This window comes from Ictidomys tridecemlineatus, chromosome 14 (assembly GCF_052094955.1).
Source record: "Ictidomys tridecemlineatus isolate mIctTri1 chromosome 14, mIctTri1.hap1, whole genome shotgun sequence".
NCBI classification, from domain to species: domain Eukaryota; kingdom Metazoa; phylum Chordata; class Mammalia; order Rodentia; family Sciuridae; genus Ictidomys; species Ictidomys tridecemlineatus.
In genome coordinates, this window is record NC_135490.1 from 62,126,479 (window position 1) to 62,198,567 (window position 72,089).

Below are 72,089 nucleotides of genomic sequence, written 5' to 3' on the forward strand. Positions count from 1 at the left end.
CACCCAGGGGGAGCTTCCCAGGGCTCCTGCCTAGTAGCATCCAGAAAAGCCAGGTCAGTCGGGTGAAGGATTTCAGCGGGGTTTAATGGGACATTTATGAACAAACCGTACTTATTAGTAAACAATAATTATAGGAGAGCAAGTGCCCCAGGGGGAGCAGGTAACATGAGGCCCCTTTTTCCTAATGCCCTCCATGTGCAAACCCCATTTGGAATTAAAACATCCCTGCTGTCAACAGGAGTGTTTAAAGAGACCTGGATTTCTGTAATATAAGCAGTAATTCTGATGTCTACTGTTAATTGAAGGCTTCATCATTTACAGGGTGCTTTCACATACACTAAGGCATTTAATCCTCACAACGAGCCTGTGAGGCAAGTATTTTTATTCATCTCATTTTTAGATGAGGAAGCTGAAGCTCTGGGGATATGAGGTGGCAAGCCCAAGGTCACGCAGCTTGTGACTGAGTCACGGAGATGGAATTTGAATTCAGGCCTTCCAGGCTGATGCCATTCGTGCTGGGGTACAGCGGACTCTCAGACCACTGTATGTAGCATCAAAACCCCAATCCCACCAGAAATCTTGCCTTTCACTTCTGGAATTTTCTTTGCTACTAGTCATTGGAACCTGCATCCCTAACAATCTCCATCCTGTGTCCTGGCTGAATTCTTGGGAGACATTCTTATTGTTTCCATGTATGTACCTTTTCTAAGATCTAAGGTGGTTATGAATAGCTCTTTGGCAGCCTGAAAGGAAAACAGCCGAGTTTAGGCAAAACTTGAAGTTTACCCCTAAGCACACACCAAGACAGACAGACAGACATACACACACACCTACACACACAGAGTTTCAATTGCATACTGTGTTTCAATACCCTGTTTCAGGGTAATGATTTAAGTTGCCCCTAGATTTAGTGGAGGGGAGGGATGGGGGGAGAGCCATTAAAGCAAAAGTTATCGTGAACACTTCAAAAATGGCTACAAAGTCACCCACGTCATCACCACCTTGCAGAAGATTAAGGAATCTGGGAACAAATTAGCCTGGTGTAGACAGTGACTTAAGGAGACGTCTCAGGGAGGAGTCAGAGAAGCCAGCAACTTTAAATCCTGTAAAGTTTTTTTTAATCAAGTTACACTATTATTTGAAATTGGCAGGACACCAATGGATTTAGTCCAAAGGCATAATTTATGACTTTTTTTTTTTTTCGGTTTTCTTTTTTAAGGGCATTAGGGTTTTAGTTCCTTTTTTCCTTCTTCTTGAAAGTTTTTTTTTTTTTTTTTTTTGGCAATATGTCGCTTTCTTTTCTCAAATCTGTTTCCATCCAACAAGTATAAAATGGAGCCAGTTTGAAGGGGCCCTGCACCTCCCTCTCCTCACACCCCCAGAAAGAGCTTGCTCCTGCATTAAACTAGCCAGCCCTCTAGCCACCAGCCACTTTGCACAAACTGGTGCAGTAGTTTTCTTCTCCAACAGATCCTCCTTAAAAGTTCAGTTATTCCCTCCTGCGGAGGGTGGGGGCTGTTCCTCATCACTGAATCACCCCAAGATTATGGGTGAACTTTCCCCCACAAATGGCCTCCCTCCTTTCCCCAGCAAGCCTCTCCCTCAGGGCCTTTGTTCCCGCAGGCCTCACATCTCCGGGAGCCCCATGCCCTTTGTAGTTCCCCCTGCCCTTCCCTGCTTCCCCCACGCCCCACCCTGGCCCTCCCAGCCCCGCTGAGGGCCGCTCTCCCTGGCCTCCCTGCTTCCTTCTCAGGAGCAGGCCTGGGTGCCCTGGGAGTACACACATTCATGCAACTCCCCTCCCACAGGCCCTGAGAAATCCTGGAGATCAAAGAGCTCGGCAGCGGGGCCAGGTGTCCCTCCTCTGCCACAGGCCACGATTAATCAAACCGCCCAGCTCACAGGGAGATCAAACCCGGCACCCCGCCAGCTGTTGGTTAAAGCTGGCCTTCAAGTTGCCCTCATTAAATTGCCTTCCCCTCTGTCTTGCTGACTCCTGTCCCGTGACCATCTATCTCTTGGATCTTTCTCTGGGAGCTTTCTTTCCCTCTCTTTCTACCAGTCCCTCTGTTTCTGTTTTTCTCTCATTCTTTTCTTCTTCCTGTCTTTCTCCCCACCGCCAGACACTTCTTCCTCTATCTACCATCTCTCCCTCCTTGTTCCTCCCATTGACTCTCTTCCACTCATTCCAACTGCCATGGCCCTCAGACTCTTGCCTGGAGACGCCCTCCTGGACCCTCCTGCTCAGCCTCTGAACTTCCAGGAAAGAAGGGGTCTGGGGCTGCTGTGTGCCAGCTGCAGGGTGCCAGGCCCCGGGGGCTGCTGGGGAGTGGATTTCTCCAGTCCTCCAGGTCAGGGGAGTTCACAGGGGCTGACCTGAATTCTCAGATGGCCCTCTGCAGCAGGCACAGGCTTCTCCCATGCACGCCAGCACACGCACACAGGCACACCGTGTCTGGGCTACTGTTCGCTTCCTGTTTTCCAAAGGCTTCTAAGCCCACAGAGAGAGCTGCTCAATGCAGCATCCACTGTGGGACCAGCTGCCCCGCCTCACCTTGGTACAGATTATCAGCCCCGACATGGGAGAATCAGTTTCACCTAGAACAGGAAACAGGGAGTAATCTAGGTATGGAAAAAGGTCCTTCCTTTTTTTTTTAAGTTGCTGATGGACATTTGTTTTATTTGTTTATATGTGGTGCTGAGAATCAGACCCAGTGCCTCACACATGCCAGGCAAGCGCTCTCTCACTGAGCCCCAACCTAGCGCCTGAAAGGTCCTTTCTTTCCCTATCATTCTCTACCCAGGAGGAGGAAGGATGGAAACGTTGGATCCTGACTTCTTGCTCAGCTGATGTGTTGAGAATATTTACTCCAGTTGTCAAAGAATTGTTTTTACACACTTTTTCTTACAACAAACACTGGCAAACGAAAAAGAAAAAAAAATAAAGAAATAAAGAAGGAAAAGAAAAGAAAACACAGGCTTCAGAGTACTGTCCTCTTTCTCAGTCTCGCTCTATATACATCGATGTATTTTTTTTTAACTTGTTTTTCATTTTAGTGGTTCTAAGGCGCACAGGCGTGAGAAAACACAGATGGAGAGGAGCAGACAACGTTGTCGCTGTGGCAGAAGACATCGCACCATGTTATAGATTCTCAGAAGTCTTGGAAGACCTCAGGATGCAGAATGGGTTTTTTTTTTTTTTTTTGGTTTCAGTTGGGTTTTTTTTTTAACCCCCCTTTTCTCCTTTACAGAGTTGGAAGTATCTCCTCCTCCTTTCCTTTCCTCTCTCGGTTCTATTTCTATGCCTCTGGCATCACCTGCTGCTGCTGGGAACACAGAGTCCCTTGGCCCCGGTGGCTGGGTCACTGGGCTGCCCCGGGTTTGACCCCACCTCTACCTGCGCGTGTTTCCCCAGCTGTGGAGAGGCGAGCCGGTGGGAGGAGAAGCCATCCATCAACTCCAGCGGCAGAGGCCTGAATGAGGGCGGGAAGGGTCAGGCCTGGTGCACACTTGAGCATGGTGCAGGGGGCGAGGGGGGGCTACAAATTGTGGAGATTTCAGTGCTGGGCTTGATGGATGGTACAGAATGAGGGGCAAGATGCCGTCCCCCCAGCCTGCTCTGGCACCAGGACACAGCCTGAACTCCTGGTCTCCACTGACTTCCTCCCAGTCCACCCCCACCCACCCCCTTCTCCCCGGCTTTCTTTTTTGCTGCCTGCTCACAGCCCATCCGTCAAACTATGCCCCGAAGCTGACCTTTTGCAGAGAACAGCCAGCCTGAGAGAACCATTTCTTGCTGAAACACCTCACCAAGGAGTTTTATGAATGCTGGCAGGCCCAGCAGTAAATGGTGTGGCACAGCTACCTCACCGTCTCCTCTGCCTGCCCCCTCGCCCGCGAGTTTTTTCCAGCCTTCAGCAAGAAGGAAGAGCGTGGGGCCAGATTGCTCTAGCAGAGTTCCTGGTTTTCTTGCTCAGCGCCAAACCCACTTCTGCCCCAGGTAGGCCCTGCAGGGTCTCGCAGTCACCTGTAAGAGTTGTGGGTGCTTGCCTCTCTGAGATTCATGGGTCTATAAAGGTTCCCTCCTCGCCTCTTAAAAAGTAATGACAGAGTTTCAGGAGATGCTCTGTGGCCTCCTGCTGAGAAAAGCTAAAACTTGACTGAGAAGTCCAGAAATCTTTGCTGGCAGCATGAGCTGCAGTAGGGAGGACAAGTGCTCAGGGACTCGGCAGGGGAGGGACACGCAGTTGGGCAGTTTCGAGCTGGCCCGGGGACCTGTCCATCTCATTGGGGTTTCTTTTTCAGAGACCACACAGGTTGCCAGTCGCGCCATTGCAGCAGCACAATGGAGCAGAGAGTAGGGACGGACGTGTTGAGGCGAACAGGGATGGGAGATGTTTAATAGAATTACTCTTAGGCTTCGAGTTAATGAATCACAACTGCAAGAAATCATGATAATCCAGTAGGCATTAGTGACAGATTAGCTTCAAAGCTGCCATAAAAGTGCCATAATGCTTACCTAACGGCATGATTAATTCTCCCAGTACATAATGGCTTTATGGAGGAACCAGGCACCAACAGAGGCTTGATGGAAAGCCACACAGAGATCCCAGGGCGCCAAGGGCACCCCCACCCTGCCCAGCCTGTGTGGCTTCCGCTCCGCCTGGAGGCGACTCCCCAGATTGTGTCAGACAAAGCAGCAACTGGGCTGGACCCAGAGCTGGCTCCCAGGGCTGTGTCCCTCACTGAGTGGCAGCTATCCCAGCGGACTAGGAAGTGGCACCACCCCAACCCCCAAGACAGGCACTTCCTATGACTAACGCTCGTGCCTGAAGAGCCCCATCCCATTCCCTTCCTCAAAACATCAGTGTGGAGAGATCTGGAAAGAAGGCTGGACCAGGACACTCATCCTGACTCCACGCCTCACTTAGCTGTGTGACCTAGCAAGTTCCATAACCTTCCTGGATTCAGACAGCCCAGCTCTGCCCCTACACCCTTCACCACCAGAATGCCTCCCTTTAATGGCATCTAATATTTAGCAATCACTAAACTGTGCTCCAAGCATAATACAGATCCTTTTATGTGTATTATTTCATTTACTGCCCCCTAGAATCTTCTGAGATAGTTATGGCCACTATCTTCACTTTACAGATAGGGAGAGTGAGGCTTGGACAAGGAAGTAACTAGCCCACAGTCAACCTAGGATTGACAGGCAGGATTCTCTAGCTCCTTGCTCCACTACCAGCCCTCCAAGACCACCAGTCCAGCCTCAGGGTAAATCCCCCTGTGAGTACTGAGCACCCCCTTCTAGAAGAAGCTGTGAGGAAGACATCCTCAGCGATTCTTCATTCCCTGCCCCATCCACCAGGCAGTGGGAAAACCAGGGAGGCAGGAGATCTGGACTCCATCTTCACCTGACACTGTGGGTCCTGTTCTGATCGCAGTAACTGGGCACTTCTGCAGGTCTATGTGTCAACTTCTCTTCTGGACAAAGGAAATAATAATGATACCACCTTGTCACCACAGGGAGCTGAGCGTCCTGACCCCTGGAGGCTCGGCTCCTCTTTTCACAACCCCCTCTAGAGTCCAGTCCTCTCGTGACGCAGACGCACATGCTGCTCCCGAGGCTCTCACTGTGGCCTGCCCGTCTTCCCGTAAATATGGAGGCAATTAGCACGAAGCCCAGGTCCAAAGGGAATTCTCAGAGCCATGTTCATCTTCATAATGTTGAAGAAAACCCCTCAGGAGGCCTGAGTCACTGCTGAGGCGGGCGGGCTGTTTCTGGTCTGATTAACTAGGGCTCCCTGAGAGGCACGAAGCACTCCCTCCACAGCCCTCCCGCCAGCCCACACCACTCCCAGGGTTCCCGCCATGTGAGGCCTCCCATCAGGCCTCCACTGAGAAGCAGCAAAAAAGGAGGTTTGGTTGCCTCCTGCCAAAGCATCAGCATGCTTCAAACTTTCCCAAGAATCAAATGGCAGACCATCACTCAATCAGCAAATGTTTACTTCTCCAGGCCAATATGAGGGAAAGGCCAAAGAGATTCACTTCATCGCTTTGCACCCCTGAATCCCAAAATGGATCCAAGGCTCACACCACTGGTGGCAACCATGTTGAGGCTCTGGGTAGTTTTTCCTGAAGGTGACTACCTTGGCCATGACCCATGCATCTCTCAAAGCCCATTCGCTTGTCTGAGCTAACTGCCTGACGTGTGTCAAAGTGGACCCTGTCACTGAAGTTACAAAGTCATCAAATTTCAGTTTTGGAAGAGACATCCAAGAGATTTCTTCAGCCCCTTCTGCTACCCCCCCATCCGCTATCAACTCCTCTTCAGTCAAATACATAGTTCTTATTTCAACATGCTATGCCCAGTGAAAGCTCAATAAATATTTATTGATGGTGGTACCCATGATGAATTAACAGCCAAATCTATAAAATGCAAGTTTCATCCAAGGAGAGATCCTGGTGGGAAAGAAACTGCTACATAAAGTTTAAAATTTTTCAAAACGACAAGTGCTCACACACAGGCACACACACACACACACACACACACACACACACACACACACAGGCACACTATGTTCTCTGCCCCACCAGAGAATCATATTGGCCAACAAGAAATGGCCTCCGGATGGAACACTCATGCCTTCAAGTTGAACGTGAAGGGCATGCTCAGATTCTCTGAGGTCAAGCAGCCCAGCCTGTAAGAAAGAGCCTGACCCTAGATCCAGAGTCCCCTTCTGTCTCCTTCTAGCATCAAGAGCCAGTGAAATTCCTGTTCTAATGAAACAAAATAGCATTGCTGAGTGCTTCCTCAGGTCTCACAAGTGAGCTAAAGTGAATGCAGTCACATATACAAGTTTGCAGATACTAAAACTTAGAAGGACGGGTAGCTTATACTAGAGTTTTCAAAATGATAGTTGCTTTGGTTTGAATCCGAAATGTTCCCCCAAAAGCCTATGGGTTAAAGCCTTAGTCCCCAGATTAGCACTATTGGGAGGTGGTGGGAATTTTAAATATAGGGCCCAGTGGGAGGTCTTCTGGTCAAAGGGGACAGAGATTTTGGACCTCAGTCTCTTCTTCTTTTTCTCTGTTGCTTCCTGGCCAAGAGGTGAATGGATTGCTCTACAAGGTATTGCCATGATGTTATTATGATTTGGATCTTTAATGTGTTAGGCAATGCCAGAATGTTCAGAGGTGAAACAATTAGCTTATGAGAGCTGTAACCTCATCAGTGGTTTGTTGTTTGCTCAGATGATGTCTGAGCCTGATCCATATCCACAGATTCTGTCTTACTGGAGGAAGCTGATTTGAGCCTAGTTTTGCATTAGCCTACATTGTCCCAATGCAGTATGTGTCAGGGCTAGGGAGGGAGGGTGGGGACAGAGCAGAAGTAAAAAGGAAAAAAAGCCATGAAAACCAGAGACAGACTCTCAAGAGGACACTCCCATCCTACCTTTTCCCCCACTGCAGTCCTTTGGGCAATATAGCAAAAGATTCCCCCCAAGAAAGCTTAGGAAGGGAGCAGATGGGGAGCTGCAGATTGGGTGTCCTGGGGCTGCTTGCCTCTCCCAGTTCTCTCCTGAACTCCAAATTGTCCTGCCTGTTCAGCTCTTGTTCCTTGCTCAGTCCTCAGGAATTCTTCTATGCTAGTGGTTGATGAGCAACCTGAAATAAGAAGACAGAAAAGGTAGGGGTGGGGGTGGGGATCTACTGACAACAAACACTTAGTAACCTGGCCCAGTGCTAGGTGCCCTGCTAGGTAGAGTTTGTCCCTTGGGAAGGTCACAATATGTCCATGCATAGAAAAAGAACACCCACAGTCCTCTTGGCAATGCTCACTGGCCTCTTCCCAGCCCAGGCCTGTCCTTCCTGGCTCCTGAAGGCGGCTCATGATTCTGCTCTCATTTCTGGTGTGTGTCCCTGCCCAGAAGGGTGACTGATCTTGTCATGGCCAGTGTTTTCTGCATAAGGGGACCTGGTACACTTTTATAGGAACCCAGTGGTTCCCTGGGGCCAGACTGTAATGCTGTCCAGATGCAGAAAAACAGAAGGGCCATTCAAAAACAACTGAAATATCAACACACTTTGAAAGCGGTCTGTTAGCACTTGTCATAAGCACAATAAACAAAACAATGAAACCATCAGAAAGTACCGTGAGACAGTCAGGCCTTAGGAACTTGGCTTTGATGACTTAGAAAAGCAAAGCGAGGGGGCAGAACCAGTTCCCACTTGGGCTGAGGCTTGTTTGTTCTGCTTATCTGAAGTCAGAGCTAACAATCCTCATCAGGATGAAAGAACCTAGAAGTTTCTCCTCTGCAACTGGCCCCTGTGCAGAAGCAGCAGAGTCTTGGGTAACTGGTCAGTTTCTGCATGTGGCCCATAAAACACTCATTTTACAATGCCACACTCATCTGCTGAAAGGCCCTGGCTTCTCTTGTGTTCCCCCAACAAATGAGGGAACCAACTGATGAGCTCATTTGCTGGAATGCTTACCTGGCTGGCCTGGGGAAAATGTGACCTGAACTGGTAGGAGGGGATACTGGGGCACAGTTTCAGTCACTCCTTCCTCAACAGTTAGATGCCCTATCCCCAGGTATCAGAGGAGAAGCTGAGGGTCTGCTGGTTCTTCCTGAGGCCCCGCTGCTGACACATTTGTCCTGCCTTTGGAGGAAGAGGCTGGGAGAGAAATGTCACCCATCCACCTGGCAGACACTGCATGCAGGCTTCCAATTTGAGTTGTAGAGCTGGGGCAGGTGCTGTCCCCCGGGTGAAATGAGGCCGCCTGCTTACCACAGTCACTCAAGGTTATTTCCCACTGTCTCCACAACTCAGGCTTTGCTTAATTCCTACAGTGGGTGCTGGCCAAGCCATCTATCAAATTACCTGCCAGTGATTAAAGCAAGCTTAGTCCGTTTGGGTGCAGTCCTCCTGCATTTTGATTCTAAGTCAAGCAAAATAGGGGATGAGCCAAAGTGGGAGGGGGAACCTGACATGGCTGTCTGCTGTGGGAGATGGGGGGCCATGGAAGCTGACGTGACCAGCTGGTGACAGTGGGGACATGGAGGCCTGAGACACGAGTTCCAGTGCTCTGCTTGGCTGGGAACTCTGGGTGGGTCTCTCATATTCCCTCCACTCATAGATCCAGCCAGCTAGTCTACAAGGCTCTATGGGTAGATCAATCAGAAGATTCTGTTCTCCTTTCCTAATTGAGAAAGAGGAGGAGGAGGGGGAGGAGGAGGAGGAGGAGGGGGAGGAGGAGGAGGGAGGAGGAGGAGGGGAGGAGGAGGAGGAGGGGAGGAGGAGGAGGGAGGAGGAGGAGGGGGAGGAGGAGGAGGGAGGAGGAGGAGGAGGAGGGAGAAGGAGGAGGAAGAGGAGGAGGAGCAGGAGGAGGAGGGAGGAGGAAAAACAGATGTTTGAACAAAGGAACTAATATACACAAGAGAACCCTTGCATATCTGCTCCAGACCAGAAAACTAAAGGCTAATGTGCCATAAACCTCCTCCTTCATTGGAAAACATGTGCAATATTTGCCAGTTATGTCTGAATCCATCAACTTCCCTGGAACAAATCAGTAGCAATTCAGCAACAATTGATAAAAATCCATTAAACACCTGTAATGGGCCAAATTGCTGCCCTTTACTTCAAACATCTGGATAGGGGGAATGAGCTTGGAACCAAAAGACTCAACTTCCCAGATGCCTTTTAATCTATTGCAGAGGTAGCCTCACAATGGAAGGTCCACCCCCTCTCCACTTCTCCTAGCCAGGTGGGGACTGGAACAGCAAGAGCTCAGGAGGCTTTGGCTCCAACACTTTCCAGAGTGGCCACCTTGCCATCCATCAGCAGCCTCCTGTGGTGTAGAAAGGACATGGATTTTTGGAGTCAGAGAAACCTGTGATGAAATCCCATCTTTTGCAAGGACTAGCTGCCAGCCCAGAGAAAGCTAGTTCGTTATGACTACCCCGAGGACTAAAAGAGATGGTGGTTAGCAAGGACCAGTGCACAACCTGGCACAGAGTATATGCAATAGATACTAGCTGCCTCCTCCTCATCTCCACCCACATACAGCTGTCAATCAATCAATAGGCAAGTGTTTGTTGGATGCAAATTGAGTGCTCAACACAATGGGAGTTCAAGAGACACAGATAAATAAGCCAAATTACTGCCTGGGGAGAACTCCTAGGATAATGAGGAAGATGAGAAGATCATCTAAATAGGAAATGAAAATGCTTCAACATAGAAACAGTAATAGTATTACAGGGAGGCAATCTAGGCCTTCCCAGGCTTGCAGTTATCTACTTGGTACTGCTCTTACTGGCTAGATGACCTTGACCAATACTTAGCCCCTTCAGTCTTGGTTCCTCATCTGTAAAATGAGGAAAATGGCATCAATCTCATAATCCTGTGGTAAGGATTAAATTAAATTAAATTAAATATGACCCTTATCGTGTGTGTAACTTCATTTATCGAAATGTGGAAAATAAATTGACCTACCTTATAGGGAAGTTCTAAAGATTAAATTTGTTAATGCATATAAAGCTTTTCAAAAAGGATTATGTAAATGTTAGTTATCATTACCTTCTAGAACATAAATTCCTCGAGGGAAGGATTTTGATCTGCTGTATGCCCTGATAACTTTTCCAATAGAACCGGGCCTGCCACACTGTTCATAAGTGTTAGTTGAGTGCATGAGCTGTTGACTGTTGCAGGAGAGGGGCAGGTGCCATTCCAAGAAGGCTTCCTGGAAGAGGTGATGTAGAAAGGTGAACAGGAGTTTTTAATGTTAAGGAGGTGAAAAGGACAAGCCCGCAGAGTAAACAGCTCAGGAAGGACGCCAGGCAGGAAAGAGCATGATGTGACAGGAGACCGCGGACAACCTAATATGGGTAGACAAAAAGCTTCAAGTCAGGCAGAGTCAGGAGATGGAAGCTCTCCCAGATGGTCCACTGATTGATTTTCATGGGACCAAATACAACCTGGAAAACACACCCAAGCAACGTGTGAGCAGTTGACAAAAACAACTTCCATCAGCCCCTCCTACAGCCTCCAGGACACTGGGCCTGATCCCAAAAGAGCAACAGAAATAGCATTTCCCCTGAGCCCTTTGCCTCCAGGGAATGTGCCATCACGGGGACCCTTCCCCATCTGTCTGAAAGATCTCCAGCCCACGTGGAGAACCAGGCAACCCTGCCTGTGAACTCTGACCCCATCAGGCCCAGCAGGGGCTGGGGAAGCATTTACATCTTCAAAGGTCCTGGTAAACGTTAGCCAACAGCCTCCTCCCCATCCCCATCCCTCTCCTCCTCCCCCTCGGGGCCACCAGGGGTCAGGGACTAGGGTCACACCTGGCCAGGCCCAGCCCAGACACAGCTTCTCCCCTCCATGTCATTCAGTCATCCCACTCTGGATCCCACTCGCTCCCTCTTGGACTTCTTCCCCTCCACACAACCCTGGGCCCAGGGCCGGGGGGGGGGGGGGGGGGGGGGGGGGGGACGTTGGGCCCAACAGAGAAGGGTCCCTGTAAGAAAGGCCCAGGACACCTTCTCAGGTGCCTTTAGAGAAATGGGGACTCAGGTCAGCTGCCTTGGAAGGTGCTCTGGGTTCTGGATTCAGGTAGAGAGCAGGATTCTAAATCAGGGTCAGCTCAGGACTGCCTGGTCAGGCAGGTCGGTCTCCGTGACCTCTTCCTGACCCCAGGAAGCTCCAGTGGTCTTTCTGATCTCCTGGAGGCAGGGAGGCCTGTTAACTTTTACCAGCCTCCTTTGACATGGAGTGCAAATAGGAACCTGGGAGGGAGGTTCATTCCAGTGTCAGGGCTCAGGCAATACTTCCAGCCTCACCCCCTGCACCCAGCCCTGGAGCCCCAGGCCAGCACACCCTGCTCCTTCACTCCAGGCCACAGGAGGTGTGAGGAGCAGGGCTCTGGGCCCAGAAAAACAAAAGAGGAGCCCAGGTCCTGGGGATCTGCCACCACACTGGCCATGGGCCTCAGTCCTACCTCAGACTTCAATTTCCCCTGCAGATGGCTCCCAGGACATTATAGCCTCAGCTCACAGCCATGAGCAGGGACAGGCCTGCCATTTTACAGATGAGCATAGCAGCATATTCCTACAGAGTCAGGCCTCACCAGGGCAGAGCTAGGACTGGAACCCACGGATTGGTGGTTCTGAGATGCCAATGCCTAGCCATGCTCCTCTGGAGACCGTTACCCGGCCAATGCCGGCAAAATGCAGTAAGAATGAATATACGGGGAGCACTGTCCTGTGAGCCTCCCAGCCTGACTGCTTTCAGCCTACTCTTGAGCAAAGTTCTTTCAACGGCTCCTACCTGCAGGGGAGCAGGCCCTGGGGCCTGAGCCTGGATTAAGGCCTCAGCTCTCCCAATAATAAGCTGCGTGGCTTGGAGAGATCATTTGCCCTTTCTGGGCCTCAGTTTCCCCACTTACAAAACAGAGTAGGGAGAAGGTATCTAAGATCGCCTTCATTCTGATTCCAAGGTTTCCTTATCTTTAGTTTCTTCCACCCCCAACCTCTTTTCAACTCCCTGCCTGATTCTCCTCTTCGGCCCTTACCACAGAACTCTATAGGCAGGGGACAGCATCCAGCCTAACTCCTTTATTTAAAAAAAAAAAAAAAGATAGCTGGAGTCCAGAGACATGAATTAGCTGAGTGACCTTGAGAGAGGCCTCAAGGCAGAGCCAGGCCTGGCAGCTCGTCTCCTGGTGATTTATGCTGTGCCAGCTATGGCTCAGAATGCCCGGAGAACCCTACCCCCACCCCCCAGGGTACAAACTAAATCTTCCCCTGGCTTTCAGGACCTGCCTGCCCACAGGCCTGTGTCCTTACTGCCCACTGAAGACCACCTCACTCTCGTCAGATTCACTCTCTCTCTCTCCAAAAGGTCCCAGGATCGATCCCACCCTCAGCCCGGCCTCAAGACGGTCCCTGTACAACTCCCCTCAAGTCCTCCACTCTCTCCAAAGCCTCCTCTCCAGAGGCCTCCTGTCCTTATGCCCAGCTCCCTGACCACTGTCTGAGTCCGGCCTGCTCACTTCAGCTTCTCCCTCCTCTTGAACACATCCCACTCCACCGCTGCCTTCTCTACAATCCTGACCCTACCACTCACTGGTCATAGAGCCTCGGACAAATGACTTAACCCACTCTGTATTTTGGTTCATTCTTGTGAAAAGGAGGGATAACAGGAGTTCCTACCTCAGCCATTGTCAGCATCGCCATGATGAAGACGTACAACTATTTGAAACAGTGCCTGGCAGGTGCCTATGTTATTCTCCATGTCCATATCCTCCCTTATTGGACTATAGGTTTCTCAGAGTGCAAATAAAATAACATATTTATTATTATATTATATGGGGGAAAAGAATTTGAAATTTGTAAGTGTTTACCAGATTTTAAAAACTTGTTATAAAATTTTTTGATACATTTCTTGGTTCCTTCTAGAACAGTGGCTGGTGTGGTCCAATGAGGCATTCAGAATGGATGGATAAGTCTATAAGAACCCCAGGGCCAGGAGCAACTCCGCATTGGGATGGACCGGCTTGTGATGGGAATGCTGTACAGGATCTCGGAACGGCACATTTTCTCCCACCAGGGCATTCCCCAAGCCATGAAGATTCCCCTTAAACTTCTAAAATACTCCTTCCCATCTCCTACCAGCAGAATTCCTTAAATTCTATTGGTCCACCTGCTTGGCTTTGGTGCCCCGGCCAGTTCCCTCTCCCTCCCCGCTGCAGACAAAAGGCTTTGGGGTGATTGATGATGACAGTGACCTGCCACTGACCCTCCCAACCTGGGTCCTGCTGCTGCCCAGGAGCCCCCCAGCACAGCAGCCTTCACTGCTGTTTGAAATGCCGACTCTCCGCCCCATGGGGCTGCTGGTTTTCCTCCACTGTGAAGTGGAATCTTTGATGTGTATCCTCCTGGGTTGTCTCCAAATATCTGAGTCCTGGAATCACTGCCTACAAAAACTCACCAGACTCTCTGTGTGGGTCAGGGCAAGAGGCTGGACAGATCTAGGTTCAAATCCTGACTCCTCCATTTATAAGCTCTTCTCCTCTCCAAATTCCAGATTCTTTACGATGAAGAAGGGACCTAAGGCATCCCACAGAGAACCACTGAAAGGGTTACATAATACAGACAGCTTCTGGCACATTCTAGCACCCTGTAATTTCTCAAAAAAAAAATAATGATAGGTATGAGAAGGATTCTAATGATGTGAAGGTAGAGGGTGATACATGAGGACCAACTTGGACTCCCCTCCTCCTCCTCCTCCTCCTCCTCCTCCTCCTCTTCTCCTTCTCCTTCTGAATCTTTGATCTTCCTTCCCCTAGAATGGATATCCAAAGCATATCTCCCCTCCCCGCCCCCTCATACACACACACACACACACACACACACACACACCAACCTACCCACAGCTTTTTTCCTTTGACTTCCTCCCTTCCCAGAATTCCTCTAGCTGCTCTTTGGGACAATCTAGCCTGTGGAGCTATCTCCTCTTCACTTCTCAGCATCATTGGTCACTCAGAGTATTTGCTGATTGGGCTCATGTCCCTACAGCTGAGCTGCCAGAGACTTGCTCTCCTTACAGAAGAATCTGTTTCCACTCAACCGCTGAGCATTTCCCATGTCATAATTTTAAAGCCACTTATTTACTCATTTTCTTCCGTTTATTTGCCTAGTCCTCAAAAAAAAAAAAACTATTTGGTTGAAGTGACTTCCTGCAACCAAATGTTGGTGCCCAGCTGAAAGGTATCAAGCCCTCTCTGTACTTGGAGATTGAGCTGCGGCTCAGGCCGACCACCATTCTGAAACAAACAGCAGACCAAAAGAATGCTCACTAGGTCCTACTCCTGCAATTTTAACTAGACTTTAGTGAAATGTGACCCTATATCAATAGCAGTTATCTGGGGAGGTGATTGCATAGAGGCCTGAAGCCAATGAAACCCATAGTTTCAATGAAGCCACCATATACCCATTAGGGCAGGACAAGAAAGAGGAGATTCACACCAGCAACCTCATTCCCCTGGTGCTGCTAATGCTGGTCAAAACTTGACTCAAGAAGAAAGCATGGAGAGGCCTGGCGCAGTGGCACAAGCCTGTAATGCCATCGGCCCCAAGGCTGAGGCAGGAGGATCGCAAGTTCAAAGCCAGCCTCAGCAACAGTGAGGTGCTAAGCAACTCAGTGAGACCCTGTCTCTAAATAAACTACAAAATAGGGCTGGGGATGTGGCTCAGTGGTCAAGTGCCCCAAGTTCAATCCCGGGTAACCACCCCCCAACCCACCAAAAACAGAAGGTGGCAGCATAGGTGGCTGGGAAATCGGAAGAGTAGAATAGGGTTTGCATTTGACAAAAAAGGAGGTCTGGCTACCTCAGAGTTCCAGCTCTACCTCATAGTCCACATGTTCCCCTCCAATCTCTCTCTCTCTCTCTCTCTCTCTCTCTCTCTCTCTCTCTCTCTCTCTCTCTCTCTCTCTCTCTCCTCTCTCTCTCTCTCTGTCCCCCCCACCCCATTCACCCTTTTCTGTCTTCTCCCTGTCACTCCATCTCAGAAGCCTCATTTATGGGGACTTTAAAGACAGCAGAAACCAGACTTCCTATACTCTTCATCCCAAGGGAATAATGTACGGTCAATGTGACCCAAGAAAAAAGAAAACTGTAAGGTGGGGAAAAGATCACTGTTTTTCAAATGTCAGTACACACCTCTGCAAGACAGCCCAACCCGCAAAGGCGATCGGCGGAGGTGGAGATTTTTCCAGGTCTTGCTTTCAGGAAGCTCATGGGACAAAGCAAATTTTTCTGAAAGAGCCACATGGGTGGGAGTGGATCTCTGCTCTCTGTTCCCACATCCTGGGATGCTCAGAGCCACGGATGACGGGGACACGACAGGGAGAGGGCTGGGGAGGGGGCAGATTTAAGAACTGAAGTGCAGAGGACCTTCAGAAGGACTCCTCTCTCCTCCCTGGAGCAGAATGAACTCAGGGAGAAGGAGACAAGGGGGTGGGGAGAGCGTTCCCAGGCGAAGGAGTCGCTGAGTTAAATTACAGGGGCCTGGGAGGGATGATTAACAACCCTCATGGTTTTCTGCTTCACAGCCATTACTCACTCCAAACCTGGGGCTTCTCGGTTACATAGCCCAGCGCAGGCCGACCATTTTTTCCATTGACTGAAAACACATTCTGACTGAAAACAAACTTTGGATCCCCGAGGCTTGGCAGGCCCTGGGTCCTTCTCCATATTTAATCAACGGGAAGCTAAACACTTTCAATCTGTGATGGCTCATTTGGACGGGGTCTCAGGGCTTTTGCTTGGTGCCAGATATAATAACTCTCCTCTCTCTTTTCTAAGGCCTATTTTATAATTTTGCTGTTTTTCAATGTCAAGCCCATCTTTTGAAGAATTTTTATTGGATTTCCTGCTAGACTTCAACGAGGATTTTTCTTGCTTTGGCAGAAATATCAAGCAGAACAGGGGAAAAACTCAATCATCGTCTTGGAAAGTCGGGATGGTGTGTGCATGGAGAGGGGGGGAGCCCTTTGTCTGTTTGCACACAAACAGGTTTCTAGAAGGCTGGAGCCCCGGTTGCCAGCTTCCAGGGGCCCTCCAACTTCTGATTCATGGGGTGAAAATTGACAGGGCAAGGCGGATGGATGTGGGAAGAGAGGGAAGTTGGAACAGGATGAAGAGAAGAGAGGTGTGAGTGTGTAAGAAAGGCCAAGGGTGGGTAGGGCTCTAGGCAGGTCCAGGTTGCGGCCATGACACGGCCACCTGGGGTCCAGGCCTGGACCATGGCACTGCCAGGCACGCCTATTCAGGCATACTTCGGGGACTATGGGGGACAGGAAGACGCTGCCCCCTTGGAGGACAGAAGGCGAACTCTGCCCCCTTTCTCAACCCCTCAGAGCTCGTAAAACCCCAAGACTGGGAGGGAAGGCCACGCCCCAGAGGTTCCCAAGTTACCAGCCACAGCCAGGGTCTGCACGCCTGCTCAAGGCTACGTTCATATCTTTAATTTTTCTACACAGAGATTATTCCTCAGGGGAAGCAGCTTGCCAGTGAGTGACAGCTTTTGTTTGCTCATGTTTTCCTCTCCTCCCAGAGTCAACTTTCAGAATATACCAGTATGTTCCTTCTCGCTTGACTTTCTTTTCTGTCTTTTTTTTTATTCCCTCCCTGCGGGTGAGGGGGGGAGCATTTCTACAGAATATTATCCAGAGAAGTGGTGCTTTGTCCAACAGTGAGAGAGGGAGGGAGAGCCCTTCCATGTCCTCTTCTTCTGTTGTCTTGGCTTTTATTTGTTAGTGTTAAGAGGTCAGGTGCCGGCTTCATACCTCTTCGGCCACTTCACACCTGCTACGATTAGCTTCACACGATTCACAGAACGTTCTCCCAAGTCATCTCACCTTTTTATTCCCACAACAGTCCTTGGAGATCAAACAGGCAGGTATTGGAGCCATTGTTCTAGAGATGAACGTGTAAGATTCGCAGGCCAAGTGACTTGCCTGAGTCTTGGGAGCAGGAAGTGGTCAAACCCAGGTCTGAATCAAGTTGGGAACTTTTTTCTATTGTGCTATAAAATGTATTTTCTGCAAAGGAGCTCCCTGGCCCCTTTAGTAAGAGCTTTCCCTATGCTAGAGAGCACTCCCCCAAGTAAATTCCCCAAAACAGAATATACTGGGAGTGAAGAAATCAGGGCAATTCTTTACTATATTCACAATTGCTTTCTTTGGGCTCAACTATAGGAGAAGGCTCCCAAGGCACCTAAGCGACTCCTATTCTTTCCACTGCCAGTAGGAAAAAAGACACATGCAGAAGGAGCAAACTAAAGTACTTGTGGAATACCCTCTCAGAGCCCAGTCCTGGACTAGAATATTGTAAGGTTTCATATGAGAAAAAGACACAGGAGGTGGGTGAGACATAGGCTCTAAGGACATTATAGCTGCAAAGGACCTTAGAGATCATCCCTCACAGCCCTTCACTTACCAGTGAGGAGGTGAGACAGAGAGGGAAATAAGAACTCAACAGGGGCAATAAGAGACCATATTCACCTTCATGCTAAAGAGTGTGGTAGAGGCCATCAGTTCATCAGTTGGTCACAAAGAACAAAGTGATCAGGGACATGTTCTAGGAAAAAAATAAAACTTGGTCTCAAACTTGAAGTGTGGGTAAAACTAGGAAGGATGGACAAGAAGAGAAGGACCATCAAAGCAGAAGGAAGAAGGTAGACTTCAGAGTCCAGAGTGTTCGTGGGACTATAAGGAAAGGGGAGGCTGAAAACTTGGTTGAAGCCAGATCATGGAGGACCCTAAGGAAACAGGAAAAGCCATGCAGAGCCAGTGAGAGGTCACTGGAAGGTCAGCATTTTGGCACACGTGGTCACCATGAAGCCCTGCTCCTATAATTTCCCAAACCCCAGAACATTTCCTCCACGCCCACACCTCCCACATCTAAATTCACCCCACGGAAGCCTGTGGGCAGACAGAGGTCTTCACTCGCACTCTGTTTGGAGTCTGGATTGAGCAGCGACCACTGCAGAGTTCACCTGGCCCAGCACTTTCTGGTCATCCTGTCTCCCCCCTGACCCTCCTCTCATTCCCGCAGCTACCACCCCAGTGGTCCCTACGAGTTTCCCCGAATCCAAGGCCCTTGTCCGTGGCCATCCAGGGAGGTGCCAGGCAAGGACTGGTTTGACTAGGCTGAAAAGAGTGAAGAAGCAGAGAAGGGTTGGTAGGACTCACGTGGGAGAACAAGGAAATCAGAGCAGAAAGTCCTCTCCCCAGGACTTCAAAGAAGCTCCAAGACAACGGAAATAAAGAGCAGGAAGCTCTTCAGCCCTCATCTGCAGGACACCAAAGCTGGAGAGGTGAGCACACCTGTGTCCCTGGCCCCCTGCAGCACCCCTGTGGCTTAAGGAGATCCCTCAGCTTTTGCTCCTGCTTACCTTGTGCCTCACTTTACCCATGTGGACCTAAAAACAAAAATTCCTGTCCTCTTCTTGGCGAAGAATCACCAAGACTAGGACAAAGACAAATCAGAACCTCCAGACCCACAATTTCAGAAAAGGGGCATGGTGGTTCTGCACTCAGGCTCATAATGACCACAATAATGTCACTGTGGCTCTGCTTCCAAAAACAAAGCCTGTCCACCCTCGTGAACAGCCCTTTGTTCTCCCAGCAGCTCCAACCTGAAGGAGCAGCACACCTCCCCAGGGTTACCTCAGAAGCCTCCCATCTTCCTCTGCTAAGCAAGCATTCCTGCTCCCCTAACCTGCCAGGCCACTGATCCCACAAGCCCCCCCAACATTACCCTCACTCATTTCCCTCAAAGAAGAAAGACCCACCCCACCCACCTTCAATTCTAGTTCAAGGTCACCAAGAACGAAAGCTTGCCTGCCCAGACAGGCAGCCTCCACCTACCCCTGTCTCGGGCAGTCCCTCTCTCCATCCATCCCTCTCTCCAATTGTCGGCTCTACCCTGCTCCTCCATTGACCTCCAGGTTTTCACAGCCTCCTAGAGCTGCTCTCTTCCCTCTTTTTATTTTATTATCTGTCTTTGTTCCTGCCCCATCCCCCCCCCTTTTTTTTTACCTCCCTCCTTTGCTGTTTGAGGTTAAAAAGCACGCTCTGGTATGCCATAAATTACTTGGCAAGAGTGGATGACAAAAACAAAATGTAATTCAGATTAAAGTCACCCTCCAGCTGAAATGATAGTTTATTAAATAGATGGCCAGGCTGCCGATCAACCTTGCTGGCAACTGGTCCTCCTATATTAATCTTTCTTGGGGTGATTTAGGATCCACCTGGGTCCTCTGAGAAGATTCTCCCATCATTCCCTTCCCATCTCTCTGGATCAGGCTGCTGGGCTTGGCGCAGTTGACAAATTCCCCAAGTAATCCCTCAAAAGATTGGAGAAATGCTCCGAACGCTCCATTAAATTTATTTTCCATGCTTTAAGAGACCCAAAACTATGTCCAATAAATAAGTGTTCCCTGTGATTTACTGAAATGCTCCTCTGATTTAAAGTTATAGGAGGAAAAATATGGAGCCCCTGGGAGCCCAGGACCAGCCTTGCAAGTGAGACCAGATGTGAGATTTCTGGCCGGGGAGAGGAGAAGAAGGGAAAAAAAAAAAAAAAAAAAACAGCCCAACTGGTGGAGGTTTGAAAGTGACAACGTCTGAACCCCGGTTCTCGGCTTTAACATAAAAGGTCCCCAGTTGAGCATTCTTTCTCACAAAATTTATTGTGGTTGTAGTTAGAGGGGGAACCATCAAAAGAGTAATTCTGGCCCTTGTTTTGCAGAGCTCTTTTGATAAATATGATACTTAGAAATATACCTCCCCCTAGACAGAAAAGCCATATAGTTAAAATGAAGTAATCTGTCAGTAAACTCACTAGAATCAAAGCCAAAATGAAACCTGTAAAAGGAGAAGAGAAAAAAAAAAAAAAAAACCTCCACTTAGAAACGCTTGAGTCAAGCAGGGGAGAAGGTGGAGATTAAGAATTGTCCTTTATTCAGATATTTTTATCTACAGAGTTAAAAGCGGAGATTTATTTTTAAAGGGGGCTATTTATGTTCCAATCTTCAACAGATGGGTCTGTGTTCCTGCCTCTCTCCTGCAGCCCAGGCTCAGCAAAAACAGCTTCTCTCTGGAGCTGAAACTTATCCAAAAGGAGGAGGAATTAAAAACTTTGGAAGCAAATGTAACCTTTGGAGCTGCTTGGTAAATATTGGATCTGTTTACTACAGAGGCCCAGATGTGCCAAAACCAAAAAAACAAACAGGAAGGGGGGGAAAGAGCAGATGTGAAGACTAAACTATATATGTGTATATGTTATGTATATATGTTGTGTGTGTGTGTGTGTGTGTGTGTGTGTGTGTACGCACACTGATTCCCAAAGGGCTGGAGAGTTTAGGCTAAGAAAGCTCCCAGTGAGGAGGTGACATCTTCAATGGATTGTCCAAATAGTCCCATCTTTGGAATACCCTTTCTAAGAGGCCCCCTCGACCTGATAAGTCACCTGTTCATAAAATGCCTTGCTCATGCTTAGTAACAATATCTTTAGAGTAGACCCCCTCCTGAAGAAATGACCCCTCGAAGTGTCTTGGTCTTCTCTACTCTTGTATCGACACCAAAAGAAACTAAGCTCCATGGCTCCAGCACTATTGGGCAAGCTACTTTGGCAACACAGGGTTCCAAGCTTCAAGAGCGGTGCGGCCATCCCAGGACAAAGCTCTCCTACTCACCAGCCAGAAGGCGCTGGTCTGGGCTGCTTCCCCAAAGCCTCATCCCAGAAGAGCCTCCTTTGGGACTTCCCCATCTCTGTCCCCAGAACAATGGCTTGGAGAATGGGGAGTCCCCATCTCTGCCATCCCTGATTGAGGGGCAAGAAGAGCTACTTGTTCTTTATCCTGAATTCACATTTCCCCCAGTGCTGAGACAAAAAGCAAGCATAAGACCCATAGTTCGTGTGCGTGTGTGTGTGTGTGTGTGTGTGTAAGAGAATCATAATATCAAACTCAGCTGGGCACAGTGGCCCATACCTATAATCCCAGTGGTTCAGGAGGCTGAGGCAGAAGGATCTCAGGTTCAAGGCCAGGCTCAGCAACTTAGCAAAGCCCTAAGCAATTCAGACAGATCCTGTGTCTAAATAAAATATAAAAAAGAGCTGGGGATGTGGCTCAGTGGTAAAGCGCCCCTGGGTTCAATCCCTGGTACTAAATAAATAAATAAGAGCCTAAAATGACACTGGAAAGGGAGAAGATAAAGCATAAAGGAAAGGTGTCTTGCAAAGGGTTTCCAACATCAGATGACCCCAGATCTGACTCTAGCTCTGTCATTGGACTGCGGTGTGACCTTTCAGCCTTCTGAGACCTGTGGCTTCACCAGCCAGAGACTTAGTTTCTTCATCTCTATGGCCAAGGGCTGAACCGAAGGGCCTCCTGATCCTCTGACTGCCAGCAGCACTCCCTCCCGCAGGCCCGGGCACCTCCCGGCCCTCCCCGGCACCAGTGCTGGTCTGGACAGAGCTGAAGGGTGTGGAGTTTGAGCGGCACCTGTGTTTACACTGTACAATCTGCAGTTTACTGTAATAAAATCATTTAATACAGTCATAATTTTTTTGGCAAGAGGTTGTGTTTATGGTGAGCAAGACGGAGAGGGAATGATTGACTATGACTGATTAAAACGATAAATCAAAACCAAAGGAGGGAGGGACATGAAGAGCACAAAGCCACAGGCAAATCCAATTTAAGTCTCAAGTTTTGCGCCTTTATGGGAACAACTTGGTCTGATGGTGTGCCAGCTCTGGAGGTGAGGGCCTGGGGCCCAAGTGGGAGAGATGGAGGCACAGGATCCGACACCTCGTCTCAGTGGGGCTGATCCTCCTAGGGTAGGGAAATATGGAAACAGCTTGACAAGAACTGGTTTTTCTTGGGCCTCCATATTCACAAAGAATTTAGAAGGATGTTTCAGAATCACTCTGTGTGTGTGTGTGTGTGTGTGTGTGTGTGTGTGTGTGTGCATGTAGGTATGATCATTTGAACATGACCTAGAGGGACTGTTCAGAATCAAAGCTATCCCTCTAATGCAGTACCTGAAATTCCACATAACAAGGATTACCTAAGGTGGCAAACTTCCCTCCTTGAAAACATGGTCCTTCAACAACTAGGCACAGGCTACAAGCTGGACAGGACTAAAGGTAATAAACAATTGTTCACCCGACAAATGATGACCAAATGCTTACGCTGCACTCAGCACCCTCTTAGGCTCCAGCAAGAGAAGAATGAAACAAGAATCCCTGGCCCCCATGGAATCTATATTCTTATGGCATTTACATCCTTATGAATTAAGGGCCACATTCACCTCCAGAAAGAAGCCCCCATGTCAACCGTTCTTTATATTAGAGTGTGCTAAATGCTGTGAGTTCTGAAGGAGGCATCGGAAGGTAGATCATATCAGAACTACAGACCACCAGTTATGTTTTTGAGGTTCATTTACTTGCTATAAAGCACCTCATCCTGGAATAGCTCCTCCTGGTTCTGACTGGCCTCCTTTCTGAGAGAGACTCCACCCCTACTGCTCTGGGCTAGGAGCTGCCCAGTCTAGATTCCTTCACCCTCCATTACCACTTTTACTGGCACAGGTGGCTTACTTGGTGAGCTGGTCCAGATCCTCATCCTTCATCAGGTCACCAAGCCTCCCCAGAATATAGCTGTTGTACTTGTCCACTGGCCATCAAAACCGGACATAAGGGCATGGTGGTGCATGCTGGTAATCCCAGCAACTTGGGAGGCTGAGGCAGAAGGATCTCAGGTTCCAGGCTAGCCTCAGCAACTTAGTAAGGCCCTAAGCAACTTAGTGAGACCTTGTCTCAAAATAGAAAATAAGGGGGGGGGGGCCTAGGGATGTGGCTCAGTGCTTGAGCATCACTGAATTCAATTCCTAAAAAAAAAAAAAAAAAAAATCACAATTTAATATTGGATGTGGGAATTTCAAAAGATACCTCAGTGACAATCACATTCTTCCTCGCTGTTGAGAGCCACAGCCAAAGGGGCCCCAGCAAATTTCCAGCTGCCAGCAAACTTCCAGCTGCCGGCTGATGATTGGCTCACAGCAGCCCCAGCAACATCTAGCTGATTGGCTCCTCTGCGGTGATGCTCATTGGGCTGTTTCCCTGCCCTTTCAGACCACGGAGCTACTCATTGGGGGACTTCTTTGGCTCTGCCCACATGACTCAGCCAATCGGCCTCAAGAGCAGGAGGATTGTGGGAGGTGGAGAGAGGCTTGTGTTGGGGTGAGAGGCTTGTGGGAAGCCGGTGATGGCAGTTGGGCTCTGAGGGTTTTTCCTGAGGAGCTGTTTTGTTTGGCGTGTGTGGTTCTAAAAATAAAGTTAGTTTCTTTTGACAAGTGGCTCCTGAATTGTGCCCAGCCAGACTGCGGCATCTCGCCTCTTACTGCATGTCAGCAGCCTTACCTCTCCCAATGAATGAGATCAATGACACCTAACAACTGGTGACTTCTGTCCTGGCTTTCTCTCCTCTCGGCAAGGTCAAGGAGTCTGAGCTACCTGTCAATCTAAGGTGACCAACCAGTCGTCATGGCAAGAGCTAGAGGGAATTCTTGCTTTGTTTTCAGTTAGAAGCATTCCCCTCTAAGAAGCAAACTTTGGTCTCACATAAGCTTTAGGAAGAAGCATTTTCCCCAACTGGATCACAGCTGGTGAGAGTAATCAGGACGGCTTCTCCTGGTCCAGCACATTGTACCTGTTGGAGACAAACCACATAAGTCACCAACTGAGGGTCTGTGATGCATCCTGGAGGATGTACCTTATCTTCAAAGAGCATCCTCTCCACTGGCACCTGAGCTCTGCCTGTCAAGAAGGTAGTCCCATCTGTTTATCCAGCCAACGTCTTCTGGGTGATGTGATATGTGACCAGTTGACATCACGGTCACATATCCACTGCAACTGTCCTTCACTATAAAGCGGGTCCCTCGGCCCAAGCAGTGTTACACAGAATACCACACTGGGGAATCACCCTCTGCTACCTTCGGATTGTCCTTTCTCATAGAAGACGTTGCTCAACGTCTTGCAAGTGGGTGCTCCCTCCCAAGAATAAACTGATAGTATTAGGGTGGAGGCAGGGTCACCTGTGCGACAACAGCAGAGGACACAGGAGTCTGAGCTACCTGTCCAAACAGCTTACTTGTGTCTTCTGGCACTAGTGCCCGCACACAGGTATCCCACTTCCCTCTTACTTGGGATTGCTCTTGGACCTTGGTGTGTCTGAGAGAAGAGAACTCAGCTCCTGATGGCCAGGTTCTGCCTCTACATGGACCTGGTACCATACCAAGAGCTCTTTTAAGAGGTGAAGACAGCATGGTTTTCTCCAGATCCCTAGGGATCTCTATTGTGTCTGTCCTATTAGGAGAATGGTAACTTTTCACTCCTTAAGTTCCTCTAATGTCATGAAGTCCATCCGTCAGGTCTATAACCCAGGAAGCTGGGATTCTTTTACCTTGAACTTTATGTAGAACCACTTTCTGCCCTGGGTTCCCCTCCAAACTGAAAATCATCCACATCAGTAGGTCAATGGATCAGAGCTGTGATCCCGAATGTGAGGCATCCTGTCTCAAGAGACCTACGAGGTGTTGTGCTTATGTCTTGGTGGTAGAGAATGGAGAGACAATAATCTGTCTTTTAGTTTGAAGGGGATGTCCCAGCATGATCCAGACCACAGGATCCCTTAAAACTTCATTAATATAATGAGCACTGGGATATTTGTTGAGTGTATCTCCCATGGTCTATTGTTGTCTGCATCTTATCAATTCTTCCTGAATACTTGCCATTTCCTATAAGCCCCACTATGCTTATCAAAGTGGCATCATTTCAGTAACCAAGGCAGGCATGGTGGGATGGACTTGTAATCCCAGTGCCTAAGGAGGCTGAGGCAGGAGGATTGTGAGTTTAAGGCTAGCCTCAGCAATTTAGTGAGGCCCTAAGCAATCTAGTAAGACCCTATCTCAAAATTAAAAAGGGCTGTGGATATAGCTCAGTAGTTAAGCACCCCTGGGTTCAATCCCTAGTACAAAAGAAAAAAAAAACAGTGACCAATATGACATTCTATGAAATGTCTAGATGGCCCCAATCCCCTCAGCCATTATTATAACAGAGAGTAAAAGAGCTCATAGAGCCCTAGGCCAGGTCATAAATGTATTCTGTTGCTCACCTCATGTAATGTGTGAACTGCTTTGAGCCCCCTTCTTGTTAGGTAAGGGGGGAAAATGCATTCACCAGATCAATGGCCACATACCCTGTGCCTAAGGCCATGCTAATCTGTCAAGCAATGATACTGCATCTAGAGAAGCAATTGCAAATGGGGTCCCACTTGGTTGAGTGGCAGTTCACAGTCATCCTCCAGGACTCATCTGGGTTTTGTAGGGGCCAGACTGGTGAGCTAAAGGAAGATATGATAAAAACAATAACCCCTGCATCTTTCAGGTCTTTAAAAATAGCACTCGTTTCTGCCATTTCCCTCCCCTTAGGATGCAATATTGGGGGGGAAAGATTCTGAGGCCACTTGTCAATTCCCATTCCAACATGCTAAAGGGAACAAAGTTATGATCCTGCCAAATAGCAAGTCAATTCCAGTTACCCATTCAGGGAACAGGGAAACAATCACTGGATGGGGTAGTGGAGCACTTGGAGGACCCAGTGGATCCATTAGAAACCAAACTTAGTGAGACTGTACTCATCCTTTAATTTCCTGGGTGTCAAGGTCAACTCAAACCCTGTGTCCAAAAGTCATTAGGTATTCTGTTCTCTCCAAATTATGGAGACCCAAGTAGATGGTCATATACCCCCATGAGGAAGAATTGAAGAAATTACGCTATTGTATGTTTGCTCTGGTTTCGCAAGGTCTTTTCCTCTGGAGACCTGGCCTGTCTTTCTGTTGATGGGTCCCAGGTCTAATTACTGGCTCAAGTCTAGGAACCAGGCAAGGAATGATAACTTTCATTACGGTGACTTGTCCCAGTCTCCTGAGTATTCATCCTGAACTTCTTTGGGATATAGAGATTCTGCAGTACCCAAATTACCTTCCCAGCTACATGCCCCCCCCCGCCCCCCCCCCCCCCCGGTACCTTTCTGTATTATGTTCACAGCTCTCTGCAAGTCAGGGCCCCCTCTGAGTTTTGACCCTGCTCCTCATGATGACTGCGCCTACTCTGTTTCTGGCTATTAAGTGACATCACCTGGCCCCTCTTATTCGTGGATTCTACCATCCCTACTGCTATAAGAGAGTAAAATTCTATAACAGAATATCCTATATTGTTAGTCCTAGCCTACAGAGGACAGTCACCACTGAGCTTCTTCATGACACTGGTGTCAAAAATATGGTTCTTATCTCTTTGGTAAGTGTGGGGGGACTCCAGGGTCTCTCTTAGGAGGTAGGCAATCGCGGGATTCAGGCTTGCATGGTAGATCAATATAGCGTACCCGCCTCTGTAAGCCTTTTGAACTCTTCTCACACTGACTGCCATGGGTTTCTAGAACTTCCACTTCACATAGTATTTACACCTTCATTTCTCTAAGCTTTCAAGATTCACTCTGGCAGCAAGCTAGCTCAGTACCAGGGTAGTCTACCTTGTCAAATGGGTAAATCCTAAATAAGAATGCTCCCACATCCTAATTAGAGTAAGTTACACTCCAGGTATACATAAAACACACTCTAATGACATGTATATCTAAAAAGAATTTTAAAAGGTAAAAAATAACGCTCCCATAGCAAAGCAAAATTGAAAAACAAAATTCTCATTCCGTTTATTTTTACAACCTTTGATCTAGCACCCTCAGAATGCAGCCCCACACATATCTCCCAGCTCTGGAGATGCATATGGTCTTGCAAATCACTTGAAATAGTGTCCCTTACCTCCTTGGCAGGCCCAGTGCGGCTATGACCAGTTGTGACTTGTCCCTAGTTACTAGGCTGGTGTCCAGGAAGGAAAAGGACAGTTAAATCCTGAGGGGTATACACTTTCTCTGGCAAGACACAGGCACCTGCACCATCTTCCAGCAAGGGAGGAATGTCAGTCTTTAAGAGGGAAAAGGTTGTCTCTGCAGGTCCAGATGGTTCTGAGAAACCTCAGATTCAGTTTTTAGTGTATCAGCCCAAATGTCCCCATTCCCAATCTCAGGGCCCATTCATTTCCAATTAGCCTGCTTAGTCCTGATTTTAGCATGACTTAGTGGGATTGAGAACTCAGCTTCTCTGTAACTCTGCTATCCTGACATTAAGGTCACAGGCCTAACCCTTACCTCTTTCTGCCCTCCAACTTTAGGCAATAAAATTCTTTTTTTATACTTCCAAGGAGGCCCTTGGTGGTAAGTTGGTGACTAATTACCTTTAGTCTTTTATTTCCTTCTTTAAGACATCAACAGTTATGGTTCCTTAGTCCTTATAATTACTACCCCCCCCCAAAACTCCTCGATTACCTGAGATATTATACCTGCCAGAATATTTCCATCAGTAGCTCACCCTGCCCCACCACCAGGGACAGTTTAAACAAATGGAACCAGGTTCTGTTAGGGCTTCACCTACCACCAGAGTCAGGATCCTCGCTGCACGTTGGCTGGTAGATGATCCGGCTCCCAGATCCCATTTTAATATCTATTTCCTGGCCCCTTTCCCATATCCAATATTATAGGTCCATTTGCCTCCGAAGCAGACTTTGGAATGGAGGTTTGCTTACAGGTGACTTATTGGGAAGTGATTTTGAGAGTAAAGGAATCAGGGTTGGCCTGAAGTTGATCTACAGCCATGTGGCTGCAACAGGAGCCTTAGCCAATTCCACAGAGAGTGCCAGAGCTAGACTGATGTTCGGAGAGGTCCCACATGAACACAGGGGACCAGATCCTTCTAGAGCACATTGAGCAGGCATTGGATAATCAGCTGCCTCTGAGAAGGAGCCAAACCTTGGATGAGACAGAGCCCTTCCATTACAGGCAATGTCTGGGGAGGGTCTAAGTCATGTCTCATCAGTAGCAACACTTCCAGGAGCAAGGAGAACAAGTGTCTTTGTCCCCAGGGGGATCTGGGTCATTCACAATAACATTTCACTACAACCCCCAAAACTGGCCCAATTGTGAAGGTTAAGAAATTTTTGGCCAGTGCCACCCCCACCCCCTGCAACAGCATGCAACAGACTTGTCAAAGAGAACTCTGCTCACAGAACTGACTCATGTGGGCCACGGCTTCATGATACACTGGTCAAGGAAAAGGGGTAGGGAAACAAGGGGTATGCCTCACTTTACTTCTTCTAGGCCACCACAAAACATATTTGCCCACCATCAAATTCATATCTTAAAACCTGATCCTCAAATATGATAGTATTTGGAAAAGGGCCCTCTGGGAGGTGAACAGACTGAGGTGGAGCCATTGTGAATGGGATTAGTGCCCTTATAAAAAGAGACCCAAGAAAGCCTCACACTTTCTGTCATATGAGGACTCAGCAAAAGGATGACCAGAGGACTAGGGTTATAGCTCAGTTGGCAGAGTGCTTGTTTCACATACACAAAGCCCTGGGTTCAATCCCCAGCACCACAAAAAAAAAAAAAAGACCAGGGAGTAGACCCTCATCCAATGGCAATTCTATAGACACCCTGACCTTGGATGCCCCAGCCCCCAGAATTGCTGATGTTTGTTTATGCCACCTGGTCTTTGGTATTTTTATTATAGCATCCTGAATGGACAAGGATGTGTGCAAAGCACGTTTGTCCATAGAAACAATGCTCCATCACTGGTGCTCAGCCTCAAACCGTCACCTAAAATACAGTAGCCAAATATTTACCTGGAATTTGCAAAGCATCCTTAGACTAGGTTCTTCTGCCCAATCGCCCATCAACAAGGAGCAGTCCAGGGAATGAGGAGTGTTGCTGGAGAAAAGAATTGTTGAATGACAGAGATACATACACACACACATACACATACACACACACACACACACACACACACACACATCTATATTCAACAACAGAAGTGGGAGAAGGGTGTGTCCAGGAAATAGGAAAAGAGGATTATATTTGGAGACACTTTATGCAACAATCACTGAACAGACTAGTTCAGTCAAACCCCACAACCCTATTTGGAAAGCATTACTTCTTTGAGAGAGAGAAAAACCAAGACTCAGAGTGGTTAAAGTCTTAGCCAAGGGCACACAGTTACTAAGTAGAAGAGCCTGTATTTCAAGGCAGATCTAACTTCATGCAAAATTCTCTCAAACATGCACACAGATGACTACTGCCTCATCTTCTCCCCCTACCTGGGCTCCAACAGGACTACCCTGAGCCACCTTGGATACACAGCTGTCCATAACTGCCACTTTCAGTATTTTCTCTGCTTTTAAAGGAAGGATGTGTCACTTGTTACCCAATTATATTTGTCATAAGAAAAGTCTGAGAGCTCCACAAAAGCCCAAACGAGCCTTTAATAACTAAAACAACACAGCCAGAACTTCTAATATTATAGACCAGAGCAGTGGGTACTGGGAACTTGAAGAGCCATTGCTTCACGATCTAAAATGGTTTTCCAGATAACAAAAGAGTTTATTTCTTTAAGAAACATAACTTTGTATTAAGCTTCCTACAATTTCCATCCAGACTTTCCTATATCCTTAAATAGGGGTGATAAATTAGAGAGCACTAACTAATGTTTACTTTACAATAATGACTCCCAGGATCACTGAGCTGGACCGTCCCAGGCTGCTGTGCTGTTGAAGTTCCTGTGCTAGCCCTTCAGAGTGTTTCTGCCTCCTCCCCGATGCGGGTCACCTCTCCCTGCTGTCAGTGTGATCTGTCTACCTCAGCCTTTAATGTGTTTTTTCTAAATACAAGAGGCCTGCAAACAAAACAAACAGACCTGCTAGAACTACATGCTACATAATTGTGACTACATTCTAAGCCAGAGGGTCCCTTCCTTGACAAAGCCTGCAGAGGTTCACACTTTGGTCCACGTAAGAACTATTTATCAAGCACCTACTATGTGCCACTATGTGCTGGGGATACAGCAGGAAACAAAAACCAAAAAAAGAAGGCCCCTTCCTTTGTGAAGTTTATGCTGTATTGAGATCAAGAAAAATTGGAGATACCTCTTCTCCGTATGCAAAGGCCACTTTTGCTCACTTTCCAGTTCCTGTGTTTCCCAAGGGTAGGGCGGACAGGACGTTGAATTCCCCGCAGGTGAGGTTACCATCTTGTCAGTACTAAAGACACCCATTGTGCAGTCCTGTTAGTAAAGCAAAGCTGATAGAGAACCATTAGTTCCATAATTCCAGTACACTGTGGATTAAATGGGCCTTGGTAGGCTGGTCTGGGAAGCTAGCCACCATCTGCACCTCTGTTTCTATAAGAAAATATTTTCCAAGTTCTAGACAACTGACTTTGAAATGCACTTTTGGAACAGAACTGATTTGTAAATTTAGAACCTCCTCTACTTCACTATAAAGGCACCCAATAACTAGGACATATTTGACCCAAGGGTTAGAAATGAAAATATCTGGGTACTAGCCAGCACCCCAATTGCTAGAGTGGGTGCTGTAGACCAGTCACTGAAACTCTATGAACATCAGTTCCAACACATATCTGTTGGGTTTCACTAAGACCTATTACATACACAGGAGCTCTGCTGTTTGAAGTGCAACATTTAAAAACAAATACGAAATGTCTTCTTTGATATAATGAGAGCAACTATGAACAGAGCAGGGAGGAAGAGCAGGAAGAAAAGATTAACTTTAAACAGAGACATGAGATGGGAGGGAAAGGGAGAGAAAAGGGAAATTGCATGGAAATGAAGGGAGACCCTCATTGCTATACAAAATTACATATAAGAGGTTGTGAGGGGAATGGGAAAATAAACAAGGAGAGAAATGAATTACAGTAGATGGGGTAGAGAGAGAAGATGTGAGGGAAGGGGAGGGGGATAGTAGGGGATAGGAAAGGTAGCAGAATACAACAGTTACTAATAGGGCATTATGTAAAATCGTGGATGTGTAACCGACGTGATTCTGCAATCTGCATTTGGGGTAAAATTGGGAGTTCATAACCCACTTCAATCTAATGTATGAAATATGATATGTCAAGAGCTTTGTAATGTTGTGAACAACCAATAAAAAATAAAATAAAATAAATTATCAAAAAAAAAGAAAAGAAATAAAAGAATCAATAAAGCCAGACACTGTAGCTCATGCCTCTGATCCCAGTTACTTGGGCGGCTGAGGCAGGAAGATTGCAAGTTCAAAGCCAACCAGGGCAACTTAATGAGACCTGACTCAAAAATTAAAAAGGGTTGGAGATGTAGTTCCGTGATAAAGCACTGGGTTCAGTCCCCAGTACAATAATAATAATTTCTCAAATGAATGAATAGCTCAATGAATGCCATAAGTGAATGAGGAAACTTTGTTTCCATTCTGAATTGAAGAACATTTCCTAGAGGCTTGTTTCTTTTTCCCTGAGGCTTGTGACCCAAAGTCTAAACATTTGGGAAGGAAATAGAATCCTTGTCCCATTCCTGGGGATCCCAACTGAGAACCTGAGCTTCGGAGAGAATCCCAAAGAAAGAGTCGTTTGCACCAGCTCACCGGATAGATTACGAGGGCTGGGAATGGATGCAAATGGCTAAGCAGCGTGGACTTATTTGGTAAAAGGAAGAGAAGGTGGCACTTGAGAGAAAAAAAAAAATCAAACCGAAAAATGAGCTTCACACATCATCACTCCCTTCCTCCCCGGGACCAGGGCCAGCTTCATTCTAGACCTATAAAGGAGACAGCCTTTCCTGCCTTCCCCAGAGGCATGGGGCAGCCCTGTCGGGAGGAGCGTAGCTACTCTGTAATTCTACTGTGCAAGCCTGGATCTCAAGGTCATGTGCTGACCCCAGATGATCTTTCTCCCACCTCCTCCTTCTTCAGGCACCCCACTCCTTGCCCCTGCCCACCCTCATCCCAAGAAGGATGGCTTCAGGGAAAGGCAGGCACACCAAGGTCTTTCTCTGCAAGGACGACATGAATGGGAAACTCAGAGAAGAAAGTCCAGGAGACCTGGGGAGCTGTCGCCATGAGCCCTGGGAAGGAAGATTTATGTCAAGGACCAGGATGTGAACATTCCCATGAATTATCCCTTTGTGCCAAGGTAAATTGGATGGGGAAGAAACGCATGTGAAGGAGGCAAAGCCTGTGCTTGGCTGCGATCCTCACTGCACCTGGGCAAGGAGGCCCTCCCTTAAATTCTCGTAACTTACACAACTACCCGGAGCCGATGACTCTTCCAGGCTTTCCCACATAAGAATAACTAACATGGGTTGAGTACTTCGTAGGCCTGGCGTCTTAACTGTGTTGACTCATTTTACCTTATGAAACCCTGTGAGGTCAGTGCTATAACTCTCTCCCACTTCAGAGATGAATAAATCAAGGCAGGAAGAGGTTGAGTAGCATGTCCATGGTCACACACAGCTCAGAGTGGCACTCTTGCCCACCGTGCCATCCCTGTACTGGACTCACGGAAAGGATAAGGAAACCATGAAATGAGTCAGAATAACTGTGTTCGTCAGCTTTCCATCCCTGTAACAAATACCTGAGACAGTCAACTTATAAACAACAAAAAAAAAAGTTTATTTTGGCTCATCATTTTGTAGATGCCAAACCAGGACTGGTTGGCCCCCAGGAGGGTGAGACCTGTGGTGAGACACCATGCCAGGGTACAAGCTGGTTGCAGACAAAAGCCACTCCCCTCATGGCCAGGAAACAAAAGAAAACAAAAAGGAGGAAGGGGTTGGGTTAGTCTGTTCCCCTTCAAGAACATGCCCCCTGATAACCCAAAAGCCTCCCACTATGTCCTTCAGCTTAAGATTCCACCACCTCCCACAGCACCACCCTGGAGACCAAACCTTGAACACATGGGCTTTGGGGGACATTAAAGATCTAAACTAGAGCAATGACACATCCCCTTTCTCCTTAGAGAAGGACATTTCCAAGCTCCCCAAGTGACATTTGCCCCCACTCAAGAATCAGACGACAGGGATTTTACAAACTAGAAAATGCCCTTCTTGGTCACATAGAGAGACACAATGCCCGCTATAGGTTCTCCATGGCCTCAAGAGAACCAGGAATAAGGGGACCCGAGAGTTCTGACTGATGTTTGTTTCAAACATTCCAGGGGTAACCCCAATACACACTGTGGTATACTTTCTTCCATATTTTTCTATGCATCTATAAATATCCCCATAGATTCATAGACATATATTCTGACATTCTTCCTTATTCGCCTCACATTACCTCAGGACGATTTCCCATCTTTCTGGAAGGCAATGGAGTGTAGTGGTGAAGACCACCACTTGCACTATCAGAAAGCTCGGGTTCAGATCTTGGCTCTAGCACTCTGTGATCTATCAATTCCTTCGTCTTTAGCTCTTTCTTCATTATCAATTTTTTTTTTTAGCTTAACTGAGGTATGATGGACAGATTTCATTGGTTAAAAAAAAATTTCCAAAAATTGATAAATAAGGGGACGGATTGTGAGAGGGAAGACCAGTGTGGGAACCAAGCCATGGGGTTAACTTCTGTGTCCCCAAGGGGGCCCTCCAGCCCCAGTGCCTGGACAAACCTCCATCCTCCAGGTCAAAGGTCAGGCAGGCACTGGGGAGGCTAGTCTGGGAGGCCACAGGCTTGGATCCACACCAAGAGGAGTCTGAATGCCTCCCATTCCCACCGGGGACCCCAGCAACTTTCAAGGCACCCGGGCTTTGGTGTCTCCACTTGCTGTGTCCATCTGAGGACATTGCCACCTTTCAACAGGGTCATTTCTCCCTCAAAGCTGGCCTACTTTTATAAGCATGAGTCTTGTTCCACTGGATGGGGACTGTGTTCCTTTACATGACAGAGAGAATAAACTCTTGGGCCCCCAAGCAGCCGGGGGCTCCCAGGAGCAGAACCAACATTTCCTGAGCCCGGGCTGCGCCTTGGCCACAATGGGATGTGTGTCTGTGCATTTTCATGATCATTTGGCCTAAGAAGCATGGGTACCGCGGAGCTTTCCTAGACCCGCCCTGCACCCCATGTGCAACCTCACAAGGTGGAAAGTGCAGGCCGAGCCAGGGCAGGCTGCACACCTAGCACCCTCGCCAGTGGTGTGGCCTGTCCCGTCCTCTCGCCAGCAGAGAACATCAGCATCTGCCGCCGGCAAAGGAAATTAGGAGGTCTCAAGGTCGGGAGGGGACGGCAGAGTTGTCCAAAGCCATCTGAAAGGAACTGGGGAGCTGGGAGGGGGAGGGCAGAAGAGAGGTGCCCAGGGCACTGAGCACGGTGTGTCTGTGACCCTCGGCAGAGGCTGGCTCCACGTTGATTTCCTCCCAGCAGCGCAGACGTCTACGTGCTACGCATCAAAGTTCTCAATAACATGTACTTCCTGCCAGAGCCCAGAGCCGCCTTCTTTGCCAGCATGAGGGCTCTGGGAGCCCAAGGGTGCCAGGAAGGAAAGAGGCAGAGGGTGGGTGAAGCTGGTAAAGCTTCCCTGAGGGCCACCCAGCCTCCCTGTGACAGGCTCCAGCCCTGCCACCCCTCCTGCCTCCCCAGCCTGCCCCCTCTCCTCTCCCAAGTTGCAGAGGGTGCCCTGGCCACATGCTGGTGGGACTGGTTTTACGGGAATCTGTGAAACTTAGTCCCTATAAGGTGGGATTCCTCCCCCTCTTTATTTTTTCCTTTTCCCACGCTCCCCCCCACCCCACCCCACCCCTTTTTTTTTTCCAGAAACAGGGCCTGTGGCTCCACACCTCTGTTACACATATTGGTTCTGACAGCTCAAATTAATATGTCAGATGCTGCGATCCTCGCTGGCGACAGGCCTTTTGACCCTATCAGCGCAATCTGCTTCCCTGATTGAAAATCTCTGTGCCTCAAATTGATTCAGAGTTTTATAAACATCCTGCAGCCACAATCCAAGAAAGCCACCGAGGAAAAGCCTGGGAGAGCTGCCCTCGCTGGGCTCTGCCCCCACCCCCCACCCCCCGATCAGTGGGGCAGCAGGGCAGGACACACAAAGGGGTTAAAGAAAGGTCCAGCCTGAGCCAAGAGCCCCAGAGACCCCTAGATCATCCGTGCCCCAGGCCTGGAGGGGACAGACCCACACCCACCCTGTCTGTATCTGAAAACACGATTGGAATGATCCAGTGAGAAGGCACCTGATGAGGCAGTGAAAGGTCTGGGTTGTTGAGCTCTGCCATCCACTTCCTGTGTGACCTTGGAAAAGTTCCTTGATCTCTCTGAAATTTAAGGTTTCTCTTAATAAAACGAGGATGATCATAACCATTCACAGTAGCTCAACAGGATTCCTGTCAGGAGGGAAGGCGACGAGGCAGTCTGAGAGCACTGGTTGTCATAGTGCACTGAGGCAACGGATAAAACGAAATTGGTGAAATGTTGATGATCATAGATGCTGGGAGATGGATACACAGGAATCCACTAGGCTCTGTGCTCTCCCCTCTAATTTTGTGTTTTTGAAATTTTCCAAAATACATTTTTTAAATAATAGACATCAACTCATAAAGTGCTTAAGTCTTACTAGTATGTGTGTGTGCCTGTGGGTGTGTTGGTGGGGGTGTGTGTGGACATACCCACAAACAATCAGAGAGTGAGGAACAAGCAGAGCTCTTTGTGTGGGGACGGGTCTGAGAGGTTTCTGCCATGCAGGGCCCGGGCAGGTCCTCCCAAGTTCCTCCACCAGCCCCCCACCACCCTTCCTGAGTCTGGAGCCCGGCCCTTGGCGACAGGAAGGTGACTTCTCCATTGACCGGCTGTCTCCTGAGTAGCACCGTGAGCCCTTGGGGTGCAGGGATGGGAATGCATAGCAGTGACCTCAGTCCCTGGCGCCCAGCAGGGCACACACCGTGGTTAAACAGCTAATCCACTCCTAGAACACACACCCACTCCACTGGCTTTGCAATGCTAGGGCCTCCCTCCAGTCAGTCAACCAGGATGCTTCCAGCACCTTCCACTCTGCTGCCTCCCCTGTAGTGCAGCCTCTTGGGTACGTGACCCCCAGTCAGCCTGAGGACGTGGACGGAGGAGACCACCATCTTCACTAGGACTCCCCAGAAGGAAGGGGAGGCTGTCAGGACTCCATTTTGCTGTGCCTACCAGGAAATTCTCATGGGCTTACACACTTGGAACCTCTGCCTGACCCCAACATCACGCATCTGCTGGCCAGCCCCTCCAGAGCAGATTCCCATGGAGGCAAGAAGCGCAGGCTCTAGGATGCTGGCAATTCTATTCTCCCCACCCTGACAGTGCAACAGAAGGAACACAGAATTCCTTCCCAGTTAGCCAGGTACAGTGGTACCTGCCTGTAATGCCAGCTCCTCTGGACTGAGGCAGGAGGATCACAAGTTCAAAGCCAGCCTGGGCAACTTAGTACGTCCCTGTCCGAAAAGAAAACAAACTTCTCTGAGACCCAAGGGTAACCACCATCCCTCTTGCTATAGTTTCCACCTGGAATGTTTCCAAAGGCCCAAGTGTTAAAGACTTGGTCCCGACTTGTTGCTATTGGGAGGTGGAAGAATCCTTTAAGACGTGAGACCCACTGGATGGTCTTTAAGTGATTGGGAGATGGCCCTCAAAGGGGACTGTGGGAGCCTGGTCTCTTTCCCTCTCTCTTCCACTTCCCAGTCATCAGGTGAGAGGTTTTGCTCCACCCCACACTCCAACCACACCACCAGGACGTACTGCGCCATCACAGGCCCCAAAGCAAGGAATCATCCAATTACAGACCGAAAATTCCAAAACTGAGACAAAACAACCATTTTTTCTTCATAAAGAGATTATCTCAGGTGTTTGCTAGAGTGATGGAAAGCTGACTATGCTTTCAAGAAAGTACCCTGTCACTTGGTACCATCCAGAAAGTTCCAGCTTGGTGGTACATGCCTGTAAACCCAGCTACTGGGGATGCTGAGGCAGGAAAATCACAAGTTCAAGACCAGTCTGGGTCTTTGAGACCCTATCTCAAATAAAAATAAAAGGGGCTGGGGTTGTATGTCAGTGGTAGAGCACTTGGTTAGTATGTGTGAGGCCTTGGGTTCATGCCCAGTACCAAAAAGAAAAAAAAAAAAAAGTATCATTTGATTCATTCCACCCTCCCCTTCTCTCACTGCTCCTATCAGGCTGTGTCTGGTGGGAAACAGGGTGGAGAGGAGAAAGGAAGGAGAACTCAAGTCACACCCATAGTAGGGCCTCATTTGGCCCTGTGACCCATCTGAACCCAGGGGGGAAACTTAGCAATCTCGGCTCTTCAGGCAAGGCCAATGGTCATCATGATGTGGGTCAGCTCCCTCCCACTGACCAGCTCCCTGAGCCTCTGGAGAAATAACAGCCTGAACACAGTCACCTCCCCGCTTTCTTCCCTCCCCTTCCGCTCCCCCACCCCCAGTTGTCACCAATCAAAATGCTTTCCGGCCAGCCTCCTCAAGCATAAGACAAAATACTCACTCCCTGCAAGTTGCCTCTAAACAGACAACGACAAACGGATATGACGTTTGTGTCTTTGAATTCCATCTGTCTAGGGAGCTCTTGGTCTCTCCAGCGCTACCGAACTGGTCCCAGGCATGTTCCGTCCAGGGTAACACAAGGCCTTGGACTCAGATCCTGGCTCCTCCACTCACTAGCATGTGACCTGGGGCAAGTGCCTTAACCATTCTGTGCTTCAGTGTCTGCATCTACAAAGTGGGAATCCTCCGTGGGCCTGTTGCAGGAATGGCTGAGCTGGTATCTCTGAAGCACGAGGAATAGTGGGCAACACCTCATAAATTAGCGTTCTTAGGCCTGGGGCTGGGGCTCAGCGGTGGCACACTTGTCTGGCATGTGTGAGGCACTGGGTTCGATTCTCAGCACCACATATAAATAAATAAAATAAAGGTCTATCAACAACTAACAAATACTTTAAAATTTAGCCTTCTGGCACATTAGCTGCCACCTTCATCGTCTCTGTTCACTAGGAAGCCTTGTCTCTGACTCACTAAAAGCTGATCTTTTTCTTCTCTTCATCCACAAGCAGCTTACTCACCACTTCATTCACCAAGCAGTCTGTTCTCAAAGTCCAAACTGTGTCTCAAAACTAAAATAGGCTGTTTCTTTCCCAAACTCCCTTCTTCAGGCCAGATTCTGGCTCATTCATGGCACCTCGTGACCCCTCAAAACGTTGGATTTTTCCCCTGCACAACCAACAAGATCTCCTTTGTTCATCCATGGGCTCGTATGAATAATGGCCGCCAGTCTGCAAAGCTCTTTTACTGACAATAAACTATTAATCCTTCATGGAGGCTGGGAAATCTAAGGGGTTGGCTTGCGGCCTTTCCTTTCCCACTAGCAGTTGGTAAATGGCAGAGCCAAAGTCGGGCTCCTGGCCTGTCTGCTCCCAGGTCCTCTCTGAACATCACCTGCTCCCAGGAGATGCAGGAGATTATACACCTGAGAAAGAACTAAGGGGAAATGGGTGCTGGAGAAGCTGCCCTCTCCAGTTCCCCAAGGACGGGCATAAAATTGGGAGACTGGCCCCATGGCCTCTGTGTGGAAACTGTGTGTGCACACTGACATTCTGCTGTTGGTGGAAGCAAAGGAGGATTATTATACAATAATTTCTTTCTTAGTAAGGAAAAAAATTAGAATCCTCTGGGACTTTGGGCAAGTCACTTTCTTTTTCGGTCCTAATCAGTTATACATGACAGCAGAATGCATTTTGACACATTGTATACAAATGGAGCACAACTTCTCATTCCTTTGGCTGTACACCTTACAGAGTCACACTGGTGTGCAATCATACATGCACATTGGGTAATAATGTCCGTCTCATTCCACCATCGTTCTCTCCTCCACACACCCTCCCCTCTATCCTCACTTCTCTCTGCATAATCCAAGTTCCTCCATTCTTCCCCATCCCCCACCCCCATTATGGATCAGTATCTGCTTATCAGAAAAAACATTCAGCATTTAGTTCTTTGGGATTGGCTTGTTTCACTTAGCATGATATTCTCTAGCTCCACCCATTTATTTTTTATTTATTTATTTATTTTTTCATTACAATTCTTTTTTTTAATTTTTAATTTTTTATTGTTTAGTTCTCGGCAGACACAACATCTTTGTTGGTATGTGGTGCTGAGGATCGAACCCGGGCCGCACGCATATCAGGCGAGCGCGCTACCGCTTGAGCCACATCCCCAGCCCTACAATTCTTAATACATCTTTATACCACAATTTATCATATCTCTGATAGTATATGAGGTATGTTGACACCAAATTCACATCTTAATACGTGTGCTTTGTTTAATGATGAGGGTTTCCTTTCACCATCCATGCTTTCCCCTTCTCTCTCTCTTTCCCTCCCACCCCTTTTCCCTATCTAGAGGTAATCTTCCTCCCTTGCTCTCCCTCTAGCTCCATCCATTTACCTGCAAATGCCATAATTTCATTCTTCTTTAAGGCTGAGTAATATTCCATTGTATATATGTACCACATTTTCTTTATCCGTTCATCTGTTGAAAGGCACCTAGGTTGGGCCACAGTTTAGCTATTGTGAATTGACCTGCTATAAATACTGATGGGGCTGCATCACTGTAATATGCTGATTTTAAATCTTTGGGGGATAAACTGAGGAATGGGATAGCTGGGTCAAATTGTGTTTCCATTCCAAGTTTTCTGCAGAATCTCCATACTGCTTTCCATAGTGGTTGCACCAATTGCAGTCCCACCAGCACATATGAGTGTGCCTTTTTTCCCATATCCTCGCCAACAATAACTGTTGTTTATATTCTTGATAATGGGCAAGTCACTTTCTTATAAGTAAAAGGTTAGATCAGATGAGTATTAACATCCCTTCCTGCTCTCAAGTTTTTAGATTCTAAGACAATGACTCTCCTATCCACTAGAACTGATAAGAAATTCTAGAACTAGCACATAGTAGGTGCTCAAACAAATGCAGCTTCCTTCCTCTGTTTGGTCCTTTCCAAAAGAGAAAAGTAGGCCAGCACACTGGTGTGGCCAAGATGCCCATCAGGCTCTTCTGAAGGCAGCAGGTGGCCACAATTGTCATGTTAGGAAGAACTGTGCTGTCACCCCACCCCCCCAGCATTCTGCATAAGTTTCCCTTTACTCCACCGGCCTCCAGGAGCAAAGATGCTGGCCTCTACTATCAGACAGAGGCTCCTTCACTCAGTTCACATGGGCTGGGCACAGCAAAAGTGCCAGGCTGAGTCATCAGGCCCAAAAGGGTTTACAGCAGCTTGGGATTTAGTTCTTCTGATCTACTATTCTCATCTAAAAAAAAAAAAATGGAAACAGCAATACCTCCCTCACCCTGCTACACTGTAGAGGAAGTGGAGTAAAATATGGATGTATCTTTGGGCAATCCATAAATGCCAGATACTAAACCTATATTCTTTCCCATCCCTCACAGTCCTCTTCCTTTATGGGGATCCCCCAAATGACCACAGATAATTTTTCCCCTATTACTATTTTTGCTTAGGGTTTATTTTTTCTCATGTGTTAGGGTTGCAATGATGTAAATAAATGTTTAAATTAAAAAAAAAAAACATGGAGCAAAAATCTTAGAATTACATGTTATATGTTCTAAGAAATTATAACATTAGCCAAATCATAGTGTTATATCGTGTGCATGTACAAATATATAACAACGAATCCCACTGTTATGTACAACTATTCTATATCGATAAAAATATGGAAAACGAAAATCAAGAAGTTATGACAGATAAAGGCACTGACCTTCGAAGTCATTGTTATGAGGATTCGATGAATTGATATGTGAAGTACTTAAAACAGTGCTGGTCTCGTGTCAAGTCTAAGTGATTGGCTATTTCTATCATCATCACCATATCCTGGTACATGCCTAGATCCCACCCCAGAAAGAACACCTTGGAAACCAATGACAAGTGGCTGCTTCCGAGAAGGGGGAATGTGACAGGGGACAGGTGTGGAAGCAATTTTTCTCCTTCCTTTTCCATAAAAAAGAAGAATATCCCTTTTTGCCTTTTTACCTTTAAATCACTTGGATATAGTACCTACCAATATTAAAATTTACAAAATTGAAAAAGAATGATAAGCCAGCATACACACAGCCCTGATTCTGTGACAGCCGCATGGCTCTTGGTCCTCTCCAGCCCGGCCCTGTCAGTAGGTCCCAGTCCTTCCTCTCCATCACCAGGTTGGCCATGCTATCAGCTGAGCAACTGACCCAGCACGGTGCCAAGTAACCCCATCCACCAAGTCATTTAACCTTCACATCAACCTTGGGAGCTAGGGAGTATTCATTCCAGCATTTTTTTTTATTATTGGTTCTTCTTAGTTATACATGACAGTAGAGTCCATTTTGATAAAATTATACAAGCCTGGAATATATCTTATTCACAAGAACCCAAGCCAAGGCCTTAGAGATGGTGAGTAACAGAGCAGGGACCCGACTAGGTACGTCTGGGTCATGAAGCTACATGTGGACCATGAACCACCACTGATCCAACCCCTCGCACCCACCCCACTTGCATCCAGCCAGCTGGGCACCATCTGGCGCCTCAAACAAGAAAGAAAAAAACCTATGTTACCCCTATTTATATATTCTCCATGCTCCCCTCCACCCCCAACAAAAAAATAACCATAGCTTTTCTAGCCCCGAGCAAGAATAAGCATGTCATTTTCCTATGTTCATATATATGAATACACCGCCAGTGAACCTCCACGTCATGTTCAACTGCAAGAATGGGATCCTAATTAGAATAAGTCACACTCCATGTATGTATAATATGTCAAAATACACTGTACTGTCATGTGTCTCCAAAAAGAATTTTTAAAAATAGGCACTTTGTTAAATATTGACTGGATTAAATCAAACTTGTCAAAAACTGCATGCCTATAATCTCACTGGCTTAGAGAGACTGAGGCAGGAAGGTTGCAAGTTCAAAGCCAGCATCAGCAATTTAGTGAGGCCTCCCTAAGCAACTCAACCAAGACATCATTATCCAAAGTACGTGTACAAAGACACAAATTGGTGTGAATATACTTCGTATACAACCAGAGATATGAAAAAGTGTGCTGTATATGTGTAATATGAATTATAATGCATTCTGCTGTCACGTATAAAAAGTCAATTTAAAAAAATGAAAAAATAAAAAAGAGGTTAGGGATGTGGCTCTGTGATAAAGTGCCCCTGGGTTCAATCTCTGGTATATTAAATAGATAGATAGATAGGTAGAGAGATAAACAAAATGTGTGTGTGTATATATACACACACACACACACATACACACACATATACACATATATACACACACACACATATATACACACACACATACACACACACATGTAGTCCCTTGTTCAGGTCACAGTTTTCATCATTATTGTCATTACAATAGGCATATATTTCATGAGGCAAGTCCACCATGGTTGGTTCTAGAAAAAAAATCCATGCATGTATAAGTTCTGGCAGATCTAGAAAGAGCTTCTATATAACACATCCATGCACCCCATAACAATGTTGTAGTCAGTGATGGTCAGCATATATGACAGTGCTTCTAATAAGAATATAAAATCTCTATGGCTCAGTAACATCATAGCCATTGTGACATCCTAGCTCAACACACATCCCTCATGTGTTTGTGGTGAAGCTGGCATAAAAAAACCTACTGCACTGCTAGTCATATAAATGCAGAGCACTTAAAATTATGCACCATAATAAAAAGCTGTTTCTAAGTTATGTATTTACTAAACTACTTTTTAACTGTTATTAAGTTTGCTGCAAAAGACTATGCCCTGTCACACCCACAGCAGCTTCACGCATCTCATGTTTACAGTGAGGGGCCCCGTGGAGTGGCTGACTTCTATCACCTACATCTGGGTACACACACTCTGATGTTCACACAGCAAAATCGCTAATGACTCAGTTCTCAGAACATGTCAGGTCATTCAGGGACACATGACTGTACTTCAGGGAAGGGAAGGAGGACAGGAATTTACTACACAGCCTTGGAAATTTTGCAAAATTGCCTTCTCTCCCCTCCCAACCTATACACACCCATGTATACTCACGAACACCCTCAGTCCAGATAAGGTGGTTCAGCCATAAATCTATCGTGGTGGGGCAAGAGGTTTTATTTAGCAATTACAGAGCTGTTATTGCTCAATTATCAATCCAAGGAGGGAGGGATCAGCTCACCATCTCCCTTATCTTGAGGCTCTGGTTGAGACACCTGTCAGAACTTCAGCCAGACAGCTGCCTTTCGGGTTTGTTATCTCAAAGGCCCTGCTGAGATGGGGCGGGCCCTGGGGCAAGGCAAGGCACCTCCAGACAGACTGGCCGTGGGCCCCCTCCTCAGATGGAAGCGGGTGTGGGTGGCTCCCAGAAGCGCCCCCTTAGACCAAAGGATTCTCCTTCACATCCTTATTCTTGGAAGAGGGGGCTACCCCACTCCAGAAGCCAGGAATCTGGTCCTTCCTGGGAAGCCCGGGGTCAGAAGCATTTTGCCCCTGGAGGTTCCTTAGAGAAAGGGGGTCAGTGTTCCAAATGACAGAATCAGAGTTATTATCCTGGGAATGAACTGTTGCATATTACTGTAAAGTTGACCAAATGTCTGCTATCCATCTTCTCATGTGTTATTATTCCACAACCATCCACGAAAGGCCAGCAGGGCAAAATGTCCAGCTCTGTTTTTCAGATGCATCACAATGAGATGAAGTGACTTGTACAAATCACACAGCTGAATAATGACATCTATTGTGGCACCATCTGAAATGGCCAGTAAAGATGGCAAGCCAAAGGTCTTCTCCTTTGAGCTTCAGAAGACAAAGGCAAATCTTGACCTGTACCTTGACCTGGCAAAGCCACCAGAGGAGTCAGCCCACAGATTCACAAGTCCCTTGTGGCCTTGGGGGAGGAGAGGGGTAACAGCCCTGCCTGAGACCTTCCTTATCCTCCAGTCCTCTCTGCCTTCCGGAATCCATGGAAGCAAAGTTTCAAATGACCACTGGAAGAGGGACCAAATGGAGAGCAGAATGCCACCCGCCACCCCAGCCCAGGCTGGTTTGTCCAGCTGAGAGGAACAGTGTAGCAACTCTCCTACCCAGGTGGTCAAGGATTCTCTCTTGGCTTCAGGAAGCACCTCTCTCCACTAGACTAAGGCCCCACGGGTTCATCTCTGCCCTCACCTTAGCCCAGGCTCCAGGGCCCTTCTTCTAAGTCTCCAAAGTCAGCAGGACATTTGCACATGGCTGCCTTACCTCCTTGCAGCCAGCAAGCCTTGACTCAGAAGTGTCCTGTTCCTCTGAGGGCCACACATCTGCATCCACTCCAACCTCAAAACCTCACATCGTTACTAAATCCTGTTCCCTCTCTGCACGTCCAGCCAACAAGTCCCATCAATACATTTGTAGTTCAATCTCGGTGTGTTCTACCAATGTTCAAGTGACCTACAGAAAGAGCTTGGTGGTTCTCTCAATGAGCAAAAGCAGGGGAGACCAGGAAGTCCCTTCCCCTCCTTGTCTGTTGCCCCGACTCTACACTTGAGCACCACGAGGTGGGAATTGGTGTCTCTTTTCCCCACTACCCTGCACAGAGCGCAGTCGGGGCTCACAAACTCTCTCTGCTCCCAGCACTTGGAATTGACAGTTCTCAATACCAGTCTGCTTTCCAGTGTTCCCCAAAGATGAGCAAAGCAACCAGAAAACAAACAGAAGGGGCAGCAGCGTTTTGTTTAGGAACCACCTTCACGCTGTCTGGCTGCTTTCCGTTTTTAAACCTGTCGGCTGGTTTTCCATTTTTAAACCAATCTGACTCCATCCATCCACCCAACCTTGCTCCCTGACAAACACCATCTGAACTGTGGACATGTCCATCTTGGTCCAGGTCAGTTAATTCAGGAAGCAGTGCCCAGCCCTTATTGCCCAACACAGGAGGCAAGTGGCATAAATTTAGGGGGTGGAAATCATGAGTCCCTGCATTGCCTCTCTTCTAACCAGTGGGAGAAATTTCACTGACGGGAAACAAGGCCCAGCTGCTTATAACTGGGGACGGAGGCTTCAAAACCAAACACACACTGAGGGCTGGGGAAGCAGCTCAGTGGCAGAGTGCTTGCCCAGCATGAGGCCTTGGGTTCAATCCCCAGCACTTGGGGGAGGAAAGAAACAACACCTGGGAGAACTGAATGTTTACTTCATACTGAAGTGTAAATGACTGCCAGCAGGTACTCTCCTGAGAGCTAACTGATGAGGACCTTCCTTACAAGGAAGAGAAGAGCATCTAGGGTCTAGGAAGTCTGAGCCGGGGGATTTGTGTCCCAGCTCTGCCTATCATTTATCTGGTGTCTTTTAGGAAGATACCAGATAAATTAAATCAATTTCTTTGAGACTGATTAACGAAGCTAAAGAATGGGACAATTCAACTAGATGGTCTCTAAGATCCTTTTAAGATCTGGCAGGCTGTGATTCAATTATTTCCATTTCAGCCTATTCAGTTTTGTATCCTTAAGCCAGCACAGTGCACCTAACAAGTGTTTATCATGAAGGCTCCTAAAAATTGCCATTGTTCAGCGCCTGAGTCAAACGCTCCCTCCCAGGTAGATTTATTAGTCAAGGTCATCACAACCTCCCAGGAGTAGAGAAAGAAACAGACAATGAATTCCTGTTTACAGTCATGAGTCACTTACTGCAAGGGGGCACCCGTTTTGAGCAACGATTTCATCATTGTGTGAACATCAGGGTTGTACCTCTACAAACCAAGCTGGCTACGACGTCACCAGGCAGTATAGTTTTGTGGCACCATCTTCATATGCATCATTGGCCAAAACGTCACTATGAGCAAATAATTTATGCTCCTTTTGGAGCAGCAAGAGTTGAGGGTTAGTTGACAGGAAACGAACCCCTGCAGTGGCATAGTAAAATCACAGTGGACCCTTAGATTCGCACAGCGATTTACCACTGGCCATCCTCTTTCCTACCCATAATCCAATTGGATCCTCCTTGAAACGGTGTGCAGTTGTACAAGAGTGATCATCCCCATTTTACAGACTGAGAAACCAAGTCTCAGAGGAATGGCAGGAAGTCAGTGGAAGCCAGGATTCAAACTCATATCAGGCAATTTGTCATGTTCCATGTCCCCCACCACCTCACTCTCTTTCCATCCCCAGTTCCAGACCCATAAGTGACCGAATAAAAGGCACAGGGAGGTATCCTGGAGGAAAACCTCAGCCCACGGCAAAGTGGGACAGGCTAAACAAACCTCTGTTAGCTCTGGCTCTGGGCTCCAGCCTCTCTGCCTGGCAGCAGAAGCCATCCTGTCCCCCTGCTGTTCACTGTTCCTCCTGCACTGCCTTGGCTGGGCCAGTGCACCTCCTCCATGGCTCTGGCTGCAGCCAGGTGGCCAGCTCCTGACCGCCTCTTGCCCCTACAGCTCTGTCCTTTCAAGGCCAAGTTTATTCTGGGGTCAATGCAAGCAAGAAAGCGGACAGAGATAAGGACGAAGCCAATCAGGAAAGAGGTCAGGGGTGGAGAGAGAGAGATAGGGAGGCAGGGGGGAGGGAAGGAAAAAAAAACAAAGGTGAAAGACGAAGGGAGGGAGGGAGGAAGGAAAGAAGAGAGGGAGGGAAAAGGAAGAGAGAAAAGAAAAGAAAGGAAGGTGGAATGAAGGAAGAGGAAGAAAGGAAAGAAAGAGAAAGCGGCTTTAATAACAGGGTAATTGCCCTGTTTAGGATTATAATCCACCAGCATTTCGCCAAACTTTGTGACACAGGATGACAAGTTAATAAGCCAGATACCTCACTGTGTGTGTTAAACAGACGCCTCGGCCTCCTTGTGCAGGGAGGCCGATAACCCCCCACCGCAGCTAAAAACTAAGGTAGAGGACAAGGAAAAAAAAAAAAAAGCCAGGTATGGGGGAAGAAAGCCAAGAAGGTGGAGAAACTGGTTATTTCTGTTGTCAAAATGGCCCCAGCAATAAATCACCATTAATAATACTGTCATCTTTCAAAGAAGCGCTCTGGCTGCCAAGGCCTTTGAAGTAGCAGCACCTATAATTTCCCACCTATAAAAGGTACCTTTGTGCATGTGTCACCCTGGAAGCCGACAGGAGCGAGACATCCAAGACTTCATAACTTCCCCACGCCCATCACGCCCATCCTGACAGGCCACCGCCCGGCGCCTGCGCACTGGCCCTCGCTCCCTGGCCCCTGGACCAGCCAGGCCAGCTTCGCTCTGAGAGGCCCAGCGGCTGGGAGGCTCTGCCACTGCACAGCTGGAAGGAGGGAACGAATGAGGAGCGCTAGGAGAAGCCAATATCTCATGACGGAGAAGAACCCAAGAACCCCCAAGAACAAAAGACTGGGGGAACTGAGTGTCCAGGCAGTAGCCCTAGAAAGGCTAGAAAGGTGGGCCTTAACACAGAGTCACCAGCAGAATCTCCCCAGCCCCTCCCGCAGACATAACTAGGTGGTCATGGGACCTAAATCTTTACCAGGCTCCCCCCGCCCCCCACCCCCAAAATTGCTTTTCATGTACACAAAAGTGAAAAGCACTGACCCAGTGTCCCTTTCCCTCCAGAGCCCCACCAGGAGTCCAGGAGCCTTGGAAAGACACACAGGCTGCTTCACCCAAGGTCACAGAAAGAAGAATAAATGGAGCTTGTATTAGTTAGCTATAGCTGCTACAACAAATATGACAAGTTAGATGGCTTAAAAGACAGTCCGGCAGGCTGGCTTCTTCTGAGCCCCTTCCTTTGACTTCTTAGACGTTCACCTTTTCCCTGTGTCTCCTGTGTGTGTGTCTGTGTCCTTAGTGCCTCTTCTTACAAAGATACCTGTTCTATTGCATCAGGGCCCACCTTAATGACTTCAGTTCATCATAAAGATCTATTTAAAGACCCTATCTGTTGGGTGTGGTGGCACACGCCTATAACCCCAGCAACTCTGGAGGCCGAGGCAGGATTACAGGCTTGCAGTCAGCCTCAGCAGCTTAGTAAAGCTATAAGCAACCTAGTAAGACCCTGTTTCAAAATTTAAAATTTTAAAAGTGCTGAGGGTGTTGCTCAGTGGTTAGGCACCTTGTGTTTAATACTCTGAATCATTAAAATATAAAATAAGGATCCTATTTCCAAATACCCTATCTCCACAGTCTAAGGTACTGAGGGTAGGATTAGGACTTTAGCCTAATGGAACAAAGGCCCCAAAAGCCACCAATCTGGCAACATCTGAAACTCTCATTTCCTGAACACTGAGATAAATGTTATTCTGGAAAACCCAACTCAGTCCTCTAATCCTCACTTCACCTGGGGGATGATTTGCCTCCAGATTTAAAATAGACCCTACTCACCCACATCCTATCCAAGGGAGGGTCCTCCCTTTTGCAATGAGGTCCTTTTGAATGTGACTTGGACTAAGAATCCCAAGGTGTCGCTAAAGTGAACACTTATTGAGCACCTACTATGTCCCCAGCACTACACTAAAAAGCTGGTATCATTACATCTGCACGTGTACACATGACAAAGCTGGTAGGTCATCTGTTCAAGGTCATCAGCTCGTAAGGGCCTAAGTCCTGGAGCCCAAGTCCTAGTGACTCCAAGTCCCATGTCTTCCTCCCTTATATTTTCGGCCTCTTCTCTACCCACATAGATGCAAAATGAACAAAGTTTGAGCTGCCTTTTAAAAACCTGGGGAGCTGCTGGGGGTTAAGAACAGGGGTGGATCATTTTAGAGGGGATTAAGGCTACTTTTATCTGTGGGGCATTGTTCTCAAATCGTGGCCATATGTTTTTATGTGTTTTATTTAAGCACACGTGTAGTCTATTGGTAGATATGCTTGCTTGCATGCATTCCTTCTAAGAACCAGCTCAGCTTCAAGTACCCCGGATCCCAACTAAGATCTACCACTCCCTTCTCAGTCCCTTCCCTCTCTGGGCTTGATTCCTCCTGTCAGTGAAAGGGTTAAGCTGAGGTTTTTCTACAGCCCCTTCCTTCACTTTCACTTTTGATTCTGAGGGAAGCCCTGAAGCAGAGAGAAGATGGTGAGAATTTGCCTAAAGGTTCGCTCCACCCCATCCTGGAAACCTTAAAGCTCAGCCCCAAAGCTTCCGTGAGTCCTGAGGCAGAAGAGCTCCAAGGCCTCCTGCCCCAGCCTCCAGCCACCTCCCCCTGGTCCTGCCCGGACAGACAGAGCACCAGCTCCCCAGCCAGCTGTTCGGAAATCCTCTGGTTGCACCTCATTTTCTCCACCAGCCTTGACTTTCTTGTGGTTGCATGGACACTAGAGAAGGCTGAGGGGGATCCTCTAAGGCTTGGGACCTTCTCGAGTTTCAGTGACCACTCATGATTCCCGGGACCTGGCTACTGTGCTGGGGACTGAGGTTTAGAAGACTTTCCTGGTGGACTCTCATCGCGGGGCTGTGAGCAAAGCCCTTTAACCTCTCCATTTCTCCTATGAAATGAGGGATGGGGTTCAAGGACTCCGGAGGGTGCTAGAGGCTCTAGGTTGGTCTCCCCTGCCTGCTCCCATCTACCCATGAGGCATTTCACAGCCACACAGGAGAAGGCCCGCAATACCTGTCACACACACACACACACATATACACAGAGGGACCACAGCCGCACAGCCTGCCCTCACCTTCCCGGGCACAGGCTCCATGTTCTCTCCCCTACCACAAAAATCCTCTCTGGGCCTCAGAAGCAGCTCCCAGGACTGGACTGGCCCTACCATGGCTCCTGAGAGGACAGCTTCTTGGCAGAGATGGGAGTGGGTGGAGTGGAGCAAACCAACCCTCTTCAGCTGCCCTGGGGCCTGACAGCCACCGGGAGAGATTTATGACCTGGACAGCTTTGATCCCAGCCTCTGATAAACATCAGGAACAGCCCGACCCTAAGCCTGGAGGAGAAGGTTTATGGGTTAGAATGTAGCCTCCTGGAGGAAGAGAAGCAGGAAGGCAGGACCCAGGTACAGGCTGGGCCCTGAAGGCCCAGGCACTGCCCTCAGCCTTCCCCTCTGGCGACAGCAACATAGGGTGGGGGCGGGGGGGGGGGGGGGGGGGGGGGCCGGCTCTGAAACCAGAAGCCACAGGCTCAGAGAGAGGTAAAGACTCTGTCAAAGGTGAGATTGGAGTAGGACTGGAGGGCATGGGCCCAGGCCTCTGAAATCTACCCCCCACTGGCTCACCTGTTCTTCCAAACATCATGGCCCTGGGTTTCTCCAAATGTAGACCAAGATAAAGCACAGGAGGGAGAAAGAGTCAGATAAGATTTGACCTGAGGACGGCCCATTCACCCAGCAGCCCCTGGGCTTTGTTGTCCCTGGTCTTGTTGTTGACACTGTTGTTCTGAGCGATGACGGAGGTGGTTAATTGCTTGATGATATTTCATCCCTGCCTCCTTTCAGAGAGAACAGAAGGTCAGGAAAACTTCATGGTGCTTCCCCTTGCCCTCTACTTGGCCCCTGGGAATAATAGGGAACCCGCACGCCCTCATGGAGCATCCCCAGTCTTAGCGATTGAAAAGAAACCCCAGGAACAAAGCTATCCCCACGTCCAAGGAAGGGCCAAAGCGCTTCAGCTGGATGTCACCACAGATTCATTGCCTAAAGTCTAAAGTCTCAGCCACCTCCACAAAAATTATTCCTGTCTGTACAGCAGCTTCTGTGATGGAGAACCCTAGGAGAACCTTCTGGAAGCCCTTCCAACAGGCAGGGTCTCTGCACTCAGGTCCAGAGCATGTACAGGAGACACGTCTCTGAAGTGATGCCCTAATAAACTCGCAGCTCTTCGTTGTGCCCAGCAAACCAGTCTGTGGTCCGCACATGCAGGAATAAATACGTATTTGTTGAGCACCAAATTGGATCTAATGACCCTGGCCTGTCTCACAGGGTCATCTTGAGAAATCGCTGATGTCAGACGATGATGGTGAGCAGCTGTTCTCCATTTGCACTCAACAAGAGAAAAGGGCCTTAAATTACAGCGGGAGGGATTAAGGTTAAACATTAAGAACAGCTTCCTGGCTGGGAGGCTTGTGAAACACTGTAATGTGTTACCCAGGGATTGCTGTAGACATTCCTTTTTCAATGAGACTTTAAAAAGGAAGGAGGTTGGTGATCTGCCCAGGAGATTTTTTTATTAGGAACTTTATTAGGTCATCTGGTCCATCCTCTTGGAGGCCAAGGTTTGGACTGAATGCCCACCAAGCAAGGTCTTTCTGGGCATAAGATGACTCCTGTAGTTTCTTGTCATCAAAAATATTGAAAAGCCAGGCAAAATGGTGCACGCCTGCAATCCCACCTTTTTGGGAGGCTGAGGCAGGAGGAGGATCTTGAGTTCAAGGCCAGCCTTAGCAATTTAGAGAAGCCCTAAGCAACTCAGTGAGACCCTGTCTCTAAATAAAATATTTTAAAAGGGGTGGGGCTGTGGGTGTGGCTCGTAGTTAAGTGCCCCTGAGTTCAATCCCTGGTACCAAAAAAAAAAAAAAAAAAAGGCCAAGAACTCCCCAGACACTTTGGACCAAAGGCAGCTTACCTGTTAACATCTGTCGTTGGTGAATAGGGGACCTTGATGACTTAGATGCAGAGCACACTTCACTCAGTGGCTAAGTGCGTGCATTTTGTGGTCTGTGAGCTATATGACCTTGAATTGATAGAGCCATGCTGGTAGTGTTGCTCTGAGGTTTACATGAAGACTTGTAATGGGGGCTGAAGACAGTAAGTTAACTGTCGTGATTACCTTCATCAATCACTGCAGCTTTAACAAAAAGAGCTTCACAGTATGGAGAACAGTGTTAATATACTGGGTTGTCATCTGCTTTACTACAGTCAGAGATAGAACTGGAATCAAACTCTAGGATTTTAACTTCCATAATATTTTCACAAGACTGACTGTTGCCAAGAATGACTAAGCATGTATATATCATTGGGAGAAATAATTGGGTTTTTTGTTTGTTAATCATAAGTGTAGAGTCTTCTCAAATACTAGTATTAAGAGCTGGGTATGGTGGTGCACGCCTGTAATCCCAACAATTTGGGAGGCTCATGTCGGAGGATGGCAAACTTAAGGCTAGCCTTAGCAACTTAGCAAGTTCCTAAACAACTTAGTCTCAAAATAAAAAAATAAAAAGGTACAGGGATGTATCTCAGTGGTAAAGCACCTCTGGGTTCAAACCCTGTGTTACCAAAAAAAAAAAAAAAAAAAAAAAAAGATATTAAGCATGTTGAGAATGATGTCTGATGGTCAGGATTTGGAATGTTTTTAATATATAGAAAGCTAACATTTATTGAGTTATTGAATATCTTCTGTGAGCTAACCTTGTACTATAAGATTTCTTTGTATTACATTGCTAATTAACATTTAATAAATTGGACTATTTTTTTTGTTTTAGAAGTTCCAACACATATATAGATTCATGTAACTGCTGCCATAGTCACAATTCAGTTTGATTTACCCTGAAAACTTCTTTTGTGCTGCATCATTGTATTTATTCTCTCTCTCATCCCAAATCCTTGGCAACCATTGAGCTATTCTCCATCACTGCAGTTCTGCCTTTTTCAAAATGTTACATAAATGGAATCATACAATATGCCACCTTTTGAAATAATCTCTTGTATTCAACATAAAGTCCCTGAGATTCATCTTCGTTTTCGCATGGATCAAAAGTTCATTGCTTTGTATTGAGTAGATTTCATTCCCATTGATATCATACCAGAATTTGACAAGTAGTAGTTTTTTAGAAGTTGCAACATGAAGCCTGAAACTATTATCTATGACCTTTTGTACTATGTTGCATTAAATGCATTGATTTGTCTGACTTTGAAAAAAAAAAAAAAAAAAAGAACTCCCCAGACCTTGCACAGTTAAAGAGAGAATGCAGAGCCATCAGTAGGCCACCAATTTGGGGCCCACTTTAAGCCTTTTCTAGCAGTGGTCAACTGTAACAACACAAGGGGAAATGCTGTTTCCAAACCCTTCGGAGACCAGATGGTCATTTTTCAGGGTAGCACCAAGAGAAGCCTCCCCAACCCCAGTGTCAGGACCTCAAGTCAAGTGGCAACCCCCAGGACGACAGGGCCACCCCTGACATTGCCAGGGCTAAGAGGTCACTGATTCTGATGAGCAGGAGTGAAAGAGAAATAATACCATAACATATTATTGCCAGTGGAGCAATCTGCCCATTTGACAGATAGGGAGACTGAGGCCTGGACCTGGGCCAGTGCCTCCACAGTGACTATGTATCAGACCTGGGACTGGAAAATCACAACGAAGAGCCTGACTTTACCCCTCACCAGCTCTGTGACCTTAAGCAGTTCATCTGACATCCTCTGGCCTACAGTAGCCTCACCTACAAGGTGGGAATGTTATCAGCATTAACCTAACATGTGAGGCCCTGCCAACACTCAACTGCACCACAGATCTGCAGTCACTGGCCTTGCTATCGGTGCTCTGAATCTCTGAGTCCTTTCTGTTAGTCTAACTGCCCTGAGCCTTGTCCTCTAACTCCAAAGTGATTCTGGTAAATTCTTAGATGAATGGAAAAATCAAAGCTTTGATCTTTAAGACCAGGGAAGGATATCATTAGTCCTGTGTTTATCTTATCCAACTCCCTTGGTTTTGCAGATGAGGAGATGGAGGATGCCCAACAGCAAAAATATTCAAGGAAGTGGGGGTGGGGTGCCAAGGATCAGCTCTGTGGACCTCCCAGTACCGGGAAGGCTGGCCTGCTCCCCCCTGGCCCTGGGCATAATTAGATTGTCAGTGCATTCACTTGAAATCCCAGGTTACTAAACCATCTTTCGGCCTCTAGTTCCCTAATAAACTTGCAGCTCTTTGCTGTGACCAACAAACCAGTCTGTGGTCCGCACATGCACCTCTGTTTCCACAGCCCTCAGTTGCCTGGTTTTTCTCAGGGCTTTCTCCCAGAGGGTCTCTTGATAAAGCCCCCATGTGGGCGGCTGACAGCAATAGGGGTCTGATCTGTGATTTGGCCTTCCCAGGCTCCCTCTGCAGCCCTCCCATCTCTCACATCCTGGGTGCCTCTCCTACTCCCTCACTCCCAGCTCAGTCCCACCCACCTCTAGGGTGAATTCCCACTCCTGGTAAGAGGCAGGGATGCGTGCCGAGTGTCTCTTATTTGCAAAGTTCTATGTAAGTAAATGTTATGATTTGGTCCCCCTCCTTCCCGACCATGATGCAAGATGGTTATTGTTACCCCCTTTACAGATAAGAAAACCAAGAATCACAGAGTCTGACTAACCTGTCCTAGGCACACAAGGGGCACAAGTGGCAAGTCTGGGGATTAAACCCTGGTTTCTAAGTTCTGAAGCCCATCCTTCTTTGGTGGGGCCCATCAAGTCACTCTTCCTGAATGTTTCTGACATCACTTGCCATTTCTGATACCACAGCCCTCATCTTGTCCCCAGGCCTGAGTCCTCTGGGATTAGGAGAGTCCCCTCCCCATTCCCCAGATCCTCAGGTTCCTGTGACTAACTGGCATGCCTGCAGCCACCTGCCCATGCTCCCAGGTTCTCTGGCACTGTGAGTCTCCTACCATCTGGAGGGTGCTTCCCCTCACTAGTCACCTGGTGACACCTGCAGAAAGGGACTCTTGCAGAGCCTAGCCTTCCTAGGGCACTTGGTTTTTTGCCAGATTCCCCCCAGACTCAGAAGGGCAACCAGGCATCCTAGAATGACCTCCAGTCACAACCACAGTAGACTAGCCATAAAGAGAACAGACCCCGGGGCCAGGCTAGCAGGGAGCACGTCCTTATCCCTGCCTTGGTCTTCCCATTTATAAAATGAAATTACGAATACCTGCCTCACTGTGCTTTTATGAGAATTCAATGAGTGAATATTTGTAAGCAATTAAAACAAAGCCTGGTACATGGATCGTGCAACATATATGTTATTAAACAAAAGCAATGCCCGTATTCTCAAGGTTTTAGGGGTTTTGTTTGTTTGGTTGGTTGGTTGGTTGGTTTGGTTGGGTTGTAGTACCAGGGTTTGAACCCAAAGGTGCTTAACCATTGAGCCACATCCCCCAACCCATTTTGTTTTGTTTTATTTTTTTAAATCCTGAGGCGAGGTCTCACTAATTTGCTTAGGGCAATGATAAACTACCGAAGTTGGCCTTGAACTTGGGATTCTCCTGCCTCAGCCTCCTGAGTCACTGGGACTGCAGGCCTGTGCCGTGATGCCTGGGCCATTCCCTCAAGTTTTAAAACACAGACCAGGAACATAAAATCTTAATATTAGAAAAAGATGCCTTCCTTTTACCAGCATAGTGCCTGAGGCTGTTCATGCAGCCTCTGAAATACCTGTAAGGACAGGGAGCTCACCACATGCCAGGTAGATGATCTCAGTATTAAATAATTTTATTTAATTCCTTTTGCCCTGAGCTAAAAGTAGTCTATCTAGAGCTTCCACCTTCTGTCCTGAGGCCTGAGCCCTTGAGCCCTGGAGGCTGCTCCCTTCCCCACGATAGCCCAGCCCCACGTTCCCTCGCACCCCTGCCCAGGGCATCCGCAGCTGTGCAGTGTGATTCAGGGCGGTTTCCATGTTGGCAGGTAATACAAACCAGCCTAGCACATTCTTCCCTGCTGCCCGCACCTTCCCTCTCCCAGGCCCCCAGGCCAGCATACCAGCACGCACACCCGTGTTGACAGCTCCCAGGGCCGGCGCTCCAGCCAGCCAGGCAGGGTGCGGTCCAGAGCCAAGTGGCTGGTGCCTGGGGACACAGTGGGTAATGTGAGCTCCCAGGAAAGCACAGGTCCAGAGAGAGGGAAGGGAGAGGCCTGTCCAGAGTCTGCTCTAACCCAGGGGGCTGGGCGAGGAGGATCTGGGAGGCACCACGATGTCGCCTGCCCTTTCAGCAGCTGGAGCCTTTGGAGCTAAGCATTGCCCTCTTCCTCCGTGCCTTTATTCAAAGTAAAATTGATGGGAAGAAGAATACAGAAAGCCCGCCATACTTTGGTGTGAATTAAACTGACGTTTGAGTGGGGAGGTAGGTAAATAATGGGAAGGGGTGCCCAGAAAGAGAAGATGCTGGCAAATGTAGGAAAGGGCATCACAGGTAAAGACTCTCATGCAAACTTCCTGCACCTCTCAGCTTGTCCAGAAAGAGCGAAAAAGAAGAAGACAAAGTATTCATTTCAGGGACTACCACATACCACTACCACACCCTAAACTTCAACCTAAATGAATATATTTAACCTTCATAACAATACTGTGAGATAGATGTCATGATCCCCATTTACAAATAAGGAAATCAGGACTCAAGAGAAGTGAAGCAAGCTGCCTAAAGTCACACAGCTAATAAGGGGCAGAGTCAGAAACCAACTGGGGTCTCACTTGGTACTAATACTTTCAACTATATGACTAGACCACATTGCCTTCTAAGAAAGGCCCAAGTGCTGTAGAGCTTCCAATAAGGCTGGAAAAGGCTTTCTCTCACACACACCCCAGGACCCAGAGCCCCAGAATAGGATTCTGGGACCAGATCTGGTTCAAAGAGGCTAACTCAGCCTCTCTCTAGCTTGGGTTCCCCTCAAAGAAACTTGGGTTCCTCTCTCAAAGAAACCGAGCTCCCGTTTCTTTGTCTGTAAAAAGGGCACCTATTTCATTGGGTCTGAGGGATAATGAACTGGATCCCTATTTGAAATGCCCTTAGAACACTGAGCAAGCATGTCACAGATAGGGGATCAGCCAAGAGAGTCCAGACAGGCTTCAAGAGGCCAGGATGAGGGTCATTCATACCTCTGAGACCTTGTCTCAAAAGCAAAGGGCCCTTGTCTGAGAAGCCTTACCAAAGTTTCCAAACCAAACATTCCAGAAAGTAGAAACCACCTGAGCTGCAGCTCTAAGTGAGTCTCTCCCCAGCAGTGGGGGACACAAGTCTCAGTGGGGGCCGCAGGGGCTTCTTTTGAGCTGTTTTAAAGAGCTCAAGCTAAGCCAGCTGCTGTGGTGCCTGTGATCCTGGCAACTCGGGAGGCTGAGGCAGGATGATCACAAGTTCAAGACCATCCTGAGCAACTTAATGAGACCTTGTCTCCAAATAAAAACTAAAAGGGCCAGGCATGTAGCTCAGTGGCATAGTGCTTACCTAAAAAGTGGGGTGACGGGGCGGGGTTTAACCCCCAGCACTCTAAAAACTAAACTGAAATAAAAATAAATAGATCGAACAGAAGGTTCTAGGCTGCCTGTTGTCCAGTCCAAAACAATGTCACATCCAATTAATCAGCCCTGCAGAGGGTGGGACCAGTAAGACCCAGTGTCCATGTGACTTGAGGGGCCCTGGCACAGGAGTACCCCTGACCCTAAGAGGGAACATGAGCCAGCACATCCAGGTGCAAGCCAAAACTGCTGTCTTCCCCTGCCAGTCACCAAGAGGCAAGCTATCTCCATGGCTGCAAGGAGAGAAGAAACAAGGGACAATAGTCCCACAGGCGATAGAAGACTGGGCCCTGATCCAGGGCCCCCTTATCTGCTACTCAATCAGACATCACCCTTTCTGTACTCACAATAGGGAATATAACTTCTAAACTGAGCTTTTCTCTCACTCTTTATTAGGCTAACGAGAGAGAGAAAGAGAGAGAGAGAGAGAGAGAGAGAGAGAGAGAGAGAAGACTCCATCAGTCTTTAGCAAGTGGTGGATTTCCCCTCTTGTTAGACATTTAGAGACCCACTGATTTATTAGCGAACATCTGGATTCCTGATGTCCAGCCCACTGTGGAAAGGGGCTGACAACTCACATGTGTGATGCAGTCCAGCTCAGCCAATGCACACTGGGCACCTGCCATGGAGAGTTCCCTGGGGAGACACAAGATGGATTAGATGGAGAGTAGTTTGCCGGTGAGCAGAGCAGACAGAGGGTAAACAAAGAATTCTAATGGAAGGAAGACGTGGTCACCGCTAGATGAACATTTCAAACAAAATGCCCCAGAAACCCAGGCAGGGGAAATGTGGCAGGAAGGCTAAGAAGCATGTGTTTGCTTTCTAGAAAGTGATCTGGGATATTCATCAAGACCTGAAAAAATGTTCATAACCTTTGACCCAGAAATTCCACTTCCAAGAATCTGTTTTGAGGATCTAATCAGAAGCATGCATGAAGATTTATATGCAAAGACATATTTATGTTGTGTATAATAGAAAAACATGGGGAACAGAGCACTTTATAATAAGCACATTATGTGCCAAAGGAATGGGAAGGGAAAAGTATTTCAAGCAGAGAGAAGAGAAGATACAGAGACGTGGCAAGAAGGAGCTGTTATGAGGAGTCCCCCAGAAGCTCATGTATAAGACAATGCAAAAAAGTTTAGAGGTGAAATGATTGGGTGGGGAGAGTCTTAACCTAATGAGCACATAAATCCCCAATAGAAATTGACTGGGTGCCGGGGCTTAGCAGAGTGTGCGAGCCTGGAGGTGCACACAGGTCTTCAGGGAAGTGAAGTACGTTCCCTGTGAAGTGAAGGTGGGAAGGTGCTGAGGAGATGGACATGCACTTTGATCACACAAGATTGTCTGCCTGGAAGGCGCTTCTGCAGGACACCAGCAAGATTGGTGGCCATTGCAGAGCCAGCACACCTTAGCTCAAATTCAGGCTCTGCTACATGTTTAAAAAAATGGTAATCAAGGTAACCAATTCACAAGGTTATTTCAAGGTCACACGACAACCTTGAGCAGGAACCCTGTGGCTGGCACAGATTCACACAATGAAAGGCTGTCTCTATGGGGCTTGTGGCTGGTCATGCCTCCCAGTTGCCTGTCTCCAAAGCTAAAGGACAAACACACCAAGAATGTAGCATAAGTGACAATATTCATATTTATAGGTCAACACATAAATATAATCGTGACCTCTTACATACAACTACACAACCTGTTTACCCACAAGTGTCCTTACAGTCACATTTAACTAATATTCATAACTTAAGACAATTTTCTTTTTTTTTGAGAGAGAGAGAGAGAGAGAGAGAGAGAGAGAATTTTTAATATTTATTTATTTTTTAGTTTTCGGCAGATACAACATCTTTGTTTGTATGTGGTGCTAAGGATCGGGCCGCAAGCATGCCAGGTGAGCACGCTACCACTTGAGCCACATCCCCAGCCCTCCTCAGCCCTTCTTGAAGCCAAAATCAGAGCCACCCTACCCTGGGGATCCATCTGCCCGCCAAGGCTCATCTTCAAAGAGCACAACTCCCTGGTGCTGCCCTGAGGTCGCCAGCAGCCTTCTGTACAGAGACAGGCAGCAGCAGGAGTCACCCACCTGTGCTTGTCCAAGTGCTGTCCCCCAGTCAGGAGGCCCAGGTCACTGCTGTGACACTCTAGAGAAAGGGGAGAGGGAAAGAATGTCTCGGGAACCAGGAGAGAAGGAAGGCCATAAGCCTTCTTCCCATCTAGGAGCCCTTCCCAAGCCTGCTCTGACCCAGCCCTCCCCTGGGCGAAGCAGCCGCCAGCTTCCACCTGGCTATTTGCCAGCCTTCGAGTGTCGCCTTTAGTTTGGGGAACTCAGCAGTTCCAAGGTGCTGACCTTCTGGCCAGGGCCACAAGAAACACCTGTCACAGGCATGAGTGCTAATGACAGGCCCAAGTGAGTGGCATTAAGGTGAGCACCTGCATTAGTGAGGTGCCCCTCAAGGTCAATGGTGCCCATTGAAGCGGCCTGGGGGGAGGGCGAGAGCTGGGGACCAGCCACCGTTCAAGCCAAGCCCATGGTTCTATTTCTTGTGCTAAAGTTCTCCCCAGTCATCCGTGTAACAGAAGTAACTCTGGGGATTTTTCTCTTGTTCATGTGGAGCAGGAGGAAGAGAAGCAAAAGTCAGACACATTTGTCTTAAGTAACCTGTCACCCTGCCACTGGGAAGACGCTCCCTCCTGGAACTGACGGGAGGGGGCCTGTTGATGCAGGACCAAGGCTCCTGGAGGGTTCTCCCCACTGCAGGTGAACTAAGCCTGAGTCCCTCTGCTCAGCTCCCAGGACCAGCGGGCTCCTGCTCCTTCCCTCAAGTGAGTCTTCCTCCCTTGGGTTCTCCCTGCTCAGCTCCAGGGCTCTCAATCCTCCCACAGCACCCTCCCTTGCCACCCTCAGAGACCACCTGGCTCCATGCTGGGACTCTGTGAGGGCTCATCACTTTGGGACAACAAGGGTGAATCTGGATGCCAGGCTTGCTCAAAATGGAAATCATCACCAAAATGCATGTTCAAGACGAAAGAGGGAAGTGCTGGGTCCTAGGTGATGATTTATTTTACTTATCCCTAGGGGCACATTCTAAGACCCCTATGGATGCCTGAAACCACAGATGTAGCAAACCCTGTAAATACTACATGTTTTCCTCTACGTGCATATCTATGATCATATTTAATTTATAAAATAGGCACAGTATGCAATTAACAATACTTAAAAAGAGAGAGAGAGAACAATTGTGGGCCTGGGGTTGTGGCTCAGTGGTAGAGTGTTCACCTGGCTTGTGTGAAGCATTGGGTTCGATTCTTAGCACCACACATCAATGAATTAATTAAATAAAAGCTCATTGGCAACTAAAATATATGAGAGAGAGAGAGAGAAAGAGAGAGAGAGAGAGAACAATTGTAACAACATGCTGTAATAAAATCTAGGTGAGTGTGATCTCCCAATCTCTCTTTCCCTCTCTCTCTTTCTCTCTCTGTCTCGCTCTCTTACACACACACACACACACACACACACACACACATACACACAACATCCTACTGAACTACACTCACGTTTCTCCTTGTGGGGATGTGAGGTGACATAATGCCACAGTAGCCTGGGCCATTGAATCCTGAAGCCACAAAAAGCAAAACAGTGGATCAAGGGGACTATAGGAATTGCCATGGTCCATGGAGTCTCTGAAGAAGGAACAAGGCACCACTGTCTTCCTTCTAGGAGTTTAATAGTCGAGAAGAATCCAGGAAGGGTCACTTTGTGCCACACACTGAGCTAGGCACTGGGAGTCAAAAACACCATCCCAGCCAGGCACAGTGGGCACACGCCTATCATCCCAGCAGCTCGGGAGGCTGAGGCAGGAGGCTCGAGAGTTCAAAGCCAGCCTCAGCAACTTAGCAGGTTCTCTCTCTAAACAAAACATAAAAAAGGGCTGGGGATATGGCTCAGTGGTTGAGCACCCCTGGGTTCAATCCACAGAACCAAAAAAACAACACCCATGCCTCCAAAGGAACCAAGATGACACTGGGGCGTGGTTGAGCATCCTGCTGGGAGGAGGACGATGAGACATCTCTCCAAACAGGGGCAGGCAAAGAGCAGTGGGAGCAAATGGGAGGGAGAGGCCACGACGCAGGGGAGAAGGAGGGAAGGCTTTTTAGAAGAGGTGGCAGTTGGATCTTGATAGAGGCCAGGCTATGGATTCAGCCCATTTCCCACGGAAGGAACACAGAAGGCGGGGACTCTGTAGATGGAAGAAGGTCTGACAGGGTGTTCTTGATGACAACCTGCCCTGGGTGGCCCAGGTGACGACCTCAAAGTTGGGAGGAATTTATATAAAGATAGCTGCTGCTCCATTTCAAGAAAATAGAGCAGGTGTCCCGGGAGGGGAAAAAAAAATATCTTGGCACTGATTTTTTAGGGGTCTGTGCATGTGATACATGGTGGGTGGTGTTATTATTATAAAACGATGTCGGGAATAAACCACAGACCTCCCCACAGATGCAGGGCCAGATGGGAAGACTGACAGGGTGTCAACCTCACTTGCACCCTGTGTCCCAGGATCCCCCAAAGCCACCCCCCAAGGGCTCAGACACCAAGCACTCAGTTTAAAAAGCAACACTCAGTTTAAAAAGCACCCTTTCTCTCCACAAGGGCTCATCCCACATACTGCATTTCTCATCTTCTCCCAAGTTTCCAATTTACCTCATGGGGCCATTTCCCAGATGGGGAAAACTGAAACCCCAGGCACATTGCTTAGCTCAAAGCAGAAATCAGGAGGAGTGATAGCGGTAATAGGTATTATTTATTGCACCCTAAGGAAGTGCTAAGACTATTAGCTCCTGGAATTCTGACCTTATTTATAATCTCTGTTTTATAAATGAAAGAGTTCAGAGAGTTCCCAGAGCCACATGGTCAGTTAAGTGATGGGGGAAAGTCTCAAATCATTCTTTTTTGACCCAAAACAACAAAGGCAGTGTTTATCTCTATGGCCGGGTGCAAGCAGGCTTAAAGGTTGGGATCAGGCCCATAGCTGGGGGTGGGGGGGTGGGATTCTTCCACTAGTGAAGGTCGCCAGAGTGGGCAGGGAATCCAATATACTTCAGCAGTCATCTCCAAACTTTTCAACAGAGAGAAGTTTCCGAGGACTGGCAGGGAAGAAAGCCCCAGGGTTTAACTCCGTCCTGGTCCAGAGACAGATTCCAGTATGAGGGAGGGCTATGAGAGGAGAAAAGAAATCAAAGCAATAAAACTTCTCCTGCCATCTCAAGCAGGTAGCCAGGGAGGAAACGAGGCCAGCAGCAGTGTATCCCTCGATCCATATTTCATAGGAGAGACGATAACAATTGGACATGTCACTCCCGAAAACCAGAAACTCAAAGCAATTTTAGATGAACTTTCAGAATGATGAAACAAATGGCCATGTTCATGTTATACACCAAATAAATCACACCAAAATGATAGTTGTAATTCCCAAAAGTACACAGAGAATTGATTTTACTATGACACTTATCATGATGAACGGGTACGCCCCTGGTCAGGCCCATCATAAGAGTCTGCTGCTTAACCCCTGTCCTCCCGGGCCCAGCCCCTTCCCTGTAGGGTCTCCCAGCTGCTCTCTGAACCCCAACACACAAAGCCTGGCCCTGCTCCATGAGTCTCTGCTTATGTGGACACCAGCAGCTTCCAAAGCCTGGGGTGAGCCCAGAGCAAGCTGCCATCTGAGCTGGCTGAGGCTGAGCGAGGGGGAAAAGACCTGGCGTGTTCCTCTGGCGGCCTGTTGCATCTTACAGTTGCCGGTGCGCTGGGATCACTGCCTCCTCCTGTTTTCAAGAGTATCCATCAAAGTTCAGAGGGGCCACACCACCAGTTCTGGTGACTTCCAAGTGGATTCTCTTCCCAACATATTCTGCTGCTACTCATGCTGCAAAGATCCTTCCTGCCACTCTCCACTGCAGTTCAATAGTATAATTTAGCAAATAATGACAATAGTCTAATTTAGCAAAACCTATTCATTCCGTCACTCATTCATTCACTCACTCATTCATTCAGTGTCCAGCAAGCGTTTATTAGGCATTTACTGGGTGCCAGACACTGGGATGGGTGCACATTAGAGAAATAGACAATTTCTGAGAGCACAGGGGGACCCAGGGCCTGAAGGAAGCCAGTGTGGCTGGACTAGGATGAGGAGGTGAGGACAGGGCAGCAGGTGTCAGGCGAGCTGGGAGAGGAGAGGGGACTGAAACGGCAAAGGAGCTTTCCTCAACCACAAGACTGTGGAAAGCCACAGCCAGGGTTGGGACAGAGAGACACCATCAGACCTATGTTTCCAAAGCTCACTCCAGCACTGATTCAGGGAGCTCCTCAGAGCGTCTGGAAGCTCAACTTATTTTCATATTGGAAGTTAGAAGGCACAAGACCTTATATCCTTCATGTTTGCCTTCCACCAATTCTGTGGGCCAGAATTATCCCACTGTGACAGGCTGTCTTAAGACTTAGAATAAAGATTAGGTAGAAGATGTTCTATCAACTAAGCCGTAAAAATCAACTCAAGGCGAAATTAGAGTCTCCAAAAATAAAAACAGATGACATTTCAGAGTTCATGTCAACAACAGAATCTTTAGATCTCTATTGTCGCCTTCGCTGCTCTGTCTCATCTTTTGCCTTTTGTTTCCTTAATGCAGCCGGCACCATCCCAGTTCTGCATCTTCCTAGATGTGTGACCTGGGGCAAAAGCTCTGCCTTCTTTGCATCTCAATCTTTTATTCATCTCTAAGATATTATGAACTTCTGACATCCAGAGATTCTGTAAGTGACATACACACATTCATATCCGTCAGGGAACAATTGTCAAATTCAAATTCTAGGCACTTGTGATTAGAGCAGCAAAAGAGGACAAATAACGGACTGAGACTTCTGACCCCCAACCTCCTCAGACACCAGCTCCCAGGACTGCAGTAGTCCAGCCAAGAGGAGAAGAGGCATTTTGAGAGCAAACAGCTGTCAAACTTGGCCAAGATGAAGAGCAATGGGCAGTGGTCAGAATCCAGTCACATACATCCCCAAATTTTAAAAGGACAAAAACCAGGACCCAGTAATCACATCCCAGTAAGTTCCTCTTCTCTTGAGTTCTCCAAGTTGTAGGGGAACACTTAATGAGTTAAACTGAAAAGGAGAGAGTTTTCTAATAATGTTACTCTTCTGTCCCAAACAAGTTTAGCTGAGGACAAATAATAGTGACAATAGTATCATTTAGCAAAACCTAGATAACAAGCTCCTATCAAATTCCTTTAAAACAGTAATTTCCAAAGTTTAGTAGTTTGGAAACTAAGAATGAGAACACCCTTAAAGGAGAAAAAAAAAAATCTTACCAATCCACAACAGGTTGACTTAAATTATTTTAGAGTAAATTAACACAGACAGACACTAATCTAAAGAGCTTCTAGCTCTTATGCAAATATAAAATAAAAACAAACTTATAAGATGAATACTATTAAAACTACCAAACCAATACAATTTTAAGTTAACAATATTAATTTACTATGGAACTTTACAGAGGGTCTCCAATGTCAGCCTTATTTATCAACAGAAAGATATCGTTTTTGGTTTTTCTTCGTTGTCAGCTCGATTTTTTGACATTAAGAGGATGGACCATCATTTAATCCAAAGGTCAGCAAGCATTTTCTGTAAAAAGGCCAGATTGTAATATTTTAGGCTTTGTGGACCATACGGCCTCTGTCACAAACGACTAAACTCCATCAGAGCATGAGATCAGCCATAGACAATACGTAAACGGATGGGCCTGGCTGTGTTCCAATAAAACTTTATTTACTAAAACAGGTGCCAGGCAGGATTTGGCCCAAGGGCCGTAGTGTGCTGACTCGTGATTCAATCCATCATTTTTATTATGTCATCATTTGGCCTTTTGCCTTTTGACAATGAATTTCACTTCTAGCCATTGATTTATTATTTTTATGGACCAGTCAATTCAATAATTCACTCGAAAATTCAACCTTGAAAAATAAATGAACAGAAAATGTTTCTTGCCTATTTACTACTCAATCACTGCTAAAGAACTTGTGCAAGTTGATGTTAAAAGGGGAGGGGGCAGGGAGCGGGATCCAAGCGATGGAGCCACTCAAAGTGAGAGTGGTTGCCTTTGCACCTGTGGTTTACAGTCCTGAAGCCCATGACACCTGGATCCCTTTGCTTCTTTTCTTTATTTGAACTAACTTTTGGACAACAAATAGTGACATCCTCTTACCCTCTTGGACATGAACATGTTATTTAAGATCGTCAAACTCTGCTGTTTTCTCTTTGTTTGGCCATTCATTCCCTCAAATAAAAAAATTACTGAGTACTTACAACATATCAAGCACTTTTCTGGACACTTGAGATTTTAAGTGCTAGAGACAGACAAAAAGCCCCAGAGCCACAAATCTTATATTCAGATGCCGGGCAAGGTGGGGCGGGGAGGAAATGGACATGGACCATAAAAATATAAATAGTAGGGCTGGGGATGTAGCTCAGCAGTAGAGAATTTGCCTGGCTTTCTCCAGGCACTGGGTTCAATTCCCAGGATGGCAAAAAAAAAAAAAAAAAACAATTATTATATATATATACATTAAGAAGATATATATGCATATGAGAGAGATATATGTAGTGTATCAACACATAAATTGTATAATTTTATGAAATCAAGTGAAGAACTTTATTAAATAGCCTAAGAAGACATCCTCATTTCAAAATGTGACCTCCAATGGTGAAAAAAAAATCATCCCAAAAAGAAGCATTATATTTTTTACCATACAGAAGAATTCAATGAGGACACACAGGGGATGCTTATTTTGTTTTTGTTTTTGTTTTTGTTTTGTTTTTCACAAAGACAGCGGATCCATCAGGAGCCGGGCTTATTCACCAACATATCAGAAAGCCCCTATTGTCACTTGTTGGAGAATGGTTAGGTGCCCATGCAGTCTAAGCATAAATGCTCCAGAAGTGAAGTTATGTGGCACTGCTTGGTCCTTGCACATGACCTGGAATACGCAGGCATTTGGATCACCTCATCTCTTTCACGGCTGCTCACAGGATGGTCCAGGCACCGGAAGGCCTTGGTCTGGTCCTGCCTTTCCTGTCTTTCTTACAGAATTCCTAAGAGAACAAAATGAGATGGATCATGAAATAATTTGAAAATTAACCTGCTGAGGTCGATTAGGCCCAGGAAAAAAAAAAAACGAGGGCCCCCAGCAAAGAGATTTGTATTGATTTGCAACATAGCTCCAGGCTCCAGCAGACCTCTGGGCCCTGGGTTTTCCCCTCTAGTCAGGCCTATATATACCCACTGGAGCTCTATAATTGTAATGTAGCTGTATTATTATAATTACTATTATCTCAATGTGTTGCAAGAACTACTAAAGATCAGATTTCAAGGATGCTCACAGAGCTGAAACCTCTTTACCAAGGAGAGAGACCTTTATCCACCCTCACCTTAACTTCATGAACATAATTAGTTACCGAGTCTAAAGATTTTTTTCTCTTCAATTATTTCCAGCCAAATCTCTAACCCTTTGTAGACTGACACCATATATTATTCCTATAATCTTTTGCTTTAATCAGTTTCAAAAAAAAAAAAAAAACAACTCCCCAAACCTTATTTCTATTGCATTTTCCTCAGAGCTTTGGGGAAGAAGAAAAAGCAAAACAAAACTTCACGTCTCCACAGACTCTATTTCTGCAGGGTCGTGGAGCTGAATATGAATGAATATTCATATTCATTAAATATAAATGGACAGGAGGACTTCTTTCCTAAAAGCTCTTCAAGTACACCCTGTGCACACACACATGATTTTCAGTGGGCACGTACCCGATCCCTACTGTTGACAGAGCATCAAATCAGCACAGACACAGGATCATCACTTCTTAAGCCTTTATTATGTCGATCACACTGTCCTACACGCATCAATACGAGCCAGGAAGGTGTACCGTACTCTGCATTTTCCCTGAGGGAAAAATCACTGTATAATATACACCCTGTAAACATAAATCTTTCTTTCTCTCTCTCCCTCCCTCTCCAACTGTCTCTCTCTGTCCACTATCCTCTGACCATACACCAAGCCATTCCCAATCAAGGGCTTCCCACATCATATCTCATAAGCACCTGGGGCAATAGCCTGAGGTTTATAAAACTTCATAATAAGGTGGTTCCCAAGAGGAATAAAGCATCATTTTCCACCCTCCCCATCCCCAGCCACCAGGGCACCCCAGACCCAAGAGGCCAGCACCAGCCAGGCTGCCCCAAGAAAACAATTCCCCTAAGACGACAACATTTTCAATTTGCAATCTGATTTTTTTTCCCCTTTAATATGTGTGTTGTGTGCTTTTCCCTTTGTCAAAAGAGCACAAGCCTTTCATTTTGCCTTTTATTTGTCTTGCTGCTGGTACAGAGAAAATGTATTGGCTTTTCGGTTAGTGATTACACATCATCACATACCCAATTTATAACACCATGCCCCAAAGAACAGATGTAATAAAGCAAGGGCAGGAAGTATCAACCTTATAAAACAGAGCTGCCGACTCAAAGGTCTTTACATGCGTACAGGAAAGAAAACGAGGCCGACACCAGGCCTGGGAACTTGTATTCTGCACACAATTGCAGAATGTTCTGTATGTGGCTCTAGTGAGTGGGTGGGACATAGGGTGGGAAGCTCAGGAGAGCCAGTTTCCTGCCCCAAAGACCCGAGACCTGTGTCCATAGTGCACCTGCAGGGAAGGGACACGTTACCTTTGAACTTAGCCCTCCAAGAAATTATGCCCATCACTTCTGACCCGAAACAGATCTAGGACCAGCCTCCTGAAGCTAGAGAAGCCTGGGTGGACAGATCAGGCCACCTCTCCAGGGACTGGGGGTTCTACTCAGTCATTACAAGAGGTTCCTGGGATAACAGCCTTGTAAAGGGCCTTTTGAGAGTCACCTCCTACTGAGATTTCCTTGGGGTGCTCTTCAGAGACACCCCCCCCACTACAGAAAGTATCCACCTCAAAGACCCCAGGAAATGTTTCTTCGGTTCGAAGACGGAAGAAACCAAAATGACATCAGTTTGCTCTGATGTTTCTCCCTTTGGATCGTCAATGAATACGTGAAGGTAGAGCTCTCTGTAGTTCAGTTGTCTGCCTTGGGTCAAGCTTTCGTCTTTCAGGAAGGGCCCTTTAAAGGCCCTGACAACACGGCATGGAGCCCGCCCACTGAGGGTTCAGTCCCCTGTCCACTGGGTGTGAGTCCTCCAGAGAGGAGGCCAGACAAGACCACCGACAAATGCCCCGAGGTCTCCCATGCTCTTGTGTTCTTCCCCTTCCTTGCTGCCTCTGCAGCGACCCCTCACCTCTTGCAGCCAGAGCTCAAGGTAGGTAGGAAGTTCCTTTGCAGCCCTTCAGTGTGGGTCTCTGGGCTTCCCCTCCCCCTCATCTCTCATCCTTCCGTTTCCGTTTCTCAGGACACCACGGAGGTCCCCATGCTCTTCTAACACAGTGGCCACACACCATCCCATGCCACCAGTCTTTCCCCACTCCACACACAGGTACACACCCACTCACACGCACACATCTCATACACCCTTGTATTCACAGACACTCACCCGTGCACCTACTCACCCTCGCTCATATGTATGTAGTTACATGCCCATATACACAGCACACACTCACAAGTACATACACCCACACTGTCACTCTTGCAGATACACACACATGCACACACTCACACAGCACATACACTCACAGCTCACTCACACAGCACACAGTCAAATGCTCACACACCCACACTAAATCACACATGTACACAGAGAGTCCAATTCCAATGCTCCATTTACACTGACCTCAGAATTTGAACTCTAACCACACTTTCTACCGATCATTATTGTCCAATGGTTTGATGTGTTAATCTTATAATCTCATAATTTCCCCCTGAAATCTGCCCCAAACCTTCATCAGGGCAAAACTAAATACTTGCATTTCTTCCATTTCTCACTCTACAGCATTTAGCAAAGAACGAGATTAAGTCAGGGCTCAGTCAAATTCTAGACTCTCTGAACTGAAAGTGACCATAGAGATCACCAAGTCCCCGATCTCTCCCATTCCAACCTGGATCCACGAGTTGATGGATTGATTGATTGATTGAGGCATTGATTTAAGGCCTGGTTGACTGGTGGGATCAGAATGCAGAGGTCATACTATGGTTGCCACCCTGCACTTGGCTTTTCAGTGGAATAAAGGGGTCTGAAGCCCTGCCCCTGAACACTCTATTCTGGCTTCTGCCCAGGGGAGATCACCGAGAGTCACAGTGATCAGAACTCTGACCAGCCTCAAACCATCCTGAGTTCTAGACCTGGCTCTGCTGCTCACTCACTTTGTGACATTTAAAGTTTTTCTTCACTTTGGTTCTGCACTGTGAAATGGACGTATTAATAGGATCTACTTCAATGGTCACTGTGAACATGAAAGGACGTAGTCCCAGAAGAGCACTGGGCAGGACCTGGCACACAGTAAAGACCCAACACATGAGGATGATCCTCAGATTTGCAAAATATGAAGGAAGGTGGTGTTGAGTCCCGGACCTGACATCCACTGCCTGTGACCATTACTTCTAAGCTATTTTCTCTGTTTTGCTTTGTTTGGGAGTTGATTAATTTTACTGGCAAAATAAAAATTACAAAACCAGCCTCACTGGGCTATTGTGAAGGTTAAATAAAATTTTCCCTGTGCATCCCCTCCTAGCACCTCACACCTGCGTGCAGAGTAAATAGCTTTCATCCAAGAACACAAAAGCTTTTAAAATCTGCTGCTGCTCACCTCCCCCATATTCTTTTATAAACCAGGTCCTAACTTGGCTCTGTCATTATTGAGCTGGATTCTCATCTTCTATCACAACTTGGAAAAATGGAAACATTATGTTTTCATACAACCTACAGAAGGGAGAGGGGCTGTGTCATGGATAGGACAAGGGCAGCACTAGCCATGGGCCAGCCAGGGCAGCAGTTAAAATAGACCCCAAAAGATGAAGGGTCCAAACCCTTGTCCCCAAGGGTTTGGAGATACAGAACCAGAGAGGGATGTTTCAGGGAAACTGGAACAGACTCAGGTCATGCATTGAGAATCTGAGTAAACAGCTTATTCATTTGTACTTTTATTTGAAACTTTTTTTATGAGTGTAAAAGTAATCATAGCCCGACTTGGTGTCATACGCCTATAATCCCAGCGGCTCAGGAGGCTGAGGCAGGAGTATCTCGAGTTCAAAGCTAGCCTCAGCAATGGTGAGGCACTAAACAACTCAGTGAGACCCTGTCTTTAAATTAAAAATACAAAATAAGGCTGGGGAATGTGGCTCAGTGATCGAGTGCCACTGAGTTCAATTCCCGGTTCCCCCCCGCCAAAATAAAATGTTTTAAAAAAATAAAAATAATCATAGAAAATGCAGAAAGACAAATATACATGTAACAACTATATATACACATGTTATAAATCTACACATATGTATATGTTTATCAATATTAATATATTAATCAATAATTTATTAACTATTTCCCATATTTCTTTCTGGGCTGTTTTCTAGGAATATTTTAACATACTTGAGATTCCTGTATTCAAATGTTCACATCTGTTTTCCATTTAATGATACATATTATTATACAATTAATTTCCTAGATTATTAGAAACCTCTCTAATGACATCATTTTTAATGACTCCATAAATACTCCTTCATTTGGAAACCACTAATTTATTTAACCATTCTCCTGCTCTTGGCCATTTAGCTCATTACCAATTTTTAACCCAAACAACCTTTCAAGTACCCTGAAGTACAGATTGGAAATTACTGATCCAGACCAGAGCTAAGTAATCTGCAGCCCCTGGGCCACGTGTGCCTTCTCCACCCACCCCCAGTCCCCAGTTTCACAATCATGATTCGCAGCCTGGGCCTGGACTGGAAAAATGATCAAAAGACAGCCTCTGTGTTGCCCCTTTGCTAATAAATCCAGAGCTAACATTTCAATGACGACAGAGCGATGCTGTTGTTCTCACAGACATTGTTCTAGACGATAAGATAGGTGATCTAAATTGTAGGGGAATCCAGTTTTACCAGAATCCTATAAAGTTTATTAAATGAAATACGACCTATAAATATTTTCTTTTCTCTTTTCTCACCTTTGATCTGGACTATTTTCGTCTGGATCCTTCTGATTGCAAGGATCAGAAATTCACTCCAACTAGCTCCAATAAAAGGTAGGGTTCTTGCAAGACTGAACAGAGAGGTCCCAAGGAGGAAACCAGAAACATTGAATCAGGCCTCAAGGGCAGAACCCAGGGATTCCC

The 72,089-nt window shown here is 47.3% G+C and overlaps 1 long non-coding RNA gene across 6 annotated transcripts; it reads right to left on the bottom strand.

Moving 5' to 3' along the window:
• Window positions 1-7,541: 7,541 nt before the first annotated feature.
• Window positions 7,542-50,435, bottom strand: LOC144370447 (uncharacterized). Of its 6 annotated transcripts, none has more exons than XR_013430418.1 (6): window positions 50,197-50,435; window positions 30,664-30,817; window positions 29,368-29,452; window positions 24,197-24,284; window positions 23,174-23,463; window positions 22,103-22,406 (listed from the first exon to the last, which is right to left on the bottom strand). It is a non-coding gene; the product is annotated as an uncharacterized LOC144370447 (long non-coding RNA). The 6 variants fall into 6 exon arrangements; XR_013430421.1 differs by having other exon boundaries at window positions 30,664-30,800; window positions 50,197-50,434; XR_013430419.1 differs by having other exon boundaries at window positions 30,664-30,777; window positions 50,197-50,430.
• Between the last annotated feature and the right edge of the window lie 21,654 nt (window positions 50,436-72,089).